General features: G+C 40.2%; 1 protein-coding gene across 3 annotated transcripts; it reads right to left on the bottom strand.

Annotated features, from left to right (window-relative positions):
• Nucleotides 1-9,123: 9,123 nt before the first annotated feature.
• LOC132896550 (complement factor H-like) lies at nucleotides 9,124-60,176 on the bottom strand. 3 transcript variants are annotated; one of them, XM_060937463.1, is made up of 15 exons: nucleotides 59,868-60,176; nucleotides 49,230-49,341; nucleotides 47,751-47,939; nucleotides 47,463-47,562; nucleotides 46,466-46,542; nucleotides 43,446-43,625; nucleotides 42,690-42,866; nucleotides 42,329-42,502; nucleotides 33,048-33,221; nucleotides 25,792-25,965; nucleotides 25,343-25,519; nucleotides 20,866-21,042; nucleotides 16,924-16,962; nucleotides 14,748-14,802; nucleotides 9,124-13,057 (listed from the first exon to the last, which is right to left on the bottom strand). In XM_060937463.1, the coding sequence occupies exons 2-15, from the start codon at nucleotides 49,285-49,287 to the stop codon at nucleotides 12,961-12,963; spliced, it is 1,848 nt and encodes a 615-aa protein (XP_060793446.1). In that variant the 5' UTR covers nucleotides 49,288-49,341; nucleotides 59,868-60,176; the 3' UTR covers nucleotides 9,124-12,960. The 3 variants fall into 3 exon arrangements, with proteins under 3 accessions (XP_060793446.1, XP_060793447.1, XP_060793448.1); XM_060937464.1 differs by lacking the exons at nucleotides 9,124-13,057; nucleotides 14,748-14,802 and adding an exon at nucleotides 14,846-16,181; XM_060937465.1 differs by lacking the exons at nucleotides 9,124-13,057; nucleotides 14,748-14,802 and adding an exon at nucleotides 16,188-16,373.
• Between the last annotated feature and the right edge of the window lie 11,913 nt (nucleotides 60,177-72,089).

Raw genomic sequence — 72,089 nt, forward strand, 5'->3', positions numbered from 1 at the left:
AGGCCCTCAAGTGACACTGCATTAAAAGCAGGCATGTGTCTGTAGTGGAAATCACTGTATGGGCTCAGGAACACTTCAGAAAACCATCGTCTGTGAAAAAAGTTCATTACTGCATCCACAAATGCAAGTTGAAACCAAATTTAAAACATATCCAGAAACACCGCCACCTTTTCTGGGCCTGAGCTCTTTTATGATGGACTGAGGCGAAGTTGAAAATTGCCCCGAGGTCTGATGATTCAAAATTAGAAATTCTTTTTAGATATCAGGGACACCACATCCTCCAGGCTAAAGAGGAGAGCGACCAGCTGGCTTATCAGAGTACAGTTCAAAAGCCAGCACCTGTGATGGTATGAGGGTGCATTAGTGCACATGACATGGGTAGCTTGTACAACTGGGAAGGCATCATTAATGCTGAATGATATATACACGTTTCAGAGCAATATACTGCCATCCAGACAAAGTCTTTTTCAAGGAAGGCCTTCCTTCTTTCAGCAAGACAATACCAAACCACTTTCTGTACATATTAAAACTGCATGGCTCCTTAGTAAGAGAGTCTGGGTGCTAAACTGGCCTGCCTGCAGCCCAGACCTGTCTCCCATTTAAAACATTTGGCGCATTATGAAGTGCAAAATACAACAAAGGAGACCCCAAACTGTTGAACAACTGAAATTGTATATCAGGCAAGAATGGGACAACATTCCTCCTTCAAAACTAAAGCAATTTGTCTCCTCAGTTCCCAAATATTTACAGTGTTGGTAAAAGTAGAGGTGATGCAACATAGTGGTAAACATGCCCCTGTCCCAACTTTTTTTGAAACGTGTTGTTGATATCAAATTCAAAATGAGCAGATATTTTTCAAAAAACAAAATTTCTCAGTTTCAACATTTGATACCTTACCTTTGTACTATTTTCAATGAAATATAGGGTTTTCATGATTTGCAAATTATCGCATTCTGTTTTTATTTACAGTGTCCTAACTTTTTTGGAATTGGGGCTGTGTACACACACACACACACACACACACACACACACACACACACACACAGACCTTCTAATTCAGATGTCTGTCTTTTTTTTTTTTAATTTTCTACATTGTAGAACGATGCTGAAGGCAATTTTTTAAACACTGTTTAAGGACTCAAGACACCAAGTGATGAACTGTTTCAGGTTTTATTTTTACCCATTATTCCTGCAAACACACTGTACAAAAACTTAAAAAAGCCATATGGGAATTTACTAAAATACATATTGACAAGCCACAATGCTTCTTGGGAGCATGTCCTTTGGACAGATGAGACAAAACTCAAGCTTATTGGCAGGTCACATCTTCCATGTCCATAGAAGAAAAAAATGAAGCTTTCAAAGAAGAGAACATCGTACCTACTGTGAAACATGGAGGAAGCTTGGTTATGATTTGGGGCTGCCTTGCTGCATCATGTGGGGTTTGTGATGAGCACAAAGTGCTTTAAATCTGTGCAGGGCACAATGAAATCTCAAGACTATCAAGGCATTCTGGAGCGAAATGTACATTCTGGAGCCAGTTTCAGAAAGCTCTGTCTCAGTCACAGCTCATGGGTCCTCCAACAGGATAAAGCCCCAAAACACACAGCTAAAAGCCCCCAAGAATGGAGAACAAAAACACTAGACTATTCTGAAGTGGTCTTCTATGAGACCTGATCTGAATCCGATTGAACATCTCTGAAAAGAGCTGAAACATGCAGTGTAGAGAAGGCACCCTTCAAATCTGAGATAACTAGAGCAGTTTGCTCAGGAAGAGTGGGCCAAACTACCTGTTGGCAGATGCAGAAGTCTCACGGAGAGCTACAAAGATCGCTTGTTAGCAGCGATTGCTGCTAAAGGTTATGCAAAATATTGAGTTAAGGGTCCCATAATTTTTGCCCATGCCATTTTCATTTGTTTTGTACAATACACAGCTGAATCAAAAATCAAAAGTCTGATTTGTGTTAAACATGGAATAAACAATGATGGATCCTATTAACTTGTCAGTTTCAAATTATTTCAGAAATAGGTGTGGGGTTTTTTTTATACACGGATGGGTACCAACAAATTTGTCCACATCTGCATATGGTCATGTTCAGGAACTCAAGTCCCATTTTCTTCCCATCTAAGATTTTTGCTGTTGAGCCATCTGATTGTCCATCCAGCCATCTGTCAGAGATTCTCATAAGTGCGATATCTCAAGAACAAGTGGATGAATGCATATTAGTAACAAGAAGGACGAGACTTGGTGGCAGTCATCCCTGTCCACACTGGTGTTCTACATGTTGGTAATATAATTATACGAGGCAGCCTAAATCTACTTTATCTGCTGGTCATGCCAGAAGGTATCATTTTAAGGTAGACAGGTTAACTCTCACTCATGATCTGTTCTGGGGTTAACGTTTTTTTTATAAATGCAAAACAGGAGAAGGAAAAAGGCTAATATAAAGATAAAAAATACTGAAAATGTTTTTAGTATTATCAGCACAAACAGTTTCAAGCTTTTTTTTTTTATGTGCAATTATATAAAACTGTGCAATGTAACAGCAAAACAGTAATTTTTAAATAATTCATGAATAATTATAGGCCAATCCTGAAGTGAACCATTTGGACCCCTTTGGACACAAGGAAAAATGCTATAGAACTGCATGCTATGGAACTTCATGTGTATAATTGTACACATTATGCTCGAAGGGGATAAATCAATTATTAAATACAAACTTTATACAAACATATGTCTGTGAAGGTTCTCAGTCATCCAGGTCATAGTAAACCATAGGTGCTAAAGAAGGCAACTGGACTTGCTTGAAATTCTTGACATTTCATCTCTCATCCAAAAGGCTTCTTCAGTTCTGTGTGACAAGTGGGGAGTTCCAGGTATTTATCATCTAGTGCAGTGTTTCCCAACCTTTCTTGAGCCACGGCACATATTTTACATTCGAAAAATCCCATGGCACACCAGCAAACAAAAATGTCACAAAAAGTATATATAATGAAATATAAATGATCATCTTGTCTCGATTTACTCACTCAGTGTGAAACCCGGGCCTGTTTAGTTGAACACAAAGCTGATATACTCGCAGGAATTGAAGAAAGACACACATGAAGATCTTCCTCAACAGCTCTGAGTCACTCTCCTTTTTTAGTTTTTATAGCAGTCATGCTTGAAAAGCCCAGCTCACATAGATAGGTTGTGGAAAATCACCTTTTTTGCTTTCTTCTGACCTCTACTCATACTAGGGCCTTCATCTGGGTCAGAATTTTCTCCAGGACCGAGTTTGGATTGTGTACCTTTTCTTTTCAAATATTTATCCATCGCTATCACTGCTGTCACACCCGAAGCATTACTAATTCTATTGTTTGAATGGCAACAGGTAGATACACAGGTTAATTAGCTACCTGCTGCCATCTAGTGGAAGAGTATTTAATTGTTCTGCCTGTCACTATACGTCGCTGGCATAGACAAATGAAGACAAATTATTTGCAGTAAATAAATAATTTTCGGAACAATTAAGTGAAATTGGATAATTTCCCACGGTACACCTGATGAGCTCTCATGGCACAGTGGTTGGGAATCACTGATCTAGTGGATCAAACGCAACCCTAAGGAGAGCTGTTGAGGTAACCTGGATCGTTGTCATCCTGCAAGTGTTGGTCACTGGGGGCCGGGTGTGAACGGTATTAGCAGCCTAGAGGGTCGTTAGGGTGATCTGTGGGTCATTGGCTCTCTCTGCCATGATGTGAGTCATTGAAGTCAGCTGAGTTTTGGTATGGATGTATATTCAGTTTTCTGGGAAGTGTGCCAAGGACTGCATTATAGGTGGCTGATAAGTGGTGTCTCTGTTCAGTGACTGCCATTCCAGGTTGACAAAGATGGCTTTTTTTACTCCTCTTTCAAACCACTGGTCTTCTCTGCCTAGAATGCATACATTGCAATCCTGAAACAAGTGTTTTTTGTTATTGAGATGAAGATAGACTGCAGAGTCCTGGCCTGAGGAACTGGCTCTCCTGTGTTGAGCCATGCACCTGTGAAGCGGTTTTGTTTTGTTTCCCCAATGTACACGTCCGTGCATTCCTCACTGCACTGAACTGCGTACACAACATTGTCCTGTTTGTGTCTGGGTATTCTGTCCTTAGGGTGGACCAATTTCTGTCTCAGAGTGTTACTGGGTCTGAAATGTACAGGGATGTACATTTGTACAATGTAGGGAATGATAATGTTCTTGCATTTGTTGCTGTTTTCTTCTCTGTCCATTATGTTTCTTTTCTGGTCTTGATGAAAGCCCAGTTGGGATAGCTGCACTTCTGAAGTGCTTCCTTGATGTGTTTTTGCTCCTTCTCTTTTCCCTCTACTGTTGTAGGAATGTTCTGAGCCCTGTGATGTAAGGTCCTAATGACCCCCAATTTGTGTTCCAGTTGGTGGTCAGAATCAAACAGTAGCTACTGGTCTGCGTGTGTGGGTTTCCGGTAGACCTCGATGCTAAGGCTTCTGTCTTGTTTGATGTGCACGCCGCAGTCCAAAAAGGCTAGGTTGTTTCCACTGGTGTCCTCCCGAGTGAACTTGATGTTGATATCTACTGCATTGATGTGCTCTGTGAAGGCTTCCACCTCATGGGTTTTGATTTTAACCCAGGTGTCATCCACATACCTGAATCTGAAACAGTGACCTACACCTGCAGGATGCCTCAATGACCCAGGTGATCTCAACGATTCTCCTTAGGGTTGCTTTTGATCTACTAGAGGATAAATACCTGGAACTTCCCACGAGTCAGGCAGAACTGAAGAAGCCTTTCGGATGAGAGGTGAAACGTCTTCAAGAATTTCAAGCAAGTCCAGTTGCCTTCTTTAGCACCTACGGTATACAAACAGGTATATCATTCTAATACAAAATTATCTGCCAAACTCAACAATTGACATCAGCTTGACGTTTAAGTGATGTAAAAGCAATTTTGGCTTTCTTATTTTGAATATTGACACAAAAGGAATTTACAGAGGGGGAAAAAAAGATTTCTTTCTTTGTGTAACAATACATACTGCAGTCACAAGGTCAATATTATGCTGCTATATTATTACAATAAGGCAGATATTTCTGTACATAACAATACATCACTGTTGAACTCCTGATTTGGATAGTTCAGAAGGTGTTAATTGTCCAACAGTAGCTCTAACAGTAGTACCAGCTGTTAAAGCATATCACAGGATTTATATTAAATGCACTTGCTCAGATACATTTTTATAGTAACAGCTCATTCACATGGATTTACAATATTGGCAGACTCTACACATAATTTAAGCCTAATAATAAATGAATAAAAAGCTTGTTTTTCTTACACACAGAAAACATGTAATCATTGTTATAGAGAAGCTTTCAGCAAGATGTTTAACATTTACAAACTCTTTGTAAGAGTCAGTAAATTTTACAGCATAGGAAAGTTTTGTAGTTTCTCATTAACAAGCTACATTTCATTAAATTCCTTAGATATTCATAGGAATGACTGTTTATAGCTGCTATAAAGTGACAACAGGAATTAACTTGTTTCATAAATGTTCCACAAAAATAAATGTACCAAAAAAATGGATACATGACATTGTTTAATACAACCCCAATTTCATAAATTTGGGACACTGTGTAAAACGTAAATAAAAAACGGAATGCAATAATTTGCAGATCACGGAAGCGCTATACTTCATTGAAAATAGTACAAAGACAACATATCAAATGTTGAAACAGAAATTTTATTGTTTTTTGAAAAATGTATGCCCATGTTGAATTTGATGTCAGCAACACATTTCAAAAAAGTTGAGACAGCAGGGTGCCTGGATGAGGTGGGAACAGGCGATGGAGCAGAATGTCACCTGGCAGGACATCTGGAAGTGGAACACCCAGAGGATCAAGTTTTTGATCCAGGGGGTTTATGTCGTCCTCCCCAGCCCTTCCAACCTGTTTAAATGGGGCAAGGTTGAAACACCAGCTTGTCCACTTTGCTCTAAAACTGGGACCTTTGAGCACATCCTAAGCAGCTGTGCCAAGGCACTGGGAGAAGGTCGCTATCATTGGAGACACGACCAGGTCCTCAAATCCATCGCCGAGGCAATCAGCAAGGGGATCAGTAATGGGTGGCGTACCAACACCACAGCCAGAACTATCCAGTTCGTGAAGGCAGGAAAGCAGCTAAAGAACAGACCCAAGAACTGCCCAGGAGGTCTGCTTTCCACAGGACGAGACTGGGTGATGTCAGTCGACATAGAAAGGCAGCAGAAGATTCCAGCTCATATCACCCAGACCGCGCTGAGACCAGACATCATCTTGGTGTCAAATGCCACGAGACAGCTGATCCTCTTGGAGCTGACCATGCCCTGGGAAGAGAGGATCGAGGAGGCACAGGAGAGGAAGAGGGCAAAATATCAGGACCTTGTGGAGGACTGCCGCAGGAACAGGTGGAGGACCAGGTGCATGCCAGTGGAGGTGGGCTGTCGGGGGTTTGCAGGACATTCTCTCAGGCCTATGGAATCCTGGGGATCATGGGTCAAAGCAGGAGAAGGGCTATTAACAATAACATGGAGGTGGCAGAAAAGGCATCCAGATGGCTCTGGCTGAAGAGGGGCGACAAGTGGGGGTCGTCGTATGCCACTTAAACACAGACCAGGGTTTGATCAACCCCGGTCGGGTCACCTGGCTGAGGGTGTCTGTTGTAGGACCTGAAACACCCGATGAAGCCAGGATACAACACTGAAGATGTGTCCAAGTTCGTGCATCGTAATATGTATGTATCACAGTACAAAGACAACATATTAAATGTTGAAACTGAAAAATTGTTTTTTTGAAAAATGTATGCCCATGTTGAATTTGAGGTCAGGAACACGTTTCAAAAAAGTTGGGATGGAGCATGTTTACCAGTGTGTTGCATCACCTCTACTTTTAACAACACTCTGTAAACATGAGGAGACCAACTGCTGTAATTTTGAAAGAGAAATGTTGTCCCATTCTTGCCTGATATACAATTTCAGTTGCTCGACAGTTCGGGGTCTCCCTTGTCGTATTTTGCGTTTCGTAACGCGCCAAAATTTTTTTTAAAAATAGGAGACAGGTCTGGACCGCAGATAGGCGAGTTTAGCACCCGCATTCTCTTACTACAGAGCCATGCAGTTTTAATGAGTGTTGAAAGAGGTTTGGTATTGTCTTGCTGAAAGAAGGAAGGCCTTCCCTGAAAAAAATTGTCTGGACAACAGCATATTGCTCTGAAATGTTTATATACAAAATCATTCAGCATTAATGATGCCTTCCCAGATGTACAAGCTACCCATGTCATGTGCACTAATGTACCCTCATACCATCACAGATGCTGGCTTGTGAACTGTGCACTGATGACAAGCCAGGTGGTCCCTCTCCTCTTTAGCCTGAAGGATGTGGTGTCCATGATTTCTTAAAAGAATTTCTACTTTTGATTCGTCAGACCCCAGGACAATTTTCCATTTTCCCTCAGTCCATCGTAAAAGAGCTCAGAGAAGGTGGGGGTGTTTCTGGATATTGTTTATATCTGGTTTTAACTTGCATTTGTGTATGCAGCAATAAACTGTTTTCAGAGACTATGGTTTTCTGAAGTGTTCCTGAGCCCATACAGTGATTTCCACTACAGACACATGTCTGCTTTTAATGCAGTGCCACCTGAGGGCCTGAAGATCACAGGCATCCAATGTCAGTTTTCACCTTGTCTCTTACATACAGAGATTTCTCCAGATTCTCTGAATCTTTAATGATATGTACCACAGATGTGAGTCCCAAATTCTTTGCAATTTTACATTGAGGAACGTTATTCTTAAAATTGTTACACTGTTTGCCCACGCAGTCTTTCACAGAGCGGTGAACCCCTCCCCATCTTTACTTCTGAGAGACTCTGCCTCTCTGGGATGCTTTTTATAACCAATCATGTTACTGACCTGTTGCCAATTAACCAAATAGGGTTTGGCTTTTTTTAGCATTACACAACTTTTTCAGTCTTTTGTTGCCCCGGTCCCAACTTTTCCAAAACCTGATGCTGACATCAAATTAAACATGCGCATATATTTTTCGAAAAACATTAAAACTTCACAGTTTCAACATTTGATATATTGTCTCTGTACTATTTTCAATGAAATATAGGGTTTCCATGATTTGCAAATCTTCACATTCTGTTTTTATGCTAAAACTGTTTACAATACTGTCTACACGGTTTTTTGTTAATTGCACTATACAGAAACTGTTTAGAACACTGTTTACACTTTTCACATATCTGCCATATTTATACTTGCACAGAAAATTATGCTCATACTGCCTTTTTTTGAAATAGTTAATTACACTATATAAAAACTGTTTACAACACTTTACACTTTATACATCTTTAATCTTTGATAGACTTCACTGCTACACTGTTTATACGGTCATATCTGCCATATTTATACTTACACTGAAAATTCTGCTCATACTGACATTTATTTATTTATACTGATAATTACTATGTCAGACTGCTGTTCCCGTTTACATTGTTCATTCTGTTTATATTGTCATTCGTCACATTTAAATTTACACCGTTAATTCTGTTCACACTGCCACATTTGCACTTTCTGGATTGCCACTGTCTTGTCTTTTCTTAGATAGCTTTAGCTTGTGTGTAACCCCACCCCCACCCCATTTTTTTTTTTTTGGGGGGGGGGGGGTTCCCCTCCCCCCTTTTTTCCTTTTTATAGTTTATACCTTGTACCTATATTTTATATTTCATGTTTATTACTACTGTTTGCACTGCGGATAAGAGGGAAACACAATTTCAATTCTCTGTATGTCCTGCACATATGGCATTATTGACAAAGTTGACTTGAACTTATTTATGTTTTACACAGTGTCCCAACTTTTTTGGGATTGGAATTGTCAATAAAAATTGTGATCTTTGGCAAATTATCTGGTATAAAAGGAATAAAACATGCTGTAATAGAAAAATAATATTTGGGGTAAAAAACTACCACATAGTTAATTATTGTCCTATAACAACACACCTTATATTTTATTCTTTACATAAGAAATGCTGTAATATTATCCTTACACAATTGGGACAGTGAGGAGGCATAAGAATTCACTTGCATCTATTTACATACATTTATATCCACTTTATTTATCAGTAGGATAAATAAAATAAATAAATAAAATTTTGAAATGACACTGCTTTTCCAAACAAAGGCTCTCATTATGTGCACACTGTCTGAGATGTAAAGTTTGTAGCCACCTAGCAATCAGCTTCTCTTCAGATTTCTTGAGACTAATTCATTCAGTACTTACATCAAACATGTTAATGGACATTGATTAAGATAAAACACTAAGGATCATTAAGAGAATTCTAAAAGTCTCTGTTCATTTTGGAGCAGGTCCAGAATATGTCAGTTCTTTTACCCATTTTTAATTTGATACAAACTCTTAACGTACCCAATCCAGTTAAAAAAAAAGTCTTTCTAAGCTTCTGTCTCAAATACAAATCAGGCATGTTTCAGTTTATTAATATTCATTAGTATAAATATGGAGGTGATTACAGGAAATCGTGCGCGCTGATTGGTTGAGATATTCGGATTATTTCTTGCTAATCACCTCCAGTGACTTGGTAAAATGGCAGCCAATTGTTTCATCACCGTAAGTGAAGACGACTTAGAAATCATGAAAGAAAATGCTGTTCCTAAAAGCACTAAAGATGCTACGAAGTTTGTTCTAAAACTATTCAAAAGATAAGGTGGAATTGTGATTTTATCTATTTCAAAACAAAGTATGTTACTTGGCGTAGATAAGGGATAAGCCTGCACGTGTGTTGCAAGTCTTCGCACATTACATTTGCATGCCACTTTTGAAGATTGAAAAATTTTTTCTGGATGCTTTCCCCCCCCCCCAATAATCACTGGTGTATTTACACTAAAACCATTATCTGCCTCAGGCTCAGTAGAAATATGCTCTTTAAAAGAAACGGATGTTTTAGCATCTACTGTGAGCTCTAGGGGCACCAGAAGACTGTAATCTCTGACTGACAGAGATTCATAAAAGTATAATTTAAAAAAAGAAGGAAATAATCTGTGTTCAAAATAATCCATGCCTTCTTTACAGTGTATTCTAGTACAAAGTAAAAGCCAATGCTTGATATTTTTCCATTTACAGCTCAGTCTGTGAAGCTACCTGAAGTTGGTAAGTGCTCACAAACTTGATTCAACAGCCTATAAAAATAGTGCAAACATAACTCAAAAAAAAAAAGCTAACATTAGAAGTCACTCATAACTGAGCTGTGGTAGTTGTACAAATGAGGTTTGCACAAAAAGAGAATGCAGCAGACTTTGCTTTGAAGAGTAAACATACATACACACACACTATATATATATATATATATATATATATATATATATATATATATATATATATATATATACACACACACACACAATATAAGGGGTGGGCAAAATTATCGATACGGCGATATATCGCGATACTTTGTCTTCCGATTCAATATCGATACTCAAAATTTGAATATCGATATTTTTTCAAATAATAAATCATGTTTCAGACGGGTTGTAAATCCAGTACGACTTCCGCACCTCCGCTCCGCAAGGTGTCGCTGTGCTGCTACCTCACTGCAAGGCACTCTTCGTCTTCTCTTTTTTTCCCGGTGGTTGCAGTGAGGGAAAAAAAAAAACAAGCAAGCATGGCTGTTAACGTAAACCTAGAGACGCCGGCGAACTTTAAGGCAGATGTTTGGAGGCACTTTGGATTCCAAAGGAAAGGAGGAAAAAACAGTGAGCTGGACAAAGAGTACGCACTTTGCAAAACCTGTTTCGCTCCAATTAGATATTCAGGTAACACAGCGAACTTACTTAGCACGACACCACCCCGACATATTAGCTCAGCCGGAGCCACCGAAACCCGACCCGAAGCAAACTACACTGGACAGTGCCAAAGTCCTCCCATCTACTTCAGTGATGTGTGATTTACCGTAACTGTGAACTTAATTTTGTCATTTAAGGCCAAAGGCAAGAAGCTGCACTTTATTTTGCATTTTCAATTTTAGTGTGTGTGAGACACTGCATTTTATTTTGAGTATTTACTCAAAGTTCAGAAGAAACGTGATTCACTGAGGTTTCAGTTCAGTTTCAGTGTGTGGACACAGACCCACACTGCACTGTGTTTCATAATTGTGCTCAGGGAGACTAAGATGCACACTGCACTTTTCAATGTGTTCCAGACAGTGTGTTGTTCCTGCAAATACGTTGTAACTTGCGCTTGTATAGTTACAGTAAAATGGCATGGATAATTAGAATTACATTGTTTTGACTCAGTTTGTCCCATGAATTATCACTATCATCTGATGTACATACAACTCGGATTTTAAGATGCATAATGCGTTTACATTTTTCAGTGAACTATGTAGAATATCGCAATATATCGCAGTATCGTATCGTGACTCAAGTATCGTGATGCGTATCGTATCGTGAGGTCCTTGGCGATACCCACCCCTAATATATATATATATATATATATATATATATATACACACACACACACACACACTATTATATATATATATATATATATATATATATATATATATATATATATATATATATATATTAATGTTAAGGCTATACGGGCCTTTCACATGAGGTCATCGTAACTGCAGATTTGTTTACATGGCCATATTGCGGGGCAAGCTTTGTGTTTGAAGACCGGCACAAGTGTATGCGAGTGACTGTAAGCCCAATTCAGTCAACATCTACAGATAAACTTGTAGAGGTTACATCTAAAATAACAATGCCAGAGACATGTAGTGCTTTTGGATGTAATAACAGACGTGGAGATAAGCCTGCAGTTAAATGGGAAGACTGGATGCCTTGGCGTACTCAAGTTACCATTCAACATGCCTTTAAACTGGTGTAACATCGGCAAGAACTTTGGTCTAGATAATAAAGCTTTTAACAGGTTGCATGGTCTGGCACTACTCAATACTCTACTGGTACATACACAAGCATCTCATACTTAGCAGCTCTACCACACCACAAAAAGCATGCCAAATGGCAAAATGTATGAACATTAAAATGTATATCTGGATGTGGGCTTTGGACAAGATATAGTTTGTTAGACCTAATGCTTGGCTCGACTAACAGCATGTTTGTTATGTACTGATAATGTAGATGAGGGTAAACACCATAAAATATGCTAGCTCTAGTCCCTGGTTTGTTTAGTACAAACCAGGGACAAACTTTTTTAGAAGTCGTCCACGTTTGAGCTTACCTTTGTCATAAGGTATTTTTCTTTATCGAGAATTTTCCATAACGTTTTGGCATGCATGAAACCTGCCTCGAAATATTGGTAGGCATCTGTACTTTTGTCTGCCTTTAGCATTTCTGGTGTATTTAGAAGTCCCAAATACTAAATAGTTCAGGATGTCATAGTATCCCAAAACCAATAGTGGTTTGTTGTACACCAAGTGGAATAAATTAATTTGTGGGTAAATTAAGAAGTAGCCTTTATGTTTGTCACATGTACACTTAAGCATAGTGAAATTCCTCCTCTGCATTTAATTGATTTGAAGCAGTGAACACCCGTGTGCGTGCACAGACCCAGAGTATTGTGAATAAATAAATGCATTTGTGGGTAAATGATAGGGATCTATGAAACATGTGCCTGCATGTTTCAGCTTTTGGGTGTAATGCGATCTGCTGGTATAATATAAATTTTTAAATCATTTCAGAAAGACTGTACTGACTGCAGTTGTCTCGATTTTCATTATTAACCATTGCGGCTATGTTTCTTTGTTTGCCCAGCAATATGGCGGACGCTGCATGATAAACAAAAACCTGTGATGTCAGTGAAAGGCCCTTATACAATACCCTAAAGCAAGATGACCAAATTACATTGCTGAATAAAAGGCAGTAAAATTAGCTGGAGATACTCTGGGATGTGCATCAGTACGTGCTTATCGGTGATGTTTCCTCTGCTGAATGAACTTTGGAGGTCATATTAGTCAGAGCACAGCTTTCAGCTTTTAAACCAGCTTTAGATCTGCAACAGAAAAGCAAAATAAGTTGATAAAAACTATACCAATGTCAATATACTGATAAGCATTGCTGCAGGTGGAGCGGTCCATTTAAAGCATGAAGCAGATGAACCTTTAGGTGAGGCTTTAGAATGATCAAACTGACTTGACTTTATTTAGATATACTGTATATTTCTCCCTTCCTGATGGTTACTGTTTTTGTTAATTAGGTTTTATAGTTCATTTTAATTAAAGAACACAGCAGTGCTGTGATATAAATATAGGTAACAGTAACAATTCAGAATTTTTACACAGCAATGAAACGTGAAAGTTCTTGAGGCCGGTCAGATAGAAAAATGCCTTCCCCCACATTCAACTATTCAGATTATTAACTCAGATTATTAACTTAATCTGACATAACAGGTGTCATGTCACCAACAAGCTAGTAGTACATTTTAATTGTAGAGGTGTGGGATCCATGTCTTGGCCAACAAAGAAGTTAATTAGCTGACTCACGCTTCCCAGAATCCAATTCATTGTTTTTGTTTAGAAAGAAGCACAACTGCTACTCTGCTAGCTTTCTGTGCAGCAAAAACTCTGCAAATTCACTGTTAGTGATATCTTTTGAAATCCATCTCAAACTTTTTCTTCATTGACGTGTCATATGTGGAAGGTTTGAATAAAACATGCCTGATATTTTCTTTCCTCCACAGCCGTCCACGAGACAGCCGAGACTGGTTCTGGTCCATTACAATGGAATAACCATACAAAAATATTTTATTCAAACCTTCCACATATGACACGTCAAGGAAGAAAAAGTTTGAGATGGATTTCAAAAGATATCACTAACAGTGAATTCGCAGAGTTTTTGCTGCACAGAAAGCTAGCAGAGTAGCAGTTGTGCTTCTTTCTAAACAAAAACAATGAATTGGATTCTGGGAAGCGTGAGTCAGCTCTTTTAATTTCTTTAGCTAATTAACTTCTTTGTTGGCCGAGACATGGATCCCACACCTCTACAATTAAAATGTACTACTAGCTTGTTGGCGACATGACACCTGTTATGTCAGATTAAGTTAATAATCTGAGTCGATCGATTGAAAGAATTTAAAATATAACTATTTTGTCAAAATATCTTCAATTTCACATTACAATTTATGATCTACGGTATAATGTCACTGGATGATTGTGGATTGTTTTTCAAACAATGGAATAACCATGGATGAGAAAAGAGGCTTCTGGGGAGGGTGAGCCAGCCCCTTTAAGTCACTGCCAATCCATTACTCTGATCATTCAGCCAACTCGTACATTTAATTTTATCCCGTTAAGTACGTACATATTCTGATTTTAAAAAACAAACAAAAAAACCAACCAATAGTACAGTGATTATAACAACCCTCCTTCAGTTTCATCAGCCCAGAAACCATGTGTACAACTGCAACACAAAAATCCACTACTGGTCACTTTTTGGGCATTGCAAAATATCAGCTATGTTTCAACTTGGCTTAGTTCCCTCAGACGTACAAGAAGTATTTAGTGTTCATGTGTGTGTTTTGGAAAGGTCCGTTCAATTTTTTGATAAGCTGTTAATTGGAGCTGGTTAGTACAAAAAAAAGCAGGTTAGTGTTCACACAATATAAATAAATTAAAAAAAAATACCAAGCATGCCACGATTATTAGTCAAACTTAAAAAGAAGATTAGAAAATTGTACCACTTACCGTTTATTATTTCTGTTTTTCATGTAACAGCAGCCGCCGCCAACACAAAGAAAAACTAGAAAAACAGGACAATTTTTTTTTGGGGGGGGGGGGGGGGGGGGGGCAGCACACAACATTACTAAGAAAATAATTGCTTAAGAGCTGGAAAAAAAAAAAAACCCAACAGCAATAACATGCTTTACATTACTATTCAATGGCTAGGGGCAAGATATGCCTTTGACAAGAGAAAACATGAAATTAATTTTTTTTTTTTTTAAGAGAGATTTAAAATAAAAATAAAAAAAATTTAAAAAAAATCATCAATATGCTTTGCAAAACTGACAAGGGAAAGAAGGAAAAAAAACCTTATTCTTGCTCTTTTTTTAGCCCTTTTTTTAATCTATAGGTCTAAAATTTTATGGATTCTAAATTTGTTTGGTGGGCAACATTGGAACCCTTTGTCAGCCATAAACCATCTGCAAGACAGTTGAAGCTTGCACACAGCTGGGTGTTCTAACAGGACAATGACCCCAAACACACATCAAAGCTGGCTGTGGAATAGATAAAGTAGACAATAAGCTTGAAACAAGTCCTGACTATAATCTTATTAAAAAAAAAAAAATTATATATATGTGGACTGTGCTTAAAAAGAATGCACTGGTGAGCTCAGCAACACCAAAACACCTGGAAGACCACTATAGTGGATGATCGTTGAATTCTTTCCTTGGTGAAGAAAAAGCCCTCCACAATATCTAGCCAAGTCAAGAACATTCTCGAGGAGGTAGGCCCATCACTGTCAAAGTTTACAATCAAAAGACACCTTCATGAATGTAAATACACCAAGATAGAAACCACTGGTAACACCCCAGAACAGAAAAGCCAGATTAGTCTTTGCAAGAAAGCCTGCCCAGCTCTGGAACAAGATTCTTTGGACAGATGAAACCACGAATAACTTGTACCAGAATGATGGGAAGAGACGTATATGGAGAAGGAAAGGAAGGGCTCATGATCCAAAGCATCACAACAAATCACATCATTTGTCAAACATGGTGGACATGGGTGCGAGTGGAACTGGGTCACTGGTGATTGTTGATGTGACTGCTGATAGAAGTAGCAGAATGAATTCTGAAGAATATAGAGCTATACTTTCTGCTCAGATACAGTTAAAAATGGTGCAAAACGGAAAGGACAGCACATCATAGTACAGATGGATAATGGACTTGCAACACCAAACACTTATACAGGAAGGGACAGAGCAGGCTATACTTCCTTAGGAGGCTGTGGTCCTTTAACATCTGCAGGAAACTCCTGTGGGTGTTCTATCAGTCTGTGGTCGCCAGTGTCCTGTTTTACACCGTGGTGTGCTGGGGGGGGAGCACATCCAAGGACAACACATCCGGGCTGGACAAACTGATCAGGCGGACCGGCTCTGTGGTCGGCATAAAGCTGGACTCTCTGGTGACGGTGGCAGAGAAGAGGTCTATGGACAAACTATTGAACATCATGGACGATGCCAGTCACCGTCTGCACACCGTCATCAGCAACCAGAGGAGCCTGTTCAGTGACAGAATGCTCCTTCCCAAGCGCAGGACAAACAGACTTAAAAACTCCTTTGTCCCTCACGCCATCAGACTGTACAACTCGTCTCTGGGAGGGAGGAGGGGTAACAGGAGGACAGAGGATGGGAAGGAGCAGTAGCTTAACCTAACAATAAGCAATACCAGACAATGTGCAATATAACGTGCAATATCTCTCCTGCCGTTGACCCCCCCCTTTTTTTTCCTCTCGCTCCTTCCCCCCCTTCCCCATATCTTATTCTTATATTTGTATATGTAAATAAATTAAAATAAATTATCTAGAAGTTTTCTCTATTTATTTTCTTTGTTTATCTGTAATGATGCTGCTGAATCTTAATTTCCCTGAGGGAACCCGCCCAAAGGGATCAATAAAGTTCTAAGACAGATGTTATAATTTCAAAAGGAATTCAAAAAAGGAATACAAAGAAGGAATTCTCAGATGGAAACACCACTTGCAGAAGTGTTTAGACTTACATGGAGGATATGTAGAGAAATAGCTTTGTTCTTTTCATAAATAAAGATTTTTTTCATTTGTCTTAGAACTTTTTGACTTACCCTCATTATATATGAATGAATATATGAGAGAGAGGGGGAAAAAATAAAAATAAAAAACAACTTACCCAGTCCTAGGACAATAAGTATAGGGATCAATATCTGATCTGTAAATGAATATTAAAATACAAGTTAAATTGTATTGTCATTAAAAGTAAACCTTCTGCATTTAATCTGTTGACAATAGTGTGGATGCAAACATACAAAAAACATCCATCACTCAAAATAGCAAAAAGAGTTAAAGGAACAGTCCACCGTACTTCCATAATGAAATATGCTTTTATCTGAATTGAGACGAGCTGCTCCGTACCTGTCCGAGCTTTGCGCGACCTCCCAGTCAGTCAGACGCAGTGTCACTCCTGTTAGCAATGTAGCTAGGCTCAGTATGGCCAATGGTATTTTTTGGGGCTGTAGTTAGATGTGACCAAACTCTTCCGCGTTTTTCCTGTTTACATAGGTTTATATGACCAGTGATATGAAACAAGTTCAGTTACACAAATTGAAACGTAGCGATTTTCTATGCTATGGAAAGTCCGCACTATAATGACAGGCGTACTAACACCTTCTGTGCGCTTCGGCAGCGCATTCATACAGAGCTCAGATATCAATGCACTGCCGAAGCGCGCAGAAGGTGTTAGTACGCCTGTCATTATAGTGCGCACTTTCCATAGCATAGAAAATCACTACGTTTCAATTTGTGTAACTGAACTTGTTTCACATCACTGGTCATATAAACCTATGTAAACAGGAAAAACGCGGAAGAGTTTGGTCGCATCTAACTACAGCCCCAAAAAATACCATTGGCCATACTGAGCCTAGCTACATTGCTAACAGGAGTGACAGCGCGTCTGACTGACTGGGAGGTCGCGCAAAGCTCGGACAGGTACGGAGCAGCTCGTCTCAATTCAGATAAGAGCATATTTCATTATGGAAGTACGGTGGACTGTTCCTTTAAAGCAAACAATGTTCTCCCTACAGCAACACTAATGTTCAAGTGTTAAACCTACAAAAGCACCTTGACTAAATAAAACTCCACATTAACACATTTATAATGTAATATACTATAAATTCCATTGTCAATGTGATTATAATGAGTTCCTTTATTTTAGAGCCTTTTACAGGAGTAATATTATATTGCTAGTTTTAATAGCACTTTTACACAACTCTGAGTGCCTGCCTGATAAACTTTGTTTCAAATAATATAAGACCTATTGCTGATCATCTCCACATTCCACATAATAAACCAAAAAAAGGTGAAGCAGCCTTTTGATTTTAAGCACCAAATATCTGGGACACAATACCAGTAAACATCCATCATGCTCCATCTTTTTTTTTTTTTTTTATTTAAAAACACCAGAACATTTTTTTCTCTTTAGCAGTAAATTTGGTTTTATTATTTCCTTTGCTTTTACTGGCAATTAATTTTACTGACAAATTTTTAACTCGTAGATCCGACAAAGGTGTAATGCTTCAAGTGCTCCCCCTCCCGACAGTTGAATATGTTTAGTTGGTTGTGCTTTCAGACAATTTGAGCCTTTCTTTATCCAGCTATATTGAACATAATTAAAACTGCATCGCTCCCCCTATTGAAACACTATTTTCCTTAGCAATCACCTGATTAAACACTTCTGGCAAGACCAAAGCAACCACCTATGACCCCATAAGAGCCATGTAGCAGCCATTTGGGAAAGCACAGCAACCACCTAGCAACACCCTTGAAACTAAATGAGGTAGCATAGCAACCACTTGCCAACACTCTAGCATCCTACAGGGTTAGCATAGCAACCACCTGGCAACACCCCTTGCAGCCAATTGGATTAGCATAACCACTTGCCAACACTCTAGCAACCAACCAACTAACTAACCAACCAACCAACTAACCAATCACTTTGCAGTATCCTAGCAACCAACACACTTCGTGCAATGTTTTCACATTTCATTTATTTAATGGTTTAAATGCTTTACATTTTTAAATATATTTCAACATTTTTCCTGTTTTAATCTTTAAAAAAAAGTGCAAGTTTTTAAGTTTTAACCATTATAACGTTTTAGCTTTTTAACCTTGACTGTTTTTAAAATGTTAAGGTTTAACAATGACAAAATGCTTTAATAACGTTTAACTCTGAGGGCATGCTGTCAAGTCAACATCAAAGCTCATCCATGAACTTTAACATTCTAGTTTTAAGTGTTGTACTTTTTCTCTTTTACAGACCTTTTATAAATATATTTTATTATTTTTATATTTGACACTGCTATGATTTGGTGCATTTTAATACCAGTGTTGAATTCTCAGTTCTGATTGGTCAGATGATGTTGATAGATGCTTTTTCTATTGTTATTGTTTCTACAGTAACAGCTCATTCACATTACTAAAATTAAAACATGCTGGTATTTAACAAGTGTAAAATGTATAGTAACTAATATGGTGAAGGTTTCTGTAAGGAGATTTAATATCCAATTGTATTTAATAAGTTTTATTTAAAGGGGATACATTATGAAAAGCTCACATTTTCAGTGCTTGTGCACATAATTTTGGGTATCTGGAGTGTCTACCAACCCACAAACTCTGAAATAAGACAACTCAGTGTTTTTTGGGCTGCCTATTTCAGAAAACGTGTGATTCAAGAAACGTTTCAGATCTGGCTCCACTTCTTCCATAAAGAGACACTCATTCGAATTATACTGCCCCCTCCAAGCCCATCCCCCCTTCAGTAACTCCACCCACGGTTTGACAGAACTGCCATTGCAAAGGTGCACCATTTTTTTTTCTTGCAAGCACGGGATCCGCTAGCATTATCTTGAAGCAAACTAAGCACATGATCCATCTTGGTGTCGGCTGCAGAGAACAAGATGCATCTTTACACTGACCCCCAACTTCAGAGCATAAAACAGCCAAGCGGATTGAGTTTAAATTTTTGACACCAATGTCCTAGCTACATTCGGCAAAAACCTATTCATGTGCGTTAACACTTTTTGGTCTGACTGCTTTACCAATAGCAGCATGGTGGTGTAGTGGTTAGCACTGCCACCTAACAGCAAGAAGGTTCTGGGTTCCAGCCCAGTGGCCGATGGGGGTCTTTCTGTGTGGAGTTTGCATGTTCTCCCCGTGTCTGCGTGGGTTTCCTTCGGGTGCTCCGGTTTCCCTCACAGTCCAAAGGCATGCAGGTTAGGCTAATTGGTGGCTCTAAATTGACTGTAGGTGTGAATGTGAATGGTTGTTTGTCTCTATGCATCATCCCTGTGATGACCTGGCGACTTGTCCAGGGTGTACCCCACCTCTCGCCCATAGCCAGCTGGGATAGGCTCCAGCTTGCCCACGACCTTGCACAGGATAAGCGGTTACGGATAATGGATGGATGCTATACCAACATTTGCCAGTACAACACAGGACTGGCAATTAAATTTTAATTGTAAAAATGTTTTTGTATTTTTTAGTATTTAAAATTTATTATTATTATTATTATCATCATCATCATGGGTTTTTTTTGTATCATAATGGCTAAATGGGCGGCACGGTGGTGTAGTGGTTAGCGCCGTCGCCTCACAGCAAGAAGGGCCAGGTTCGAGCCCCGGGGCCGGCGAGGGCCTTTCTGTGCGGAGTTTGCATGTTCTCCCCGTGTCCGCGTGGGTTTCCTCCGGGTGCTCCGGTTTCCCCCACAGTCCAAAGACATGCAGGTTAGGTTAACTGGTGACTCTAAATTGACCGTAGGTGTGAATGTGAGTGTGAATGGATGTCTGTGTCTGTGTGTCAGCCCTGTGATGACCTGGCGACTTGTCCAGGGTGTACCCCGCCTTTCGCCCGTAGTCAGCTGGGATAGGCTCCAGCTTGCCTGCGACCCTGTAGAAGGATAAAGCGGCTAGAGATAATGAGAATGAGATAATGGCTAAATATGGTAACCCCAATCAGTCAATTATCTGGTTGATGATGCAAATCAAATCATTCAAAACACTGATTAATCTTAAAATGCTCAAGGCTTTATCAATCATTGAAAAGGGCGGATTAATCTTACTGTTGCACTTTGGAAGGGGTGGATTCCATTCATTTTCCTCACAGGTCAGGTAATCGGACCCTTCCATCTTGTATCCAGTGTTACATTGGACACGAACTGATGATTTATATCCATAAGATGTTGAACCACCTTCAAATATAAATCCATTCTCAATTTGGGGTTCACTACAGAATGTCTCTGGAAAAAAAGAATGAACAAAAAAACAATGTTTATTCCAAAGCATATCAAGTGTGCACCTAATATCAATGTGCTAATGGAAAACTGATTCATTAATTGCTTGGAACAAATGTTTGGATTTTTTATTTAGACAATATGAATTTAAAAAGTTACTTTTAAGGACACCATTCACATTCTGTTAATATTGCAGAGACTTTAAATTATATCCATGTAGTTATTTAATCACTGGATTGGTGTCTCTAATAAACTGGCAACTTGGATATAAATTGCATATTTTGGTATGTAGTTTATTGGGTATGATTATACAGCTACTGAAAACATGCATTAGAGACACACTTTATTAGTCACAAAAAAAAAAGAAGGATGCATACTGATCTGTTACCATGCTCATTTACTATGAAAATGCCCCAATACCAAGTGATGGTATGCGACAGTTAGTGCACACTGGTTCACTATTGAACAGATGACAAAATGACCGTGATCTGAACATATTTCACCTTTAATGATGGCAATAAAACATCAGTAGGTGGAATTACAGAATCTTCCTACAATACAAGTAACCGGATTAAACACGAGTATTAGGATTTCATCACTAGCAGTACAGTGACAACACTGCAGCCAATGCTCACTAGGTGAGAAGAAAAGATGAGTGAAAATAACAGCTCTTAATCAGTATGCTGTTTGTGATAATCAGCCACGATCGGTTACTGCCAAAAAAAGAATTCTTAGAACTGTTGGAGGAAGCGCCCCCTTTTTTACATGTACGCACTACAGAAACTGAGGACGACGATTATAGTTCTTAGAATGTTGTTTCAGCTCCTACTTCATTCAGGATAGATACTCTCTCAGCACAAGAGGAACCATGAGTGATGTAAGCATATTTTGATGGGTCCAGATGATGGGTCGAACTCATGAGACAGCAACCACCAGTTTTAAAAATCCCTGTAAAACTTTAGCCAGAAGCTCTTAACATTAGCGTTCAACAACACCAACAGTGAAGTCCAGGCTTTACTGAGCCTATGTTTGACAGAGAAAATACAATGTGATTTTGATGCATCTAAGTGAACTATAAAAATCTTCATTAAAATTAAATGTTGTTGTCCATGTTTTTTTTTTTAAGCCATCATGGAGGAAAACCCTTAGCCTATAAAATAATCATCCACACTAAACATGGCGAGAGCGTCAAAACAATCGGAAGGTGTTCATTTTCGACATCAGCCAACATATCTCGGCTCGAATGTCTCTATTAGTAATACGAGTTACTGGTCTAGGCAAACTGATGTGTTGTGTGTGAGATATATTAGTGCTGTCAAAAATGTCGCGTTATTAACGCGTTAACTTGACTCAATTTTAACGGCGATAATTTTTTTTATCGCGAGATTAACGCTCTGTGACATGATGCCACGCCCCGCACAGCCAGAGTCCTCTGCCCTCCCCCAAAGAGCCACAATGCTCCGATCGTTTTCCCATCGGCGGCTCCAGCCCCACTATGCAGTGGCTGTGATAAGACGTGTTATGCTCTGCAATATATAAAAAAAAAAAAAAAACACATGGGTACAACCAGTGTTCGAACTACGCCGATATTTTCGGGAGGTCCCTTTTATTTTCCCTTGGGGGGGTGCTTGCGCTTGTCTCAGAGCGCGGATCTCCGATCGCGCGCTCACTTCGGATATGCAAATGCTTCCCGTTACACACGATTGCTATGTCAATAAACCTCATTTTGCCAATATTTTAGAGACCCCCCAACATTTCCCAAATCATGTTTTCAAGGGATCTCATGTCTGTTTCAGGGGATCTCGGATCCCCCGAGTACCCCCGTAGTTCGAACGGTGAGCAAGCCCATTCACTTTATGCTGATAAGAGAATTACAATGGTTTTTCATGTGACAAAAATGTGCGATTAAATTGCGATTAATCACGAGTTAACTATGACAGTCGCGACATTAATCGCGATTAAATATTTTAATCGCTTGACAGCACTAATATTTTATATATATATATATATATATATATATATATATATATATATATATATATATATATATATATATATAAAGTCACTATGTTAAAAAAGGGCTATTTATGTCAAACTGGTAGGATTATCTCTGACACCACTCATACCATCGTCTTTACCACAAAAGTTTCACAGCAGTTGACAGCTCCGGAAGGCAAAGTCTGAATTAATTATATATCTGAAACAAACACAGTATTTAAATACCATAATTTTCCAAGAACTGGTGAAAAGTGAAACACTTCAAAAGTTTGGGCACACCTTATAATTCAATGTTTTTTCATTATTTTTATTAATTAAAAGACACACCATGTCTTAAAATAATGTCATTTCTCTTTACTTAGTTGAGCGGTTCTTGACGTAGATATCTATGACATAATAGAAACTAATCCACTAATTAACTTGAGTAAGTAATTCCTAAAGTAGTTTTTAACATGATTACTTGTATACTTATTTTTCTTGATCACTATTTTTACTTTCACTCAACTGCATCAATACTGCTACAACAGTGCTTTTACTGCAGTCACTATGGTTTGTTCTCTTTACAACCACTGCCTCACAGGATGCGCAAAAAAAACAAAAACAAAAAAAACCACCCACCCCTTGCTCTAAAATCATAAACCATGAGTTTTAACCATGTGACTATTTAAGGAAATAACGTTTTCAAGCTTTCAACTTGAAAATAACTCAAAACACACATCATTAACCATACTGAAGAGCCACATTTTACACAGTGTCCCAAATTTATGGAATTGGGGCTGTACTGCTGTCATGCAGGTTTGTTCTCTTTACATGAAAAGACAAAACACACAACATTAAGCATACTGAAGAGCCAAGTGGGTCAACACTGATTGAAAAACCAGAGACAAAATAAATATACTTGTATTAAACATTAACAGAATTAAAGGTCATAGGCAACGGTTTTCAATTTATGCACATTTGAAACTTTATATGTTAAAAAACCCTCTGTAATTTTCTTCTGGTCCCAAGAAGTATTGTTAGTAAGTAATAATTAAAATAAGTTAGTGCGGATTTCTGTTCGGTGATTTTCGTGACCACTCAGCGCGTGACATTATTCAAGACAAACAAACCGCTTGAGTGGAGTCCACTTCCATTTACTTGCCTTACTGCTCGGCTTGAGTGCAGACGTGCATTCAGGAATTTCCAAAGAAAAAACATGCCTTATTGTTGTGCAGTGAACTGTAACAACGGGACCGGTTCAGGAAGAAGTTTTTACCTTTTTCCAAGAGAGGAGAAGAGGCGGAGAGAGTGGATTGGCTTTTTCCAGAAGAGGAGAAGAGGCAGAGCGAGAGGATTGGCTTTTTCCAGAAGAGGCGGGGCAAGAGGATTGGCTTTTTCCAAAAAAGGAGAAGAGGCGGAGTGAGTGGGTTGGCTTTTTCCAAAAAAGGAGAAGAGGCAGGGCGAGTGGGTTGGCTTTTTCCCGAAAGAGGAGACGAGGTGGAGTGTGTGGATTGTGCGCGTGAAACAAAATCAAGCAGTCAAAGAAGAAACGGACCAGCAACGCTCAGGCAAAAAGGAGAAGATTGGAGGTAAACATTTTTACTTTTGCTTGCAATTGACAAGTCAAGAATCCTGAGGGATCCTGTACAGTCATTGTGGAAATGAGAAAGGGATATTTCCTCGTTTAGAGTAGGCTATAAATAGTATAATGCCACGGATGGCAGGCTAACGTGGCCTACCGGCGCACTGTTCAGTAATCGTTCCCTATATCCACTAGGGAGGGCGGTTTAATTATTCTTCAAAAGGGCTCTTATTTAGTATTACGATGAAAGTAAGAATTTATCATAATTACCAGGATAAATCGTTTGGGCGCGAGTCTTGTTGAGGTCCGGGGTCACCGCGAGCAGAGTCGCTGTCCGATTCCGAGGCCGCACGGTCAAACCAGTGAGCCACATTCACCAATTGCTTCACAACGGCCATAGTTTCATACATATATGGTTTCACCTCTCGATATTCAATTTGGAGAGTTCCTACTTCAAAATCGCTATCGCTTTCAGACATTTTACACAACCTCTCACGACCAAAGTCCGTACACGTGTGCCCCTGGCGGTGAAAGTGCGCATAAGTGAGATGTAAACAAACCTTCGGAAATTGGGCAAAACAGTATATTTTAACCGTTTTATTCAATTTTAGGGTGCAAATTAGACACGAGGAAGACTGAATTCGCTTTTTGGGTCGTTCTTCTAGACAATAAAGTTGATATTCTATGTTCCACCTCCGACCATTGCCTAGGACCTTTAAGACAGAAAAATCTCTCTCAAAGACTTACCCAGACACTGAGGAGAAGGCTGAAAGTTTCCATCATCAGTACATGATACTGTTGAGTCACCATCAAGTGTAAATCCTTTCCTACATGAGTATGTGACTGTTTCTCCATATTCATATATATCCTTCGGGGGGTTTAGCAGTCCATTGGTGATAACAGGAGGCTTTAAACAGGTCACAACTGAGAAAGAAAGAATTGCAATTTACCAAGTAGACATTTTATATATTTATTATTAGTCAAATCAACGCAGCGACTGAAGATACAACTAAACAACAAGAATCTTAATTATAAACATAACATTGTACAAATCACAATTAATACTAACTGACCCCAGAACACTAATGTTTATAGATTTTATAAATTTTACAAAAAAAAAAAAAAGTGTTTAGTGACTAAAAATTCTAGTGGATACAAGGCTTTATCAAACACTGAAAAGGGCTGATTAATCTTACTGTTGCACTTTGGAGAAGGTAGATTCCATCCATTTTCCTCACAGGTCAGGCGGCCAGACCCCTCCATTCTGTAGCCTTTATTACACTTGTACTGGATGGACATGTTATAGCTATAGGATGACTTTCTTCCAACTATGAATGCATTGTTAATGTTGGGTGCATCACAGGTCATCTCTTGGGGGGGGGGGGGGGGGGGGGGGGGGGACAGAAGCGAAGCATAAAGCATCATCAGGAATCCAAACCATATCAGTTGTACATCTTGTACAAGTACAGTATGCTTATGAAAAACTCTCATTCCTTGTTTATCAAAAGCAGATATCTTGATTTAATCATTTAGTCCTTGGGTGGCCAACCCGCGGCTCGCGAGCCGCATGCGGCTCTTTGCCCGGTGTCATGCGGCTCTTACGTTCATATCAAAGTTTGTGTTTGTGTTTGTTTTTTTTTTATGTGCGTGTGCGCTTTGCTTGAGTTCAGTATGGTATTTTCGTCAAATACATCTTCGCTTTGCTTGGGTATATTAAGGTATTTTCAGGTCATGTCAAATGTGCATGTGCATGAGATAATCGCCAAGTTTTTGGGCAAGGTGTAGCTTGTGTCAAGTAGCCTCTCAAAATGGCGATGAAAAAATGCACAGCAAAACGAAAATATGAAGACGAACATAGGACATTTTTAACAGAGTGGGAGAGTTTATACTTTTTTGTTGAACGTAATGGCAAGCCATTCTGCCTTATATGTCAGTCATCATTAGCTCATTTCAAAGCTTCCCGCCTCCCTGAATAAGCAAGGAGCCAGATATGCAACACTAATTGAAAACCTGCACGAAAGCTTTGAAACCTGGTTCCGTGATATACAACTGAAAAGGCCACAGATTACGTTCCTCGTCGACCCATTCAATGCGGAGACGGACTGTTTGAAAGCCCTGCTTGTCACAGATGAGGCTGCGGCTGAGTTGGAGATGATCGATCTTCGTGAGGAAGACCAACTGAAACCTGTTTTGAGGGAAGGCACCATTGAGTTTTGGAAAAGTGTGCCATTGGAAAAATACCCGAATGTGAAACGGGCTGCGCTTAAGATACTGTCAATGTTTGGGTCAACATACGTCTGCGAGTCTGTGTTCTCTACCATGAAACACGTGAAGTCAAAGCATCGTTCTGTTCTGACTGACACCCATGTGAAAGAACTGCTTCGAGTGGCAACGACGGAATACAAGCCAGATTTGAAGAGGATTGTTCAAGGCAAGGAATGTCAGAAGTCCCACTAAGCAACATGCATAGTAAGTGCACACAATATTGATTGCTGTAAATGACTGGCCTGTGGTATTAGTACTGACTGAAGGAGTAAATTTCTCTCATGTTGGTGTGTGACATTTACTATTAATCTGGCTGAGCAGAGGTGCGCGTGTGTGTGTGTGTGTGTGTGTGAGAGAGAGCGGGGGGGGGGGGGGGGCGATGTTCATGTGCGGTCATGTGTATGGTGTGGCTTTTTTTTGGTAATGCCATGAGTCCCACTACGCAGCATGCATAGTAAGTGCACACAAAGTTCATTGTTAAAAATGACTGGCCTCAGCCTGTGGTCTTAGTACTGTAGGAGTAAATATGTTGGTGTGTGACATTTACTATTAATCTGGCTAAGCAGAGGGGTGTGTGTGTGTGTGTGTGTGTGTGTGTGTGTGTGTGTGTGTGTGTGTGTGTGTGTGTGTGTGAGAGAGAGAGAGAGAGAGAGAGAGAGAGAGAGAGAGAGAGAGAGAGAGAGGAAGGGATGGGTGATGTTCGTGTGCCCATGTGTATGATGTGGCTCTTTGCGGTAATACAGTAAAAAATGTGGCTCTTGGTCTCCAACTGGTTGGCCACCCCTGATTTAGTCAATATGACCTAACAAATCATGAGAAGTGGGTTAAAACGCATCCAGTGTATTACAACATTTTGTACCACTGTTGAATTCTCAAATCAAATTGGTCAGGTGTTGATTACTTTTCAATAACAGCCGCACTGACAACAGTGCCAACTGCAAGGCAAATCACAGGTTTATATTAATACACTCCTTCTTAAACTATCATTTCTAAATTATTTCACAGGGTCATGCTACATACTCTAATAACACCACTCCATCATTTATTACTTTCCTGTAACATCACAACCCATTGTGTTGTATTTCTCACTTAGAAGTAAAATAGCAAATAAATAAATAAATAAATAAATCCTACAACATAATTCATATATTATTAATATTGTCGTGACTCTCTAAATTACAGATATTGGTTGCCAATATATTGGTTACTCCATCAGAATACCTTATAAACTGGCAACTAGTGCATGTCTTACAATTCATTTTATTGTACACGATATTAATGTCTGAAGGTATGAACTGGAGTGAAAGCTCCTGGAACAATAGATTCTGAACAGAAGTGGAGGTGTGTAACACCATAATCATAATGATCGGCTAAGCAGTACTAGTTCACATCTCCACAATTCAATACATGAACGACTCTTTGAAGTCAGAGATGTGAACCACACAGAGCATATAATCGACAGGAAATTTTCCAGACACTCAGTGGAGCAGATGAGAAGCAGCATGTCATATCCAATGTCTTAGACTCACTACTAAAGTCACAAAATGAGCTGACTCATTGGGAGGGTCACTTATCCAAAGCTTATTTATTTATTTTTATATTTTCTTCTATCTTGTTGGTCACAGGTTTCTCAATGAAGCCCATGGAGAGGGCAAATAGTAAGGATGAAATGGGGAAATAGCTTTTAAAACCCAGGTGAACCACAATTCATAACGGATTTATTGTCTTATGATTACTGTAGGTGGTGCATCTGGAGCGTATACCGAGAACAGTGTGTGTGAGGCGGGTTACACCCATGGCACATAAGTTCACACATTCCTTCACAATTAGACACATTTTTGTGCAACCTATCCACATACTGGCATGTAGGAGGTTGGAGAAACCCGGAGGAACTCCAGACAGACAGGGGAAGAACATGCACAGCAATGCTACACTACCATTCAAAAGTTTGGGGTCACTTTGAAATGTCCTTATTTTTGAAAGAAAAGCACTGTTCTTTTCAGTGAAGATCACTTTAAACTAATCAGAAATCCACTCTATACATTGCTAATGTGGTAAATGACTATTCTAGCTGCAAATGTCTGGTTTTTGGTGCAATATCTCCATAGGTGTATAGAGGCCCATTTCCAGCAACTCTCACTCCAGTGTTCTAATGGTACAATGTGTTTGCTCATTGCCTCAGAAGGCTAATGGATGATTAGAAAACCCTTGTACAATCATGTTAGCACAGCTGAAAACAGTTGAGCTCTTTAGAGAAGCTATAAAACTGACCTTCCTTTGAGCAGATTGAGTTTCTGGAGCATCACATTTGTGGGGTCGATTAAATGCTCAAAATGGCCAGAAAAATGTCTTGACTATATTTTCTATTCATTTTACAACTTATGGTGGTAAATAAAAGTGTGACTTTTCATGGAAAACACAAAATTGTCTGGGTGACCCCAAACTTTTGAACGGTAGTGTACCTGCTGCACCACTTTGCCTATGTAGATCTAAAATGTACTTCAAAATAGTTTCTAATTTGTTACACAGGCAGTCCTAATCTTGAATAAACCCTGTATATGTTGCTTGTACCTCCAACATCAAATTTGATCAATGCTACATACTTGTACTTAAAGGATTCAAGACTGAGCACGTATAAGGCATATACTCATTTAAACAGAACCATTTAACACAGTCACCCTAACGCATTATTCAGAGGCTAGTTACTTGGTTGCATGGGAGAGAAAACAAACGCAATACCCTTACTGTTTTATTAACAGTCACCAAAAACAAGTGTGTTAATCCTGCCGCATGTCTGAGATTCATTTATTTATTTTAACCCATTGAGTGATAACAGACTACTTGTAACTTTGCACTGGACACATTCTGATGTGTTTGCGTCATGCTATTTATAATACACTGTTCTCAATGCTCCTAATGTAAAATAAGCTGTTTAACTCTTACAATAAAACCATTAGTTGTCTGTGTCTACACCATATTTTGTGATAAAGCAACCACAGAAACTGGACCACTGCTCATCACTGATCTTGGTCACCACACTGATGTTATAACTGAGGCAACGAAAATCAGAACTCTAGAATGGATTTTATTGGGGAGTTGCCTAAGATTTTCGGCCAGGAGAAGTTTTGATTTGGTGTGCAGTTATTCATGAATAGTACCATTTAAAACTTTTCTCTTTTTTTTTTTTTTTAAAACACACACTTCATTTCCCAAAAATCTCAATTGCCGAGCCAGGCTGATGTGAGGGAATTGTGTCAAGGTCGACTAGCAAGAGGTCACTTCCTGCGAGTGTGGCGCATGCATCGGATTATTCCTTTCCTGCTGGGCCTGAACACCTCCCTCTGCAACTGAATCCTGGAGTTCCTGACTGAGAAACCTCAGTCAGTCCAGATTGGGAGGTCTCTCAGTCAGGAACTCCAAGATCCAGTTGCAGAGGGAGGTGTTCAGGCTCAGCTTTCCAATTAGCTGCTGAGGAATGATCATGTTGAATGCTGAACTGAAATCTATGAACAGCAAATAACCAAATAATGACTGATGCGGTTTTTATTTCCATTATTGTTCAGAGCAGTGTCACGGGGAATAGAGTTTATCTGATAACTGTCTGGGCATGGTCCTAATATTCTAGTTATGGCCCTTTTCCACTACCCTTTTTCAGCTCACTTCAGCCCGACACGGCTCGCGTTTCGACTACCTCAGAGCAGCACGACTCAGCTCGCTTCAGCCCTACTCAGCACCCAAAACTCGCACGGTTTTGGAGTAGGGCTGAAGCGAGCCAAACCGAGCCGAGTGGGGCTAGGGGCATGAGGAGATACTCCCCTGTGCACCGATTGGTGAGGAGGAGTGTCCTCACATGCCCACACACGCCCCGCGAGCACGCTGGGATCTGTAAACACCGTAAACCCGGAAGAAGAAGAATTACGAATTACGAGAATTTCTGAAGCCTTATGCGCCTCGCCTCATCTATACGCTCTTGCCAGTATCTGTTGGCGTTGTCGGTGACAACAAGCCACAGCACCAAGACCAACAACACTAACGACTCCATGTCCTCCATGTTTATTGTTTACTATCCGGGTCGTGAGACTACCGCTTAAAAGGTCACTGTCGTCACTGTTTGCGCCACCTAACGACATCACATGACGTCCACCCACTTTCGCTAACTCCACCCAATGTGTCCACCCACTTCCAGCCAGCATGGTTCAGCGCGGTTGTAGTCGAAATGCAACTCCAACAGCCCCACTCAGCCCAACTCAGCACGGCACGGCTCAGCCCAACTCAGCCGCATTGGTAGTGGAAAAGCCGCACAAGTGTGCTTGATTGGTTTTCCTGAGCTGTCCAAAAACCCCAGCCTGCTACGTGACCCAATGGCTCAAGTGAGCTTAATTCATATTGGGCTCCCCAATAGAGCGACAAAAGTGTTCACTCCATCAGGAGATTGCAAATATGAATCCTGATGATACTACAGCCATCCATGGCTGGGGGCCCCCCCCAGGGCTGTGTGCTCAGTCCACTGCTGTTCACGACTGTGCAGCAATGCACGGTTCAAATCACATCATCAAGTTTGCTGATGACACGACTGTCTCATCAGTAAGAACGATGAGTCAGCATACACACAGGAGGTGCAATGGCTATTGAACTGATGCAGTCTCAACAACCTGTCTCTGAACGTGTACAAAACAAAGGAGATGATTGTTGACTTCAGAAAAACATGGAGTGACCACTCTCTGCTGTACATCGACGGCTCACTCGTGGAAAACGTCAAGAGCACCAAATTCTTTGGTGTTCATCTGGGACAGAACCTCACCTGGTCCTTCAACACCAGCTCCACAGCCAAGAAAGCCCAGCAGCATTTCTACTTCCTACGTAGGCTGAGGAAAACCCATCTCCCATTACCCATCCTCATAATATTCTACAGAGGGAGTATCGAGAGCATTCAAAGCAGCTGCATTACGGTCTGGTTTGGGAATTGCACTGTCTTGTATCACAAGATCCTACAGCGGATAGTGAGGACAGCTGAGAAGATCATTGGAGTCTCTCTTCCCTCCATCAAGGACATTTACACCATACGCTGCATCCAGAAAGCCACCAGCATTGTGGATGACCCCATGCACCCCTCACACAATCTCTTCACCCTCCTGCCATCTGGAAAAAAGCATTCGGGCCTTCACAGCCAGGTTCTTTCCACATGCCATCAGACTCCTCAACTCTGAGGGACTGGGCTGATTCTCACAGATTGCTGCTTACACCACCCCCACTGTAGTCTTTGCACAGTGAACAATAATGCACTATTACATTTGACAGTGTTTACAATGCCTATTGCACACACAATGTTTACATCTATTTATTTATTTTTAAACATACTACCTCATACACACACTCAACTTTCCGCAGATTAACAGTAACAGGTACTGGTTGGCACTGGACTGTCTGTGCTAGTTGTCGTTTTTGCACTGTCTGCACTTTATGTCGTATGTAGTTATTGTCTGCAATGTTTGCATCCACTGCACTCTTGCACTTTATGTTATATGTAGATTTGTAGTCCTGTGATGTTTCATGTAGCACCATGGTCCTGGAGAAATGTTTCATTTTAATCGTGTACTGTACTAACAGTATATGGTTGAAATGATAAAAGACCTTGACTTGTTTCTATGAGATTCTGCTATTAGCATGTCTATATTTCTAATTATAAAAAGCTTCACATTAACTGAAGCTAAGACCTTTCTTGGATAGGAGCATATGGGAAGTGGAAAAAAAAAAAAAACCCCGAAACAGCATTCTACAAGGCGGCACGGTGGTGTAGTGGTTAGCGCTGTCGCCTCACAGCAAGAAGGTCCGGGTTCGAGCCCCGTGGCCGGCGAGGGCCTTTCTGTGCGGAGTTTGCATGTTCTCCCCGTGTCCGCGTGGGTTTCCTCCGGGTGCTCCGGTTTCCCCCACAGTCCAAAGACATGCAGGTTAGGTTAACTGGTGACTCTAAATTGACCGTAGGTGTGAATGTGAATGGTTGTCTGTGTCTATATGTCAGCCCTGTGATGACCTGGCGACTTGTCCAGGGTGTACCCCGCCTTTCACCTGTAGTCAGCTGGGATAGGCTCCAGCGTGCCTGCGACCCTGTAGAACAGGATAAAGCGGCTAGAGATAATGAGATGAGACAGCATTATACAAAATGTTCAAAATCATTGATTATTCTTACCGACACACTGTGGGAGAGGTGCCTTCCATCCATCTTCCCCACAGGTCAGGGAACCAGACCCTTCTACCCTGTAACCTTCAGTACACCTGATTTGGACTGAGACCCCGTATCTGTAAGGTGATGAGCTTCCACTGATAACTGCATTTCTGATGGATGGTGAATCACAGGTGATCTCTGGATAAAATAAAGAGCAAAAACCAGGAGAGACTTTAACAAGGTCTCATATGCACAAAAATGCACAGACAGGTTGACTTTGTGACCATGTGTCTGAGCTCCTTCATCCTTTTAACCTGACATTTAGACTTTTTGACTTATTTGTGGTTCCTTAGATTTAGACACTCGGTGAAAAAATTAAAAACATTTTTCCTTTGACCTTCAAATTTGCATTTTTATGATTTATAGTCTTACAGCAATTGAAGGCTTAAGGGTGCCAAAGTCAGAATTTGGAACAAACCTCAAGACTTCATGAACTTCAGGTTGTGTTTCATAGTGTGCTTTCACGATAGCTTACCATTCTTGTGATTCTGCCGGAGAATTACAAAATCACAATCATTACTCACACGAATATTTTTGCCAATTATACTCACCCCATTTCCAGAAAAGTTGGGATATTTTCCAAAAATGCAATAAAAACAAAAATCTGTGATTTGTTAATTCACATGAACCTTTATTTAACTGACAAAAGTACAAAGAAAAGATTTAAGTGAACTTCTGGTCCTCTATGACCCGCCACGCCTACTTAGATCAAAAGGTGCAGGCTATTTGCTGGTACCTCGTATAGTGAAGGCTACATCAGGGGGCAGAGCCTTTTCTTACAAAACCCCACAGTTATGGAACAGCCTTCCAAGTAATGTTCAGGAATCAGACACAGTCTCAGGATTTAAGTCTAGGCTGAAAACATATCTGTTTAGTCAAGCCTTTTGTTAATGGTGTTTATGAGGTAAAAGTGTAGATCTGGAGGGTCCTCAGACAGAGTGTTTTGGTAAACTGGGATGTATGGATGCTATCAGTCCCCACTCACTTGCTCACTCGAGTTTGTTGACGGTGTAGTGGCTGGCTGCTTTATGTCCCGGGGCCCCTCATGCCTGTGTGCTGTGTTACCTTCTGGCTCTCCCCTTTTAGTTATGCTGTCATAGTTAGTTTTGCCGGAGTCCCTGCTTGTACTCAGTGCAATATGTACAGTGCTCAGCGTAAATGAGTACACCCCCTTTGAAAAGTAACATTTTAAACAATATCTCAATGAACACAAACAATTTCCAAAATGTTGAAAAGACAAAGTTTAATATAACATCTATTTAACTTATAACGTGAAAGTAAGGTTAATAATATAACTTAGATTACACATTTTTCAGTTTTACTCAAATTAGGGTGGTGCAAAAATGAGTACACCCCACAACAAAAACTACTACATCTAGTACTTTGTATGGCCTCCATGATTTTTAATGACAGCACCAAGTCTTCTAGGCTTGGAATGAACAAATTGGCGACATTTTGCAACATCAATCTTTTTTCCATTCTTCAACAATGACCTCTTTTAGTGACTGGATGCTGGATGGAGAGTGATGCTCCACTTGTCTCCTCAGAATTCCCCATAGGTGTTCAATTGGGTTCAGATCAGGAGACATACTTGGCCACTGAATCACTTTCACCCTGTTCTTCTTCAGAAATCCAACAATGGCCTTAGATGCGTGTTTAGGATCATTACCATGTTGGAAAAGTGCACGACAACCAAGGGCATGGAGTGATGGCAGCATCTTCTCTTTCAGTATACAGCAATACATCTGTGAATTCATGATGCCATCAATGAAATGCAGCTCCCCGACACCAGCAGCACTCATGCAGCCCCACATAAGGACACTGCCACCACCATGTTTCACTGTAGGCACCATGCATTTTTCTTTGTATTCCTCACCTTTGCGACGCCATACAATTTTGAAGCCATCAGTTCCGAAAACATTTATCTTGGTCCCATCACTCCAGAGTACAGAGTCCCAGTAGTCTTCATCTTTGTAAGCATGGGCCCTGGCAAACTCTAGGCGGGCTTTTTTGTGCCCGGGCTTTAGGAAAGGCATCTTTCGTGGACGGCATCCATGCATGCCATTCCTCTGCAGAGTATGCCGTATTGTGTCACGGGAAATAGTCACCCCAGTTTGGCTTTCTACTTCTTTAGATAACTGCAGTGGACTTGCATGCTGATTTTCTTCAACCCTTCTCATCAGAAGACGCTCCTGCCGAGGTGTTAACTTCCGTGGACGACCTGGACATCTCTGTGAGATGGTTGCAGTTCCATCTTTCTTAAATTTTTGTACCACTTTTGCTACAGTATTCTGACTGATAAGTAAAGCTTTGCTGATCTTCTTGTAGCCTTCACCTTTGTGGTGTAAAGAAATTATTTTCTTTGGGGAATTCTGAAGAGACAAGTTGACCATCACTCTCCATCCAGCATCCAGTCACTAAAAGAGGTCATTGTTGAAGAATGGAAAAAGATTGATGTTGCAAAATGTCGCCATCTTGTTCATTCCATGCCTAGAAGACTTGGTGCTGTCATTAAAAATCATGGAGGTGTAGGTAACACAGTCCGTCTAAGAACTACAACACAGTCCCTTTAAGAAACTACATTTCCCATCAGCCAACTTCCGCGTTGACCTACGTCACGCCTGGGCGGGATCACCTACGTCACATCCTCCAGGAAGGCATAAGAAACTAAGGCACGCCACACTCTCTCTCTCTCTCGTCTTGGACTTCAAGCCGTCCGGACACAAAGAGATACCCTGCACCAGAAAACCCAAGAAAAGACTTCTTTCTTGCAAGAAGAAAGAATTCAGCGTGGTTTTTTTGTTTACCCTTGGCCACAGTAGACTCCAGAATCACGCGATTTTTAACTCAGTCGAGTTACAACCGGTTTTTCATTTGTTCCTTATAAGTACTTGCGAACTGCCGCCCAAGCAGTTTAATTTAAGAGTTAGAAGCGACCGGATCCTTCTAATTAAAGCACTGTGCACATTATTCTGATCAGAGACTCTCTTTTCATCACGAGTGACCACGCGTCGGACCAAGAAATCCTCTGCTTTCCACGGAAGCGACTCACGTGCTTCACAACGGTGAAACTCCAAAAGTCTTGGAACATATCTCCATAATCTTGCTATAAGCAAGATACTGAAGTAAGACTGACAATTTTTGGGCAAAAAGACTAGTCTTAGGAATTAGCTTATGAAGTAGTGTGAATTTAAACTCGGAACTGTTTAAGTGTGCACACTGATTTTGTGTTCCATAATTGCTCTATGTTCTCTCAGTCGTTGTTTAATAGATAAGGTTTTGCATGCTCGCTCTCTCTTTCCCTTTCTAACACTTTAATTTCATTATTACACATATTTTGACCACATTAAGATTTCAGTGGATTTAGTAGTGTTATAAGCTAGCTTAGCTAGCAACACAACGCTAGTCTTTACCTAGGCCACAAGGCCTCCACCACGTGGACTCACACTCACTCACAAACACCTTAGCTAGCATTCTTTTGTCTCGTTAGCAAGCTAGGCTAACCTTTTGCTTAGGTCACAAGGCCTACACCACGTGGACACACACACAAACACATCTTAGCTAGCAACTCCGAGCTAATTCTTTTCCATGTGGTGACACACATACCTCAGATAAAAAAAACACACGCACACACACACGCTCATCAAGTATATATCATTTGTATATATTTCAACTGACGTTATTCATTTTTATCTTTGTTATAATAAATTCAATTATTTTTGAAACTGTGTTTATTGTTGTACCAATATTTTTGAAGTACCCAACCTCAAAGAATTCCAAGGTGCATATGAGTTGTGTAATACGGTAAGTGATCATAATAATTTGGAATATACCATAATTTAGCTGTTTGGTAATTTATTATTAAGCACCAAAATTAAAGGTATTATTTAATGAGACTGATTTAATGACTTAATGAGACTGATTTAATGAGACTGATCACTTAATTACTAATTGCACCTACAGAGGCCATACAAAGCACTAGATGTAGTTTTTGGTGTGGGGTGTACTCATTTTTGCACCACCCTAATTTGAGTAAAACTGAAAAATGTGTAATCTAAGTTATATTGTTAACCTTACTTTCACGTTATAAGTTAAAGGGCTGATGACACGAACATGACTCTATGCAATTTCTTAAACTATACAACATGGCAAACATGTTAGATTTCTGTTATAATTACGTGAAAAGAAGCTGTTACGCGAATATCCAACTTTTAATTGCACAGCGCAAGAAAACTGGGTCCGTGTCTCGCGGCCATGCTGTGACGTCAGCGGAAGAACACGCTGCGGTTCACTGGCTGTTCTACTCAATGGAAATGGCGCATGAAAACACCGGTGAACTCTCTAGTGCTCGCTCTTCCTCTGAACAAAAGAACAACCAAATACTGGTACTTTAAGCAGTGATCATAATGGTATGATTTTATCTGATTTTAAATAAATGAGTGATAATAATGTGAATGTTCACAACTAGTACATACAAACTCTGCAGCTTCTGATTCAGCAGCTGCGTTATACTCCGCAAAAACATCAGCAAGAACCTACAATATAAATGGAAATGCAATACACTAAGCTCAAATGACTTTTGGAAAGTATAATTTCTAAATTTTTTCTACATATTCTTGAAGTCGGTCATCGGGGTACTTGCTACCGTTCCCTAACAACGCATGGCAAAGGGTAAAGTGTAGTGTTGCTACGAGTACTTGCTAAAGCCTCCGGTGGAAGATCCTCGATGTGCTGATAAGACATACAGTTCTATATAACACACAAGTGTCACGATAATCACAAAACAGATGCAAATTGTTAAAATACCTAATTTTTAAGCAATCATGTATTGATCTCTTCCGAATAGAATCTATGATAGCCTACCCTCTTTACCCTTTGCCTCTCGTTGCTAGGCGGCAGTTACATGAAAGCCGCAAGCTTTCACAAGCAAATACATGACTGATATCACGCCGACTTTATGATTACATTTATGACTATCATGAATGTGTACTCTATGATGTGTACTCTATGAGCGCTCTGGAGCGAGTCACTTCCAAGATGGCCGCGCAGACCGCATGGTTACTATTTTTAGCATCATGTCGGAGCACTCTATAGCTCTATGTACCTTTATCTTATGTCGTTTCTCAACACATGTTCTGACAGGAGGACTGTCTTTGGAGGAGTCGCCTTGTCCCAGGCGACTGCTGGATCCGGCATAGCTACTAGTAGACCCCCTCCGGAATACTGTAGGCACTGCTGATGGTAGTAACACACGTTTGTGCTGAACTGAACACCCAAGAGATTCTTTTAAGCTGGGAAGGGTGTCAAAACAATCCAAATCGAAGTGTTCAGAGCACAGGACGGATGTTGGTGAGGGCTCCCACTTGTCACGAGTGCACCTGACTTGCTTCACCCACTTCGCATGCAGCTCGGGATCTCTGGGAAACTTGAATAAACTTACCCCATCCATGTGGGTTTTGGAGCAAAAGCCGGCAACACAACACGAAGGCATAATAACTAATATATATATATATATATATATATATATATATATATATATATATATATATAAAATGATAAACTGAACACCTGCCGCATCAACAACAACCTGGTAAGTTAGGAGGAAGGTTCTTTCGCTGACGTCATATAGCCCCTCCTCCTCTTTCATCTCCTGGGTGCTGCAGCCCCGTCAAATTTGCCCAAATAGCCGCGTTTATCATAACTTGTAAAATAGGCGCCTTCGTGAATTAATATATGGATCATCGGGAATTACTTATGTTATAAAACATCGCCAAAGATGTCAAAAACGTGTCATCAGCCCTTTAAACAGATGTTATATTAAACTTTGTCTTGTCAGCATTTTGGAAATTGTTTGCGTTCATTGAGATATTGTTTAAAATGTTACTTTTCAAAGGGGGTGTACTCATTTACGCTGAACACTGTATACTGTTCCTACTTATTCAGGTGACATTGGCCGTACCTAACAACTTGTTTTCTCTCCCCCCCAGATAGATTAGGGATAAAATTAGCTCATGTTTTAAGTCATTCAAATTCTGTAAAGCTGCTTTTCGACAATGTTTATTGTTAAAAGCGCTATACAAATAAACATGACTTAATAGTTTTACTGACCAACTTAATTGTATTTTGTAAATATAAACAAAGTTAGAAATTGATGCCTGCAACACACTCAAAAAGTTGGGACAGAGGCATTATTACCATTGTATTACATCACCTTTCCTTTTACTAACACTTTTTAATCGGATGGGAACTGAGGATACAAATTGTTGCAGTTTTGCAACTGGAATTTTTGTCCATTCTTGCTTGATACAAGACTTCAGCTGCTCCCCAGACTTCATGGTGCAGCCATTTAAATCTAAATGTTAATTTTAACATTTCAATCTAAAATATTAGCTCTTTACAGTTAGGTTGCTGTAGGTCAATAGGCCTAAAACTATTGGTCTATACCGTATTTGGCCCATGAACTCATTTTAGGTCATGATGATTTGCAGATCTATATTCTCTAATATTTTTGCGCCAATATGAATTAAAATGAACACTCCCAATGCACCATGTTCTCTGTGATTTGTGCAAAATACAGACATACAGTGGTATGCAAAAGTTTGGGCACCCCTGGTCAAAATGACTGTTACTGTGAACAGTTAAGCAAGTTGAACATCAAATGATCTCCAAAAGGCATAAAGTTAAAGATGACTCATTCCCTTTATATTTTAAGCAAAAACAAATTTTTCATCTTTTACATTTTCAAAATGACAAAAAAGGAAAAGGACCCGAAGCAAATGTTTGGGCACCCTGCATGGTTAGTACCTAGTAGCACCCCCTTTGGCAAGTATAACAGCTTAACGCTTTTTGTAGCCAGTCAAGAGTCTTTCAATTCTTGTTTGAGGAATTTTCATCCATTCTTTCTTGCAAAAGTCTTCCAGTTCTGAGACATTCCTGGGCCGTCTTGCATGCACTGCTCTTTTGAGGTCTATCCACAGATTTTCAATGATGTTCAGATCAGGGGACTGTGAGGGCCATGGTAAAACCTTCAGCTTTCACCTCCTGAGGTAGTCTATTGTGGATTTGGAAGTGTGTTTAGGATCATTATTCATTTGTAGAAGCCATCCTCTCTTCAAACTTCAGCTTTTTTACAGATGGGGTTATGTTTGCTTTCAGAATTTGCTGGAATTTCATTGAATCCATTCTTCCCTCTACCCGTGAAATGTTCCCTGTGCTATTGGCTGCAACACAACCCCAAAACATGATTGATCCATCCCCATGCTTAACAGTTGGAGAGGTGTTCTTTTCATGAAATTCTGTGCCCTTTTTTCTCCAGACATACCTTTGCTTGTTGCTGCCAAAGAGTTCCATTTGAACCTCATTGGTCCACAGGACTTGCTTCCAAAATGCATCAGACTTGTTTAGATGTTCTTTTGCAAACTTCTGACGCTGAATTTTGTGGTGAGGACGCAGCAGAGATTTTCTTCTGATGACTCTTCCATGAAGGCCATATCTGTTCAGGTGTCGCTGAACAGTAGAACAATGTACCACAACTCCAGAGTCTGCTAAATCTTCCTGAAGGTCTTTTGCAGTCAAGTGGGGGTTCCGATTTGCCTTTCTAGCAATCCTACGAGCAGCTCCCTCTGAAATTTTTCCTGGTCTTCCAGACCTCATCTTGACCTGCACTGTTCCTGTTAACTGCCATTTCTTAATTACATTTCGAACTGAGGAAATGGCAACCTGAAAACATTTTGCTATCTTCTTGTAGCCTTCTCCTGCTTTGTGGGCCTCAACCATTTTCATTTTCAGAGTGGTAGGAAGCTGCTTAGAAAAACCCATGGCTGCTGATTTTTGGGACTAGGTTAGAGGAGCCTGGGTATTTATAAAGCTTTGAAATTTGCATCACCTGGCCTTTCCTAACAATGAGTATGAACAAGCCATAACCCTAACAAACTAATTAAGGTCTGAGACCTTGGTCAAAGTGATCCGAGTGCTCAAATCTCCTAGGGTTCCCATACTTTTGCAAGTTACTCCTTTCCTTTTTTCACTCTAAAATTGTACAAAACCAAAATAATACACTGATATTGCTTAAAATGTTGAAGTGTGTTTCATCTTTAATTTTATGCCTTTGGGAGATCATTTGATGTTCAACTTGCTTAACTGTTCACAGTAACAGTAATTTTGACCAGGGGTGCCCAAACTTTTGCATACCACTGTATGATCAAAGCTAGATTTATTAGCTTGCTTATTAGTGTTTGGAGTCCTTACATGCTCAGGCCGTGACACTGCTCTGATCAGGGAAAAACCTATCGTAATTAGTCCTTGTGGCACGCACTGCTCACTCAGAGACCTTATGTACGCAGACATGACATTATGAAGCATTGTATTCAACTGGTTAACTTAGCAGTTTCAGATTTGCTTACTTTATTTTACAGAAGTAATCCACTTTGCATAGTTGTCCAGTATGGATAATTTTGCATGATATAGTCTATAGTGATGCGTGCAAAATTGCCTGCGATAATCACTGGCGCTTTGCCCTCTTGGAAAGCCAGCTGGAACACTGCATTGGGAACTCTGAAGTCTGTGTTTAATTTTTCCTTTCTCAATGAGCTTCCTTCAAAAAAATTATTTATATAAATGCATGTGACTGGCTGCAAAAAGTCACAACAAAGCCTCTTCTACATAAGCTATAGTACAGCAAGTTCTTTCATATACTGATCACTTCAACTGCAGTATTTCTTAATCCGAACAAATATTCTGCTGAATCCACAAGTGGATGTCACCTGCTGACCGTGTGTAATGGACCTCACAGGTACAGTTGAACAAGGACCGCAAGACCATGTGGAACAGGGCTGACTTTCATTGTATCTCCTGAGCCTACCTTTAGGAGTTTGCTGTATCCTACAGTCTACTGGTGTTTCTTAGACCTCTGTTAGTTTCTCACTTTCTATACAAGAAGCACTCAACACAATCTTTAAGAGTTCCCAAGTGCCAACACACCTCATCAGATAATTACCAAGTCCTTCATGTGTCATTTCAAACACTAAGCACAAGTAGTGAGAAAACTATTCAGGAGGAAAAACCTCTTATCCAAAACCACAAAACAATGATAGTTTTGACCATGAAGGAGGCATTCTGCTATTAGCATTTCTAAAAATAAATCTAAATGCTAATAAATCTTTCTGGATTATGAGCATATTTCTTAAATATTGGGGAAAATAAACAAAACATTCTACAAAATATTCAAAATCATTGATTATTCTTACCGACACACTGTGGGAGAGGTGCCTTCCATCCATCTTCCCCACAGGTCAGGGAACCAGACCCTTCTACCCTGTAACCTTCAGTACACCTGATTTGGACTGAGACCCCGTATCTGTAAGGTGATGAGCTTCCATCGATAACTGCATTTCTGATGGATGGTGAATCACAGGTGATCTCTGGATAAAATAAAGAGCAAAAACCAGGAGAGACTTTAACAAGGTCTCATATGCACAAAAATTCACAGACAGGTCAACTTTGTAACCATGTGTTGAAGCTCCTTCACCCTTTTAACCTGACATTTAGACTTTCACAGCATGAATATAAAATTATGTATATTATTCAGAAACATTAAATTATTAGTACCAATGCACCGAGGAGGAGGTGGATCCCACCCATTTTCCTTACAGGTCAGGTAACCAGACCCTTCCATTCTGTAGCCTTCATCACACTGGTACTGGACAAAGTTGTTATATTTATAAGGTGGTGATTTTCCTCCTATTCTAGATGAATTTGGGATGACCAGTCTCTCACAGGACACATCTGGAGAGGGGGGAAAAAATAAAAAATAAAACCCACCACAGAGGCCACTTTTTTTTTTTTTAAATTCCTTATAGCTGTTTGGGCTAAAAATATATTTTGTAACTATTAAAATAAAATGGGGCGGCACGGTGGTGTAGTGGTTAGCGCTGTCGCCTCACAGCAAGAAGGTCCTGGGTTCGAACCCCGGGGCTGGCGAGGGCCTTTCTGTGTGGAGTTTGCATGTTCTCCCCGTGTCCGCATGGGTTTCCCCCACAGTCCAAAGACATGCAGGTTAGGTTAACTGGTGACTCTAAATTGACCGTAGGTGTGAATGTGAGTGTGAATGGTTGTCTGTGTCTATGTGTCAGCCCTGTGATGACCTGGCGACTTGTCCAGGGTGTACCCCGCCTTTCGCCCGTAGTCAGCTGGGATAGGCTCCAGCTTGCCTGCGACCCTGTAGAAGGATAAAGCGGCTAGAGATAATGAGATGAGATGAGATTAAAATAAAATAATCATGATGAACGTTAAAACGTAAAATCAGGATTTTTGTTCTTATTTTTACTTAAATATTTTTGAAACGCTGAACTGACTGGAACTCACCCCGACATTGAGGAGGAAGAGGCTGAAAAGTTCCATCACCAGAGCATGATATTACTGAAGATCCAATAAGATCCAGACCTCTATTACAATGGTATGTGACTCCTTCTCCATAATCATATGCATCGAGATCTGGTTCAAACACTCCACCGCTTATAGTGGGAGGCTTTTCACACTTCACCACTGAAAAAATAAAAAATAAAATAATAATAATAATAATAATAATAATAATGAAAATGCAGTTATTCTTTAAATATTCTAGACAAATACTGAAGAGGAAATATTCTGATTAACCCCAAATAAAGATCAGCTGTTTCTGTAGGATTCTCTTGACATCTTTGTTTCATTTGACTGCTGACACCAGAGTCCACAAAGAGCTTACAAAATATGTACGGTATTCTCACTTGTCCAAAGTTATTGATCAGGAGAGGGGTATAAAAAAAGACTTTCCAAAGCATTAGATGTACCATGGAACACCATGAAGGCCATCAACAACAAGTGGAGAAAACAGGGCCTCACAGTGACATTACCAAGAACAGAACAGAACTCAAAAACTGATAAAAGGACAAAACAAAAATCTATCTGCAAGGCTGCCAAGAGCCCAATGACAGCTACCAATGGGGCAGGGTGGCTAGACAAAAGCCCCTTCTCACAAAAAAAACATCCAGGCCCACCAAAAAAAAAAAAAAAAAAAAAAAAACGCCAGGCCCGTGGAGAAGCTTGGTGGTGGCATCATACTTTAGGGCTGCTTTTGGACTTCAGCCAGAATTGGGGCTCATCAAGGTGAAGGAAATCATGAATAGCAACAAATACCAGTCAATTTTCATGCATTTAGGTTAACTGGCTACTCTAAACTACCCATAGGTGTGAATGTGTGTAAGAGTGGGCAGAAAGGAACTGGCCATCCTACTGCTGCAATTCTGGTCAAGTTAACCTAACATGGTTCGCCTCAAGCCCGGATCAGTTTTGGCAATGAGGACGAGGACGACATATGCAAATCAACTGAGGAATGGCTTAACCAAAAGAACAATGTTTATATTTTTTGTCTCCCTAAAAAAACCTGACTGTTTTTCCACTTTATTTATTTACTTTGCAATTTCACATTAAAGGTGAAAAAAGACCCGACATGACTTATCTAAGTGTCACTTTTATTTCACAAAAACCTGCTATTTTAACAGGGTTATACAGACTTTTTAGACCCACTATAGAACACTAAATGCTAAATGTCAATAACAGTCTTCAAATCCTTCCTTCAAAGTCACAAATTATGGAAGCACCAAATCACAATTCATTTTCTTTACCTATATATTGTTTGAGAAAATGTAGTCTCTGGAACAGATGCTACGAAAATAAAAAGACCAGAGCTCAGGCTGAAAGGATGTTCATGTCATCATATTTTAAAACACTAAATGATTTGGTGCAGGATACATCTTAGTGTTCACACCAAGGTGTTTTAACACCTTTGGAGTCTGGAGAAAATCAGTGATGTTCCTCCATAGTACAACCCCGATTCCAAAAAAGTTGAGACAGTACAAATTGTAAATAAAAACGGAATGCAATGATGTGGAAGTTTCAAAATTCCATATTTTATTCAGAATAGAACATAGATGACATATCAAATGTTTAAACTGAGAAAATGTCTCATTTAAAGAGAAAAATTAGGTGATTTTAAATTTCATGACAACAACACATCTCAAAAAAGTTGGGACAAGGCCATGTTTACCACTGTGAGACATCCCCTTTTCTCTTTACAACAGTCTGTAAACGTCTGGGGACTGAGGAGACAAGTTGCTCAAGTTTAGGGATAGGAATGTTAACCCATTCTTGTCTAATGTAGGATTCTAGTTGCTCAACTGTCTTAGGTCTTTTTTTGTCGTATCTTCCGTTTTATGATGCGCCAAATGTTCTTTATGGGTGAAAGATCTGGACTGCAGGCTGGCCAGTTCAGTACCCGGACCCTTCTTCTACGCAGCCATGATGCTGTAATTGATGCAGTATGTGGTTTGGCATTGTCATGTTGGAAAATGCAAGGTCTTCCCTGAAAGAGACGTCATCTGGATGGGAGCATATGTTGCTCTAGAACCTGGATATACCTTTCAGCACTGATGGTGTCTTTCCAGATGTGTAAGCTGCCCATGCCACATGCACTAATGCAACCCCATACCATCAGAGATGCAGGCTTCTGAACTGAGCGCTGATAACAACTTGGGTTGTCCTTCACTGTATGTGATGCAGTGCCGTCTAAGGTCCCGAAGATCACGGGCACCCAGTATGGTTTTCCGGCCTTGACCCTTACGCACAGAGATTCTTCCAGATTCTCTGAATCTTTTGATGATTATATGCACTGTAGATGATATGTTCAAACTCTTTGCAATTTTACACTGTCGAACTCCTTTCTGATATTGCTCCACTATTTGTCGGTGCAGAATTCGGGGGATTGGTGATCCTCTTCCCATCTTTACTTCTGAGAGCCGCTGCCACTCCAAGATGCTCTTTTTATACCCAGTCATGTTAATGACCTATTGCCAATTGACCTAATGAGTTGCAATTTGGTCCTCCAGCTGTTCCTTTTTTGTACCTTTAACTTTTCCAGCCTCTTATTGCCCCTGTCCCAACTTTTTTGAGATGTGTTGCTGTCATGAAATTTCAAATGAGCCAATATTTGGCATGAAATTTCAAAATGTCTCACTTTCGACATTTGATATGTTGTCTATGTTCTATTGTGAATACAATATCAGTTTTTGAGATTTGTAAATTATTGCATTCCGTTTTTATTTACAATTTGTACTTTGTCCCAACTTTTTTGGAATTGGGGTTGTAGAAATTACATGCAAGTAATTTAAAAGGTCAGCTTGCAACATTGGGTCATCTTCCTCTCAAACCTTGGCCAAGCTGGTAAAAGAATGTTGACTAAATTGTGAAAAGTTGAATAAACTATCATAGAAAACTGTGGGTGGTAAAAGAGAGCAAAAAACTAGTTTTAAAAAATGAAAAAAAGTGTAAAAGTGACAATATACCCTTACCTTCACATGTAGGATTTCTCCCATCCCAACCTGATTCTCTGCAATTTCTAGTTGCTCTGGTTCCAATAAGCCGATAACTGCAAATAGACATTTGTTTCAAAATATGCTTTCCAGGCTATTCTAATGTTCACAATCACCATTATATGCACTTTTGAGCAAAAATATTGGGCAAGTAAAAGAAATTAAAATGAATAAAATGTTCTTCCCTTTATTCTCCCTAATTTAGTCTTGGCCAATTCCCACATTTTGATTCAGAAATAAATGTATATATAGGAATTTACTTAACTATTTACTGTAAGCACTAAGTGCAATTTGTCTACAGGTACATTACATAGCATGTTTTAAGCACATACAAGCACATAAATGTACGTATACATCATCAGCTGTCCATCGCTAGTGATGATGACTGCTTTATAAGGATGTGCAGAAACACAGATGGGCTGCAAGACCTGCACCAGAGTGACAGTCATCCGCAGCAGTGGCATGAATGGCCTGGTAGAGCTGTTATGGAATGACTGGTTTTGTGAGCTCAGATTTACACCATCGCCATGGGGCTTCCCTATTCTCCTCTCCTAACAAAGCACCTTGCACAATAGGGTAAGACAAACAATGTTGTGCCCCCATCATGTTGTCTCTCTGGACCTCCAGACCTGATGCCAAGTGGTGCACAAAAGTGCCACAGACCTGATGGGTATGGAAGTTGCCTGCAGTGACAACTGACTTGCCGAGTGATGCTATCTATTGGCCATTTGAGTGGCTCTTCCGCATGCCACTGACCCTGTTGGGTTCATCCGCCACACTGCACTGAAAAGCACCCTGCTGCCAGCGCCTTATTGGTGATGCACTATTTAACCCATAGCTGGAACCCAGACAGGTGCTACCAGTCCAGAGCAGAGCAGAGCAGAAAGGAAAGGGGAGGTGAGTGAGTGAGTGAGTGAGTGAGTGAGTGAGTGAGTGAGTGAGAGAGAGAGAGAGAGAGAAAGAAAAATTATTTTACCCTTCATTACACTGTGCTGTGATTGTTGCACCAAAAAGAATTCCTTCTGGAAACAAATACTTTCCATTGGGAATCTCGCCAGGATTGCCACAGGATCTTTCTGGATAAAAATGCATATGCAGTAAATAGACATTTTCTTGGATTTTTGACTAGTTTGGAAAATGGAAACACAACATTCATAAAAAGGTTATTGAAAATTGTTAGAGGACATGTCATTTCAGCAAACCAGTGATTCAAGCTCTGCACAAATTAAAGCGCAACCTAAAAAGATGTTCGTTGACAAATTACTTTTGCATTGAAGTGCGAGGTCACTCCACTGTGTTCCAGTGCAGGTCATTGATCTGGAAGCTGATGCTCTCTCAGGTATATAACCAATGGAACATTTGACTTTTACAGAGGATCCATTTGGAAAGGTCTGTTGATCTAATCCATCAATCAAAATCATGTTTTCTCCAACAGCAGGTTTCCCACACTGTGCTGAGCAGACAAAAACATATCAGACATTAGTGGTGATTAGAGAATATATGACTGAATCAAATCCAAATATCCTTTGAACATCCTGCATTTTGCCCGCTTCTAAAATCCTAACTCAAAACAGGCAGGGTGTTAGAAGACACTAAGCTGTAAACCTTCAATTGAACTAAAATAATGATGCTAACATTTTTATCCCCCACTGGCCGAAAGGCCCGAAGGGGGATTACGCCGTGGCGATGTCTGTCCGCCTATCCATCTGTCCCGGGAAGGGTACTCACCTCCTGAAATCAACTCCTCTCACAGTTTTTGGAGGAATTTCACAAAACTTGTGAGGATTCTGTGTTATATATCAGTAATATGCATATTGCAATTTCGTTCAATTCAGTCGCATTTTACCAGAGTTATGGCCTAGTTGCCAGCGGGGGATATTGTGCTCTCAGAGCATTCTTGTTTGTTTGCTTATATATATATATATATATATATATATATATATATATATATATATATATATATATATATATATATATATATAAATAAGTGCTGTCAAAAATGTCGCGTTATTAACGTGTTAACTTGACTCAATTTTAACGGCGATAATTTTTTTTATCGCGAGATTAACGCTCTGTGACATGATGCCACGCCCCGCACAGCCAGAGTCCTCTGCCCTCCCCCGAAGAGCCACGGTGCTCGGCTGGTTTCATTTTCCCATCGGCGGCTCCAGCCCCACTTTGCAGTGGCTGTGACAAGACGTGTTATGCTCTGCAATAAAAAAAAAAATAAAAAAAAACATTGGTACAACCAGTGTTCGAACTATGCCGATATTTTTTGGGGGGGTCCCTTATTTTCCCTTGGGGGGGTGCTTGCGCTTGTCTCAGAGCACGGCTCTCCATCGCGCGCTCACTTTGGATATGCAAATGCTTCCCGTTACACACGATTGCTATGTCAATAAACATCATTTTGCCAATATTTTAGAGACCCCCCAACATTTCCCAAATCATGTTTTCAAGGGATCTCATGTCTGTTTCAGGGGATCTCGGATCCCCCGAGTACCCCCGTAGTTCGAACGGTGAGTAAGCCCATTCACTTTTTTATGCTGATAAGAGAATTACAATGGTTTTTCATGTGACAAAAATGTGCGATTAAATTGCGATTAATCGCGAGTTAACTATGACAGTCGCAACATTAATCGCGATTAAATATTTTAATCGCTTGACAGCACTAATATATATGAGAGAGAGAGAAGGTGGGGAGGCTGCAGCTGTAATATTTAGTGGTATATGAAAGACACCTCACCTTGGACATTTACAGCCATCATGAGAAGCACAGAGATGATGACAATGTAACGCAACATCTTCAACTTCAAGGCGTTGCTCAGTCCGAGATCACTACCATCCAAGAAAGTTACCTTGAAATAAAATGTGCTAAATTAGTTACGTTAATATTTACTCTTAAAAGCACCTAGAGTGTAAATATAAACAAGATAAAATCAAAAAGTAGTGAAGAAAAAATAATTACTTGGCTTATATCCTCCTGAGAATCAATGGGGAGGAAAGCATCTTCATTTTGAGTAAGAGTATAAGCTAGTATATTTTAAGAGAGTATATTCTATAGAATACAGTCAAACCTTGAGTCACGAACGTTCCTATTCACGAACAAATTGGGCTACGAACACCATTTCCAAACAAATTTTGCTTTGATTCACGAACGATGCTTTGATGCACGAATGCACAAATTGGCGGGCTTCTGCACCACGTGAGGCGTGTAGCAGCATCAGTTGCACTCAAGGTGGCGCGCTGTGAACATTGTTCGCCATTGTGTTGTGTTGATACGATTTCGTTTTTACTTTTTGCATTAAATTAACCCTCATTATGGCTCCCAAGAAAGTGAAAAGTGTTAGTGATAGTGCTGTTAAGAAGCCTAAACGTATTACTGTTGAAACGAAGAAGGAAATAATAGTTAAACATGAACGTGGTGTTCGTGTTTCTGATCTCGCCATGCAACTATCAACCACAAAGGTAAAAGTGTACTGTACAATTATTGTTTTATTTTAGTATTACTGTATTTTTCTATAATTAAGGTTCTCTTTAATTCCTTTCTGTATTTTTTCCACACATAAACCCATAAAAAGTTACAAAAAAACTATGTTTCTGGGGCCGGTGAATGGATTAATTGGATTTACATTAATTTCAATGGGAAAAATTAATTCGGTTCGCAAACGGAGTCAAAGAACGAACTAAGTTCATAACCCGAGGTACCACTGTATACTGTATATTAACAGATCCATACATACCACACATAGAACCTCATATATTTTATATATGTGTCATAATTGTGGTCACAATTTAAAACAAAAAAAAAAGTCTGAACAAAATTGACACCCTCCTCCCCCAGTAAAACTGGCTGTAACATGGAAAGTATACATCTTACATTCAAATAAATTTACAGTGTTTCTCCTAGGTAACATGGGTACATCTGGTGATTTTTTTCAAAATTTTTTGAGACCCAAGTGCGCGGGCCCCGATTGAATTGACGTGGAATGACCCAATTCCTTTTGCTGTGTAGTTTTATTCTGTTAATACCAATGCCTGCTCAACATTTCATGTGAATAGTTATACTGGAAATATGTTTAATAGGAAAAATAGATGACGTGTTGAATACTAACTCCCCCCCATTGTATGTCTAAAAATAGGCTCATTTCAGGGAAAGTAATACTTCAGGGTTGGATGAAATGGAGAAATAAAAAAAAAAAAAATGTGGAATGCCCCAACTGTGCAGTTAGTGATGCCAAAAATGTTATCAATGTATGTAAGAAATAGTGTGGGTACATGTCCTGTAAATTGTTTAAAGGACTTTTGCTCAACAAATCCCACAAAGGGAGGTTCATAGTATGGTCCCATTTAGTGTCCATACTAGCACCTCTTACTTGGGAGTAAAACCTGGAATTGTAGTTGAAGCAGTTAGGTGCTCACACAAACCCTGATCATATGGTCTAGGGCTCTCAATCCATTCTCATTAGGAATGACTGTACACAGGCTTTTGATGTCGATACCAAAAATAAAGAAAAAAGGTTGTTTTCCAGGGACTGTTCTTTGAAGTGTTTAAGAATTTGTAGGCAAAGTGAACAGTCTTTGACAAAGATCAGTAAAGACTGAACAATGGACTGGAAAAAAAAAAAAAAACAGGATATAATAATTTCTATGGGACAAGAACAAGCTGAAACAATGGGACATCCAGAATTATTTTCCTTGTGGGTTTTGAACAGAAGATAGAAATGATTGTAGCAGAGATGATCCACCATTAAAAGGATAGTTCGGGATTTTTGACATGAATCTGTATGGCATCCCCATCAATAGTGTCGTGCAAACACACTGACTTACCCCTGACAGCATCCTGTGAGTCCAGTTCTTGTCCAGTTTTGGTCCAGACGAAAGTTGTTCATTCAGGATTCAGCCATGTTTTTGCTCCATGTCATGGCTGAATCCTGAATGACTCCTATTTGTTTAAATAGGGCACTACATAGGCAGCAGTGGTAGTTTCTTTTTCCCTGCCATGGAAGCGCACTTGTATACTGAGGAGGAAAGCAATTTGCATTACAGCCGTGAGGCGGCTCGGCTTGGTTTTCCCTTTCGGGCGCTCTCGTTTTCTGTTACAATTTGGTAAAGAAAAAAATAAATAAATATTATTTACCAGCTTACCGGGTCCATGAACATAAATCTGACAGCTGACAAGGTCGGGATATAAACGAATCGAATACAAACCACCCGCCGGGACTCCTACTTATGCGGCTCCAGCTTATCCTTGAAGCTGGAGCCGCAGCTGGATGAAGCCGGCAGCGCGCAGTGATAAGAAGGGAGAGAAAATAGTGCCAAGAGATTTCGAGATCTGACTTTTTATTTGGCAACGGTTTTGTGATGCAAATATCTCACTCTTTTGAACACATACTGTTTTGAGACGAAAAATGTTTTACTTTCGTGACCCCAACAAACTTGCCGGACTACTTTCGTCTGGACCAAAACTGGACAAGAACTGGACTCACAGGATGCTGTCAGGGGTAAGTCAGTGTATTTGCACGACACTATTGATGGGGATGCCATACAGATTCATGTCAAAAATCCCGAACTATCCCTTTAAATAAAACATCTGGGTTGAGATGTACATATATCCTTGTTTCCTCTTCTTTTTCATTTTTGCACAACACAATGGAGGCAGAAAACACCCATTGTTAAAAGTAACGTTTTACTTTTACTCAAAGTACATTTTAAAATGATCTACTTTTTACTTTTACTTGAGTAGATTTTTTGTCTGGTAACTTTACTTGTACTTAAGTAAAATTTCATCAGAGTAACAGTACTTGTACTTGAGTATAATATTTTAGTACTCTTTCCACCTCTGGTGCCAAGGTTTATGTAAACGTAGCGACGTAATGACATATACAACAACGTAACTGACGTATACAACGACGTAATGACGTGACTTCCCTTAGCACTGTGAGCGATGGAAAAGCAAACTGGTTCTCAGCTGGCTCGCAAGTTGAACGAGTTGTGAACCAGCACCGGCTCCGAACCAGCCCTGGAACTGATTTGGTGGAAAAGAGGCATGGAGAAGCTGGTGCCTCTGCTTTATTAACGGAAAGGTCTTTCCTCCAGACAACAACCGCCCCACCTTTGCCTGCTGGCTTGATCACAATGTCTTTCCTGTTGCTGAAATTTTTCACTGCTGTTTGTTCTTCTTTGGGTAGATTGAGGTTTTAGTGGAGCCTTTTTTTTCCCCCCATGGTGCCAATTTCTCTTATGCAGTTATTAATGAAATATTCTAATACTTGAAATTCACCTGCTGAAGGGGTCCACAAAGATTTGTTGGAATTATATTTGGACTCTTCAATAAGGTTTTTCTGGATTTCAGCAATTCTGGATGATGTTTGTTCATCCTTATCAAAACGAGCACCTCAAGATGCATTTGTCAAGATTCTTCCCCCGATGATGAGGTGGGTTCAACATTTGGAGAACATTTTTATGTTCATAATCATCTGGATGTCGATAATTGTGGAACGGTGTCGATAACTATAGATAATGGTAATCGACCCAAACAGAGATGGCAGAACCAACATCAACTTAGGAGTTACATTAGAAGAAATAGAAAAATTTGTTTACCTGGGCTCAACTATTAACACCGAGGTAAAGTGTAAGCAGGAAGTAATTAGAAGGCTTGCCATTGCGAAGAACAAAATTCAAAGCATAAGTACCATCTGGAAGAACCAAGCAATCAGTAACGTAAAGCTCAAAATTATCAGAGCAACTGCACTTGCTATTGCCACCTACGGATGCGAATCATGGGCAATGACCAAGCAAATTGAGAAGAAAGTAGATGCATTTGAGATGTGGGCATACAGGCGCTTGCTTAAACCTCAGAGAGAGCATCGAACCAATGTTTGGGTTCTAGAAACGTTGAATACCAAGATGATGCTCAGAGAACAAATTGCGAAAAGAAAGATGGGGTTTTTCGGCCATGCCATCTGACATGAAGGACTAGAGAAAGTCATTATCCAAGGAAAAGCACCTGGAAAGAGATGAAGCAGCAGACCCCCACAAACATGGCAACAAGACATCACTAGGTGGACACAAAAAAGCCTGGCAGAGGCGTCAAGGATGGCAGAGAGTGGTGTGCTTTCAAAAAGACCACAGCAGCTCGTTTATGAGCCATCTGAGATATATATACACAATAGCATGCAAAAGTTTGGGCACCTTTGCTGAAAATGTCTGTTACTGTGAACAGTTAAGTGAGCAAAAGATGAACTGATCACCAAAAGGCATAATGGTAAAGATGAGACATTTCTTTTCAGCGTTTTATGCAGGATTTGTGTATTATTTTTATTCTGTACAATTGGAGAGTGAAAAAAGAAAAGGAACACCATGCAAAAGTTTGGGCACCCCAATACATTTGAGTTCTCGGGTAACTTTTACCAAGGTTCGAGACCTTAATTAGCTTATTGAGCTGTGGCTTGTTCAAATTCTTCATTAGGAAAGGTCAGATGCAGATTTCAAAGCTGTATAAATTCTCTGACTCCTCAAACTTGTCCCTAAAATCAACAGCCATGGGCTCCTCTAAGCAACTCCATCGCATTCTGAATAATAAAATAATTGATGCTCACAAAGCAGGAGAAGGCTACAAGAACATAGCAAAGTGTTTTCAGGTAACCGTTTCCTCAGATCGTAATGTTATTAAGAAATGGCAGTTAACAGAAACAGTGGAGATCAAGGTGAGGTCTGGAAGATGAAGGAAACTTTCTGAAAGAACTGCTCGTTGGATTGCTTGAAAGGCAAATAAAAACCCCTGTTTGACTGCAAAAGACCTTCAGAAAGATTTAGCAGACCCTGGAGTGGTGGTGCACTGTTCTACTATGCAGTGACACTTGAACAAATATGACCGGTGAAAGTCATACTTGGAAGATGCTCTGGACTCTTACAGTAATGCTTTTATGGCTAAGGACTACAGCTGACTTGCTAACTTTAGGAATGCGGTTGTCATGAACAGTTTTGCACTCAAGTTTCCATCAATGAAGAGTTTATAACATCAACAAAACTGACTTCTTGTTAAAACTGTTAATATTACAGGGATGGCAACAGGAAAATTTTATTTCAGCTGAAACTCCGAATGGGGGGTTCAGGGGGGCAGAGCCCCCCTGAAGCTTTAGCCTTTTTAGCCTCTTCTACCTATTTTCTAGCCATTTTACATGTATATTGTGTGAAAAATACATGATAAAAATAAGTAAGTATCTAAAGTTTAATTGAAAAAAGACAACTTACTCTGACTGCCCCAGGCATATTTACAATGCACATTATGGAGTTACGTACTTCCTCAATCAACCGCTCTTCATGCTGCTCCATCTTCGCTCGTGTTTTTAAAAATGCCGGTCATGAAAACAAAACAAACCGGGAAAGTAGGGAAGCGGAAGTGCGTGTACGGCGGATGTAGAGTGGACCAATCAGAGCCCTCTTGTCTGCGGCGCTGTCTGCGAGGCTTCTGCGGTGGTCACAATTTTTGGGAGGTGCGCGCAGAGCGTCTGCGAAGGTGGGGGGGGCTACGCAGACACTGTCTGCGAGGACTGGGTTGTCAGCATAAATTGGCCTTTATTTTCATTGTTACACTCGATATAGAAGCTTCCGTTGTTCGCGAGACATGTGGTTTCGATACGATTTGACACTAATCTCGGTAGCAGCAATAAAAGTTAGGTACCTAACCCCCCCCCCCCCCCCCCCAAAAAAACTTTTCTCTACGGATTTAGACGTTACACAAAAATGATAAAATTGAAATTCAAAACGGCGGATTTCCACCATTCGGCGGAAAATTGTCATCCCTGATATTATAGTCGTGCTGTCTGTTGTTGCCCAAATGAGGATGGGTTCCCTTTTGATTTCTTCCTCATGTCGTCTGAGGGAGTTTTTCCTTGCCACCGTCGCCACAGGCTTGCTCATTAGGGATAGATTAGGGATAAAATTAGCTCATGTTTTAAGTCGTTCAAATTGTGTAAAACTGCTTTGCGACAATGTTTATGTTAAAAGCGCTATACAAATAAACTTGACTTGACCTTCATGAGAGAGTCATCAGAAGAAAACCTTTCCTGCGTCCTAGCCACAAAATTCAGCATCTGAAGTTTGCAAATGAACATATAAATAAGCCTGATGCATTTTGGAAACAAGTCCTGTGAACTGATGAAATCAAAATAGAACTTTTTTGGCCACAATGTGCAAAGGTATGTTTGGAGAAAAAAAGGGTGCCAAATTCCAGGAAAAGAACACCTCTCCAACTCTAAAGCATGGGTGTGGATCGATCATGCTTTGGGGCTGTGTTGCAGCCAGTGGCACAGGGCATGTTTCATTGGTTGAGGGAAGCATGGATTCGAATAAATACCAGCAAATTCTGGAAGCAAACATCACATCATCTGTAAAAAAAAAAAAAGTTGAAGTTAAAAAGAGGACGGGTCCTACAATAAGACGATGATCCAAAACGCACCACAAAATCTACAATGGAATACCTCAAGAGGCACAAGCTGAAGGTTTTGCCCGGGCCCTCACAGTCCCCTGACCTAAACACCATTGAAAATCTGTGGATAGATCTCAAAAGGGCAGTGCATGCAAGACAGCCCAAGAAACTTGCAGAACCGGAAGCCTTTTGCAAGGACGAATGCACAAAAATCCCTCAGGTAAGAACTGAAAGATTATTAGCTGGCTACAAAAAGTGTTTACAAGCTGTGATACTTGCCAAATGAGGTGTTACTAGGTACTAACTATGTCAGGTGCCCAAACTTTTGCTTTAGGTCCTTTTCATTTTTTGGTATTTTACACCTGTAAATGATGGAAATAAAAATGTAATCTTGTGGAAAATATTAAAGAAATGTGTTGCCTTTACTCTTATGCCTTTTGGTGATCAGTTCATCTTCTGCTCACTTAACTATTCACAGTAACAGACATTTTCAGCAAGGGTGCCCAAACTTTTGCATGCTACTATATGAGAGACAGAGAGAGTGAGTCGATAACTGTGGACAAAGGTGTCGATACATTTGGAACAGTGTCACGTGATCTGATACGCTAAGTAATCGGGAATCAACTCTTTTCCAGTGAAAGTGAGAGTAACTATTAATGCACAATTTATGTATTGAAAGTCTCTTCTACTTTTTCAATGGCCAAAAAATCGTTAAGGTGTCGATAATTGTAGCCGCTGCTCTAATAACACTTCCTCTGGATAAAATAAGGGTTGCTTTCTTTTTTTTTTTTTTTTTTGGGGGGGGGGGGGGGAGAGAGAGAGAGAATTATATTCTCTCATAGTGCCCAAAATTTCTAGCAGTGCCCTTGATTCAGGACCATGTGTGTGTTTTATCTACAAACCACACCAGAAAAAGCTCGTTATCTATCTATCTATTAGTAGGCACTGAAGACGTCAGATAGACGTTTCATTTAAGTTTATGCCAAACCATAAACTCTCACTGTTCTTCTTCTTCGGTTTATTGGCAGATCACATCTCTTTGGTGCATACCGCCACCCATGGGCACCACCAGGGGGGGAAAGGTTAGAACAATTCTAGGGGCCCAGCACTGCCATGGGGCCCTTTAAGGGGCTGATAATATGCTTTTAATGATTTTAATAAGACTTTTGAAATAACAACAATGCAATATTCCATCTGGTAAAATGAGCTAATTGAACAAGGTTGTCTATTTCTTGAGTTCTTCAACATATTGTCATTTAACCCTCCCCCTTTTGCGAAATGGTGCGGTCCAGTTCTGGTAGAAGCGCGATGCGTTAAATCTGTGTGCTGATCAGTGCAACGCTACTTGCTGCTGTGTCGCGGTGCAGCAGCCAGCCAGCAGTGGAGTGCGTACAGTCTATGATCGCTAAATATGAAGAGTGGCTGTCAAAAACGTAAAGAAAGGCAGCTGAAAGCTGAGAGGGACCGGAGAGGCAGGCAACTGGTCACTCAGTTTTTCCCAAAGAAAGGTAGCTATCTCTCATGTGTGTTCAAAATATTAGCGAATGGTAAATGAACAGTATGAACGTGGTTGGATTAGCCTATCAAGAGAACACTTTTACAGTTTGTACAGTGACATTTTTTCCATTTTAATAACTGAACTGACTTGTGTGATAAACAAGATGAAATATTACGTTATGCTGGTGCTAATAACTAATGCTAATAACCAGTTTCATAACTAATGGGGTGCCCTAAATATGCACAGATTCAGCCTCAGGGGGACCTCCGCCCTACCAAACCACTGAACCCCCCCTTTGGAGAAGGAGGTAAGCAGCAATACAACCCATAAATGCTTTAGGATTGAAGTTTTTAATGAGCAAGCGCCATATACAGTTTGCTAGATTAAAGTGTTGCTAATAACGAACACCAGTCAAGTGTTTGACATGGTTACGTGTGTGGAATGTTCACACATTCTAAACCATTGGTTTCAAATTGAGGAGCTGGAGAAAGCGCAGCACACATAAAAGAGGGATAGAGGTTACAACATATGAAGAAATACGTACGTAATTGATCAAATTGAAATGTCACTCCGTGTCACTTTGAAATAAATTTATAATAAGATGTTTCCTGTCTTTTATGGGTAACATTTGTAAGGCTACTGAGTATGGAGTTCATTTAAATGCATCAAACTTGTCCCTGGTAGGTTAATACATAAAATGTAATAAAGTCACAAACTCAAGGTCCATGGGCTATCAAGTGTCAAATAATGACAATAGTGCAATTGTGACGAGGGTGGGCAAAGTTGGGGGGCCCAAAATTCTAATCTTTCATGGGGCCCAAAATTTCTGGCGGCGCCCCTGCCGCCACCTACTGTACAGGAGTGTGTAAAGGGACTTAGCAGACTATCAAGGCTATCTGAAGTTTAAGAAAAAAAAAAGATCCTAGATCCTTTTAATTAAACCTGTATCATTAAGAAAAATAAATAGGGATGTAATCCTATCTCTCTGCATTCCTTCTTCCTTAAGGATGTTTTCTATTCCATTATCAGCCTCTCTTTCTCTCCATTGCTATCTGTGTATTTATTGCAATTAAATAAAACATGAACTACATATTCTAGAACATGACATTCACTACATAAACCATTAATCTTCCCTATTAACTGTAGAGTGCCATTAAGGCCTGTGTGACCCAATCTTAGTCTACTATATACCACCTCTTCCCTTCTGTTGAGACCTGATATTATCCTTTTCCCCCAAACATTTTCCTGGATCTCATGATAATGCCTTGCATTGAATTCTACCTTCCATTCATTTTGCCATTTAAGTAGAACTTCTGTTTTTTATTTTAGATTTAGCTTCTCCCTTCCCCATTGAAATATTAATTCCTATATGTTCTTTTTCCAGCATTTTCTTAGCAATGTTGTCAGCCACTTCATTTCCTTTAATCCCAACATGGGGGACATTCCATCAAATGGGTGCCATTTGCTTGTTGTACCACTCCCAAATTAAACTTAATTTGTTATATCTTTTCAACACTGATTATAACACATATTTAACTATTCAAAATGTGTATTAGTCAACCTCAGGCTACGTTTTTTTTTTTTTTTTACAAAGTTTGGAAGTCAAAGATGGCTGCATACTCTTTATATGAGTAACAGGACTGAAAGTAACAGGACTGAGTTTTTAGCCTAGGATTAGCTAATACATGGAATTAAGCCACATGGCATCATCACTAATAGCATGACCACACTTAGCACATTCTAGTGATTTACCAAAAATCTGTATTTTTAAAATAAACAAATATCATCTAAGAAATAATTTAAGTAACAGGACAGTATGTTGACACTGACCTTATCAGTCAAAGTTAAAAAAAATCATCAAATATACAGAAAAGTAAATGAGAGAACTAACTTTTGGTCTTCTCGTGGCCTTCAGACGACACAACTGATGTAATTTCCTGTTGAGCATGTGATTTATGGAATTTTCCAAATTTGTCAGATGGGGTAATACGGTATGTTTGGGTAACAGGACTGAGTAAAAACCCAGGGGCACGACTAAAATGTGTATTTTAACTAAGATATTGTGGATTTCTTATGAAAAAATATATTTAAACCATGGATAGGATATGGAGTCACACAACAGTGCAAAAGAAATACTGTTTCTGAAGGATTTTAATCATAATATTTCATAGTTAAGTATAAAGTTAGAGTGCAGGGACAGGTAACACATGCTATTTTTCAGTGTTTCAGGTAGTTTTTTATTAATCCTTACAATTATATATCTTAAATTTGAAATCAGATCAATGTGCAGGACATTCTGCGTAATAAGGAAATGTATTTTAAAGTATATTTTTATGTGCATTTATACATATAATTTTCTAGGGACGGAAATGGCACCGATTCGGTGGAATGGCTCATGGGCTGTCTCACTGCTCATTTTAGCGCTAGTTAAAGTAATGTAAACATCTTCTTACCGTTATCCGCTGCTTCCTCCCTTATTTACACCAACTTTGTTTTCCCAGCAATAGTTACTTGGCTCCGCCCCTCAGGAAAAAGAAACTGAGCCCACTCCCATCAGCACCACGTCCGGGAAGAAAACAATCCTTAACCATTTTTTTTTTCAATATTCTTCTCTCCTGCTGTATCTCGCCTCTTTCAAGCCTTGAGCATAACTAAACAGTCAGATATAATTAAGGACGTGTAAATGGTTTAAACGCATTCAAACAAACCGAGGTTTCACAACTCAGGGTCTGGTAATGCGGAAGTGCTGTTTACGTCATTCGTCTTCTTCTTCTTCTGTCGATTTATTGGCGGTTAACAATCGATGTGTATTACCGCCATCTACCGGGCTGAGGTGTGATCTCAAGGGATATTAATCGTTGCAAATGCCTGCATGAGAATAAATCAAAACTGAGCCTGTAGTGGGCGGCACGGTGGTGTAGTGGTTGGCGCTGTCGCCTCACAGCAAATAGGTCCTGGGTTCGAGCCCCGGGGCCGGCGAGGGCCTTTCTGTGTGGAGTTTGCATGTTCTCCCCGTGTCCGTGTGGGTTTCCTCCGGGTGCTCCGGTTTCCCCCACAGTCCAAAGACATGCAGGTTAGGTTAACTGGTGACTCTAAATTGACCGTGAATGTGAGTGTGAATGGTTGTCTGTGTCTATGTGTCAGCCCTGTGATGACCTGGCGACTTGTCCAGGGTGTACCCCGCCTTTCACCCGTAGTCAGCTGAGATAGGCTCCAGCTTGCCTGCGACCCTGTAGAAGGATAAAGCAGCTAGAGATAATGAGATGAGATGTTAAATATTAAGTTATTACTGAAAAACTATTGATTAAAAAAACAGACACTGAGAAATGGTCCTATAAACAACTTTACCAATATAAAAGATTACCAGGACTACAAAAATGCAGAAAAATAGGCTTTACTTATCCAAATGCACCTGTTGGTTCAAAAGTTAAAGTGCATAGAACCTCACAGCACAACATGAAGTTACCTTAAAATATAATATAAATGCCTCAGCTTTCATGTAAGAAAAAAAACTATTAATACTAGTACTGTGGGCGGCACGGTGGTGTAGTGGTTAGCGCTGTCGCTTCACAGCAAGAAGGTCCTGGGTTCGAGCCCCGGGGCCGGCGAGGGCCTTTCTGTGCGGAGTTTGCATGTTCTCCCCGTGTCCGCGTGGGTTTCCTCCGGGTGCTCCGGTTTCCCCCACAGTCCAAAGACATGCAGGTTAGGTTAACTGGTGACTCTAAATTGACCGTAGGTGTGAATGTGAGTGTGAATGGTTGTCTGTGTCTATGTGTCAGCCCTGTGATGACCTGGCGACTTGTCCAGGGTGTACCCCGCCTTTCGCCCGTAGTCAGCTGAGATAGGCTCCAGCTTGCCTGCGACCCTGTAGAAGGATAAAGCGGCTAGAGATAATGAGATGAGATGAATACTAGTACTGTGTGCAGGCAGTCTCTCCTGAAGACTAAATTAAACAATAATTATAAACTAATAAAATAAATGGCTCAGGCTTCATAGAAGAAAAAAAACAATTTGAACAGAATCTCACAGTATGATGCTGAAGCTGCCTAAACAATGGAAAATAAAATACCATTTTGGCAAAAACGTTGGCATCCATTAATTTCTTGTATTAAGTAAAAAAAAATATGTTGCCAGATACTGCTGACGTTTCACAGCCCAAAATATGTTCAAAACCCGCCAAAATGCACTTAAAACCGCCCAAATTGGGCGGGAAAACGCGCAATCTGGCAACACAGGCGGCAGTAATGGCTGCACTCATGTCGAGGGTATAAACACAATCTGGCAACACAGGCGGCAGTAATGGCTGCACTCGTGTCGAGGATGTAAACACAGTTGACGCGGCAACGGACATACATGACATAGTGGATGTAATTTACGTTCACAACTTTTTTTGCTGTCAGAAATATTTAATATTAAATTTTGTGACTCGACTGACAATAGCCGGCGGCATAACAAGCCATAGCCGGCGATTTGCCGCCGGTGACCGGCTACTTTTGAGACCGCTGCAATGTCGACATGATCTTTTAGAAAAGCCGCGGCATTAAAAGCGTGTGTGAAAATAATGTCCCGATGTGTGCCCCCTCCGCACACACACCGGACCTCTGTCTCTCTTGCTCGGTCACGTGAACAAGCGTGCAGTGCATTCAATGTGAGGTTGCAGCAGCATAGCGTCCTGGAAGCCACGGCCTTGTCGTAGCGCAGACAACACATCGGTCAGTCAGTCAGCTCTTCCCCTGCCCCACCAGCCAGGTAACACATGAATCGCGTGAAAATGTATTGTTTGCCCTCTAAGCCCAAGCTGTAATTATTTTGTCGTGAAGTAGCCCGTCGCATACAGAAACAACTGCACATAAGTATTATATTTTTTGCTAGACCATTTTCAGATTTAGGAAAACACAAATTTCTTTTTCTATTGTGTTCAACTAGAGAGTCCTGGCAAAGTCAAAAAGCCTTGATGTAATAAATTAACATTAAGTGGTTGTTTTACACCTTTTAAAAACTAAAACAGGTCAGTGGCAGACCCGTTGCAACAAGGTAGGCAGACTTGGCAATTGCCTAGGGCCCCAACCCTCGAAGGGCCCCCGCTGCCGAACGACTGGTTATGTATTCAATAGCAATGACAACTTTTTGAGCGCGGCAGCGCAGCGCCTAATGACACTTGTTGAAATACCCTAGTCCCAAGGGGGGCCCCCTAATGCACAACAGTGCCTTCCTACATGCTTTGGCTGAAAAGTGCAATGACAGTCTGTTGTCAACCCCTCAATGCCCATCTCATCTCATCTCATTATCTGTAGCCGCTTTATCCTGTTCTACAGGGTCGCAGGCAAGCTGGAGCCTATCCCAGCTGACTACGGGCGAAAGACGGGGTACACCCTGGACAAGTCGCCAGGTCATCACAGGGCTGACACATAGACACAGACAACCATTCACACTCACATTCACACCTACGGTCAATTTAGAGTCACCAGTTAACCTAACCTGCATGTCTTTGGACTGTGGGGGAAACCGGAGCACCCGGAGGAAACCCACGCAGACACGGGGAGAACATGCAAACTCCACACAGAAAGGCCCTCGCCAGCCACGGGGCTCGAACCCGGACCTTCTTGCTGTGAGGCGACAGCACTAACCACTACACCACCGTGCCGCCCCTTTTTCACACCTGTATTTCGTATTTTTTGTTTTGCACATATTAAATGAATTGTACTGTACACAGTGTAGTATGCAGTGTTTGACTTAAACCAAATAATGAGCCAAGGTAATGAAATAAGAAAATGTTGATAAAATAAGACTTTTAAGATGATTACAATATCATTACATATCACAATATACTTATGTTCATTTAAAGTGCACCTGACACCAAAAAACATGTTAATTTGTTAATTTCCGCCATATTGAGTTGAATAAAATGACAGATTTACTTCACACACCGTGCGACAGAATAGTAAGAAACATGGTTTTGAATGGCCCGCCACGCAGATAAATCGAGATCACGGCAAGCCAACCCACGCCAGAGGAAGAAGGCGGCTATGACGTCACATGCAGAACCACTGACAGACATTTTCTCAACTTCTCGTTGTTCACCAGTGCTTTGCAAGTGAATATTTTTGCGTCTGAGTCGTTTATTTTGGTGAATATGCCTGCTCGTTGTGTGGCTGGATTTTGCTCCAACCCCAGGGAAGCCAGGTATAGTCTGTATACCAGGGGTTTTCAAAGTGTGGGAGAGTCAGCTCCCCCTCAGAGAGCAAATAAACAACAGCGCCCCCTTACAATTTTTGTTGTTGCTATACTTAATGTTCCATTCGTATTTTTAAAAATGGTTGTTGTACACATTTTTATTTTTTTCTTTTACACATTTTAAACATCTGTGCTTTTTGAAAACATCTTTTTTACACATTTAAATATGAGCTTTATTAAAACATCTTTTTTACACATTTTAAACATCTGTACTTTTTTAAAACCTCTTTTTTACACATTTTAAACATGTGTTTTTTAAAACATCTTTTTTTTCCACATTTTAAACATCTGTGCTTTTTTTAAAAACATCTTTTACACATTTTAAACATCTGTGCTTTTTTAAAACATCTTTTTTACACATTTTAAACATCTGTGCTTTTTTAAAACATCTTTTTTTACACATTTTAAACATCTGTGCTTTTTAAAACATCTTTTTTTACACATTTAAACCATATGAGCTTTATTAAAACATTTTTTTACACATTTTAAACATCTGTGTTTTTTAAAACATCTTTTTTACACATTTTAAACATCTGTGCTTTTTAAAACATCTTTTTTTACACATTTTAAACATCTGTGCTTTTTAAAACATCTTTTTTTACACATTTTAAACATCTGTGCTTTTTTTTAAAACATCTTTTTTACACATTTTAAACATCTGTGCTTTTTTAAAACATCTTTTTTACACATTTTAAACATCTGTGCTTTTTAAAACATCTTTTTTTACACATTTAAACCATATGAGCTTTATTAAAACGTCTTTTTTTACACATTTTAAACATCTGTGCTTTTTTAAAACCTCTTTTTTTTACACATTTTAAAGATCTGTGTTTTTTAAAACATCTTTTTTACACATTTTAAACATCTGTGCTTTTTAAAACATCTTTTTTACACATTTTAAACATCTGTGCTTTTTAAAACATCTTTTTTTACACATTTAAACCATATGAGCTTTATTAAAACATTTTTTTACACATTTTAAACATCTGTGTTTTTTAAAACATCTTTTTTACACATTTTAAACATCTGTGCTTTTTAAAACATCTTTTTTTACACATTTTAAACATCTGTGCTTTTTAAAACATCTTTTTTTACACATTTTAAACATCTGTGCTTTTTTTTAAAACATCTTTTTTACACATTTTAAACATCTGTGCTTTTTTAAAACATCTTTTTTACACATTTTAAACATCTGTGCTTTTTAAAACATCTTTTTTTACACATTTAAACCATATGAGCTTTATTAAAACGTCTTTTTTTACACATTTTAAACATCTGTGCTTTTTTAAAACCTCTTTTTTTACACATTTTAAAGATCTGTGTTTTTTAAAACATCTCTTTTACACATTTTAAACATCTTTGCTTTTTTTGTTGACGAGCAGCGCGCAGGGACCGTCTACAAAGTGCAACACCGAAAAGAGACATTATAAAAAATATTCAATAACTTCACTATGATGCAGTGTAGTGTCACCAAACTCACTACACACTTCATTGATCCCCTACAGATTACACTACAACACTTGTATCATAGTGAAGTTATTGATTTAATATTCCTAATAAAAATTCCCAGAAATTATGAAAAATGCCTTTCTTTCAAACCAAGTGTTGTAGTGTAATCTGTAGGAGACCAATGAAGTGTGTAGTGAGTTTGGTGACACTACACTGCATCATAGTGAAGTTATTGATTTAATATTCCTATTAAAAATTCCCAGAAATTATGACAAATGCATTATTTGTCCAAATAAGTGTTGTAGTGTAATCTGTAGGGGATCAATGAAGTGTGTAGTGAGTTTGGTGACACTACACTGCATCATAGTGAAGTTATTGATTAATATTCCCATTAAAAATTCCCAGAAATTATGACAAATGCATTATTTGTCCAAATAAGTGTTGTAGTGTAATCTGTAGGGGATCAGTGAAGTGTGTAGTGAGTTTGGTGACACTACACTGCATCATAGTGAAGTTATTGATTTAATATTCCTATTAAAAATTCCCAGAAATTATGAAAAATGCCTTTCTTTCAAACCAAGTGTTGTAGTGTAATCTGTAGGAGACCAATGAAGTGTGTAGTGAATTTGGTGACACTTCAGTTCGGTGTGGCTCCGAGGATGGTTCGTTTTGATGAAAGTTAGGTTGTAGCTCGTTGTCTATTTTACTACGGTTGAAAATATGCGTGTTTTAACAATGTTTCACTTAAGAGTTATTGATCACGGAAGTTCGAATCTGCCAATATCTTTCCAACTTTACTGAACTATATACAGAGCCTTTGGTCATGAAAATATTCATTATACGTAGTAATCCTGTTATATTGTCACAAATTACAGATTGATTGAAGTCTGAGGTATTATTCACATGTATTCTGTGTCCGAGTTGGAAATCTCGCCTTCTGCAGGCAAATCGTCCAGATAAGGCAAAATGCCACCCACTGATTCGTCTTCATGTAATCCGACATGTCCAGTGTCAACCTCAAAAAGGGCCTCAGTTTCTGAAGACTGGTCAGAAAATCGCTCTGTTTCGTCGGCCATAGCTGCCTTGAAGGCCGAGCAGTCGTTCTGCATGTGACGTCACGGCAAATATGGTGGACACTGACCAGGGGCGCCGCTAGAAATCTTGGGCCCTGTGAAAGATTACAATTTAGGGCCCCCCCGGTAAAATTTTCAAGCTCAAGCAACTGAATTTGAAGTCTGTTTTTGGCTGGCACTTCTACTTTACTATGCATGTGATCAGCTACCTAGCAAGTTTAGGTGATACAATTATTTGGTATATGAACATTTTAAATGCAGAACTGTCAGAATTAGACTGAATAGACTGTTGCCTTAAAATGAAAATTCCATATATATATATATTTGTATTTCTTTTATGAGCAACTCTTATTAGGCCACTCAGTAGCCTATGGAGTTCATTCAATCCAAATGTTTGTGTTGAGAGAAATTGCATGCATCACTGTATCAGTATGGATTTATAACATTCTGTATGCACATTATGGATACTCCAGAGCCCTCCAGCAAACATCATCAATAATCAGGATTACAAAATGTATTCCTTTGTTTCCTCCATTTATTGACTTATTGTATGTGATCAAATGTATGCCTTGACGAATAACTACACTAGTTTTTTGATACAATTACAGAGTGCACTGCAAGAAATCCACTAAGTGTTTTTGGTTTCTTTTAGGCATCACACATTTATTAGAAAACACAGCAAATGTTCAAATATTCAAGTTAAATACTTAGCAACAGTATCAATAAATCCACACATGAACAATAGCAATGATATCTCTGACCACAGCTAATGTGCAAAATATTAAAGTTAAATACTTAACAATATCAACAAATCCACACATGAACAATGGCAAAACACCTAGACTTAATTATACAATAAAGATACCAATGAAAAAAAAGGTGATTTTTTTCATACACAGTGTGATATCCGGACTTCATAATTCATCACACCTGCTCCTGCTTAGCAACTTCTAGAATGTACACCTCTGTTGCGCACATAGAAAAACTGCCAGCTGCTCTAAACTGCGCTAATAGCTCTGCGCATACACGGAGCTACACATTTCACGTGTCCCGCGCCCAGAATCAGACTGTACCATTAGTAAAAAGGGTGGAGAGGTGAAATGACAATATCATAAATAATTCAAGAAAAATGTTATAGCAAATCATAACCATGTATAATTTGCATATTTTAACAGATGAAATGAACTATTTTATTTCAAAAACTTACACAAGGCAATACTATTAAAATAATATTAATATCCCACACAGGCCCCCCTGTCAGTGCCAGGCCCTTAGAATCGTCCTAACTTTCCCCCCCTAGCGGCGCCCCTGACACTGACAGCGGCTTGGTGCTTTGGCCAGATTGATGCAGCTGTGCACAAAGAGTTTCGTTCTGTTGGTGGTTAGTTCTATCATGAAAGTGATCAGTGGTGTTTGTAGCTTTATTACAGAAACCTATTTTAGAACATAATTTTGCTGTCAGGTGCACTTTAACATAGGCCGACTTACGACCAGATCGGTTTACGACCGGTCAGTCGTAACCAAACACAGTCGTAAGTCGACGACTACCTGTAATCTATGGTCAACTAAATTAATGACTAGGTCGCAGTGACCAGGGCTACACCCTCCCCTCCTAAAGGTGTGTATGTCCCGTTACACCCACATGACTATGGACTGTCCTAGGTGCTGCTTGAGGAACATCTGCATAGCCATGATTCTGGAGTGCATCTGTAAAGGTGAGGTTGAGGCCCTGAAAAAGTGACTGGACTATAAACAGTAAGGGATTTCCCAGCTGACTGTACTGTAGTCTTTCAGGTTGCTCTCTATGCCTCTGGGAACGTCTGGGGATAGTATCTCTCTTATCCATGATGACTGGAGACTGTCTTCCTTCAGACATATCAGGTGCTGTCCCTTCATAGACCCTGTGTACTGATGGTTCCTTAGGGGGTTCATTGACGAGGCATTCCGCATCTCCGCTGCTGTCACCGAATGACATGTCAGACAAAACAGGAAGCCTCTCATTCATCACGTCAGATTCAGAGGCAAGGCAAGTTTATTTATATAGCACATTTCATACACAGTGGCAGTTCAATGTGCTTTACAGAAGTAAAAGCAAAACAGTAAACAATAGAAAATAAAATTACATAAAATAAATGGGGAAGAAGAGAGAAAAGAAAATAATAAGAATTAAACAATAGTAGAAATAAAATAATAAAATGAAGTAAAAGTTCAGTAAAAAAAACAGCAGAATAAAATAGAATAAAAGTTAAGTAAAGTTTAAAACATGCAGAGACTGTAAAAGTTAAGAAAGTTTAAAACATGTAAAGATGACAATATTAATCAGTTAGCAGAAAGCATCTGAAAACAGCTTGGTCTTTAGTCTAGATTTGAAGCTGCCAAGGGCGGCACGGTGGTGTAGTGGTTAGCGCTGTCGCCTCACAGCAAGAAGGTCCTGGGTTCGAGCCCCGGGGCTGGCGAGGGCCTTTCTGTGTGGAGTTTGCATGTTCTCCCCGTGTCCGCGTGGGTTTCCTCCGGGTGCTCCGGTTTCCCCCACAGTCCAAAGACATGCAGGTTAGGTTAACTGGTGACTCTAAATTGACTGTAGGTGTGAATGTGAGTGTGAATGGTTGTCTGTGTCTATGTGTCAGCCCTGTGATGACCTGGCGACTTGTCCAGGGTGTACCCTGCCTTTCGCCCGTAGTCAGCTGGGATAGGCTCCAGCTTGCCTGCGACCCTGTAGAAGGATAAAGCGGCTAGAGATAATGAGATGAGATGAAGCTGCCAACAGCAGGAGCATTTTTGATGTCCTCTGGCAGTTGGTTCCATAGCTGTACTGCATAGTAGCTAAAAGCTGCTTCACCACACTTTGTTTTAACAACAGGTTTTACCAGTAAATTTTGCTGCTGCGATCTGGTAGATCTGATTGGGTTAGGCCGCTGCAACATATCAGAGAGGTAATTGGGCCCTGTACCATTTAGAGGTTTGTACACCAGCAGCAATACTTTACAGCAGGGCTTTTCAAAGTGTGGGGCGCGCCTCCCCTGGGGGGCGCCAGAGTTCTTCGGGGGGGTGCAACATGAGGAAACATAAGCCAGAATAAGTTACTATTGCGGACATTTAGCGAACTTCAGCTAGCCTTTGCCAGAGACAAAATGGATCGATTTTTAGTACCTAAAGCTACAGTGAGTGAGGAGACAGAGTCTGGGCCAAGCAAAAAACCAGACCCTCCAGGATTTTGCGATGTTGCAATTCAACCAATCCCCGCGAATTCAGGGCGGTGTTGCAATTATATCCAATCACCGCAACCTTCCTGCAAATTTGACCAATCGTTGGCGTCATCCTGAGGTGACGTCAACAAACTACCTTCCGCCTTACTTCCGTGTACGTTCAAGAGAAGCAGCATGCGCGCAGTGTTGCCAGATTGGGCGGTTTTAAGTGCATTTTGGCGGATTTTGAACATATTTTGGACTGGAAAACGTCAGCAGTATCTGGCAACACTGCATGTGCGAGACAATGTTTATATAGGCTTAAATTCTGTTACTGAAAGTGTGTTATGTTTACAGTGAAGGACTGTGTGCACTTTACATTATTTTTTTACTTAATACAAGAAATTAATGGATGCCAACATTTTTGCCAAAATGGTATTTTATTTTCCATTGTTTAGGCAGCTTCAGCATCATACTGTGAGATTCTGTTCAAATTGTTTTTTTTTTCTTCTATGAAGCCTGAGCCATGTATTTTATTAGTTTATAATTATTGTTTAATTTAGTCTTCAGGAGAGACTGCCTGCACACAGTACTAATATTAATAATGTTTTTTTCTTACATGAAAGCTGAGGCATTTATATTATATTTTAAGGTAACTTCATGTTGTGCTGTGAGGTTCTATGCACTTTAACTTTTGAACCAACAGGTGCATTTGGATAAGTAAAGCCTATTTTTCTGCATTTTTGTAGTCCTAGTAATCTTTTATATTGGTAAAGTTGTTTATAGGACCATTTCTCAGTGTCTGTTTTTTTTTAATCAATAGTTTTTCAGTAATAACTTAATATTTAACATATCACTCAATTTTGTTCAGTTGTTGATGGATTAATTTGTTCTTCTACGCCCTTTTTGAGGATTGTATTGTAGGACTTAAACCAACATCTGAAGAGGTGAGATCGCTCCTTTTTTTCCCTATTTTTGCTGGTGGGATTGACTCTGCCCTAAGGGCTATTCTCTCTCTCTCACTTTGCACCATTACACAATAAATATTCACAGTGAAAATATTTTGTAAGCGCGTTTCATGAACCAAGTTATAGGATTTGTTGACAACTCGCATCGAGTTCGTTACACTTCTACCCGGCATGAAGCACTCACAGTCATGTGGTTGTGACATCATCGTAAACAAATCCATTCTACTCATCCAGACAACTTCGCAACGGCAACGTTGCCAGATCTTTCTACTCTGGAACCCGTTCTCAAAAGATTGCGTTTTGGGGCACCCAAAACGCCGGTGCCGTGTGGACGCCAGGCTGAAACGATAAACAATTTTATCGGATTCACCTGAATCCGTTGCCGTGTGGACAGGGCCTGAGTGTCCTGCGTCACTCGGTATAATCTATCCTTAATAATGGAAAAATAGGGGAAGGATGGGGTGGCATTTGGCTGGAGAGTTTGACCATCAATTACTCTCACTTGGTCAAACGCATGCCGCAGAGTCTCATCTCGTGACTGCTTTAACAGGAAATCCGTGAGGGAATCCCCGAGAGAGGGAGGAGGAGCCTGCTGCTCCTCACTCTGACGCGGTGATGATGTAGACGGCTCTGTGACAGCTGTTCCCGCCAATGCCACTCCGGGACCTCCCCCGCTGAACTAGGGCAGGCCCCACTCTTCACTAAATGCGCCATTAATTCAGTAAATCCTGGCCAATCAGTCCCCAAAATTATCGAGTGGGTAAGGCGAGGATTAACCGCCACCTTTACTCTAAATTTTTCCCCTCGAAATAGAATGTGGACTGACACTAAAGGGTAGTTGTGAACATCCCCGTGCACACACAACACCTTCACCAACTGTGCTCTTCCCAATGCCTCGTCTTGCACCAGGCTTTGGTGGATTGAGGTCTGATTACAGCCGGAGTCCACCAAAGCCTGATACGTATCCCCTTGGATATTCACCGGTATGCGATATGCTCCAGCCCGATTGAGGGCGGTCCCTGGCATGTCGGGGATCCGGAACACCGCGCCCACCTCCGTCGCTGAGCACTGATGCTGGAGGTGCCCCGGTTCCCTGCAGCGCCAGCATACCGGCCCAGGCTCTCTGCACTGGTGTTCTGGAGATCACTCACCTGAGGGGGGGGAAGACACAGACAAGGAAGTAGGAAACAGTAGGACACCGCGGGTGCGGTGGGCCGGCTGGGGTGGAGCCAGCCCCTGCCTCCGCGGTGGGGGAATGGGGTGAGGACAAGGAGCAGAGGGGGAGAGAGAGAGAGAGAGAGAGAGAGAGGGGAGAAGAGGAGACATGCTGTCCTGCCGTTGGAACGGACACCATATGGTCCTCCGCCAGCTCGATGGCCTGATACAGTGACGCCAGGCGATGGCTCTAGACCCACTCCGCTGTTCCTTCCGGAAGTCGGGTGATGAATTGTTCCAGCGCCACCAGATCGATGATTGATTCCCTCAGCGTCGCGGTTGTCGGCCCTCAGCCACCGCCGGCAGGCGTCCTGGAGTTGCTGGCCGAATGAGAATGGCCGGCCGACCTCCTCCAGGTGCAGCGCACGGAAGCACTGACGTTGCTGTTCTGGGGTGCGACCAATGTGTTGGACGGCCCTGTGGAGGTCTGTGTAGACAAGCTGGGTGTCGGCGGGGAGCTGTAGTGCAGCCAGCTGCGCCTCGCCCGTTAGCAGGGGGAGGAGGCGCGCCACGCGCTGTTCCACCGGCCAACCCCACGCCTCTGCTGCCTG

This window comes from Neoarius graeffei, chromosome 13, assembly GCF_027579695.1.
Source record: "Neoarius graeffei isolate fNeoGra1 chromosome 13, fNeoGra1.pri, whole genome shotgun sequence".
NCBI classification, from domain to species: Eukaryota; Metazoa; Chordata; class Actinopteri; order Siluriformes; family Ariidae; genus Neoarius; species Neoarius graeffei.

Bases quoted from the DNA above. Each gene is read 5' to 3' on its own strand.
- LOC132896550 (XM_060937463.1), bottom strand. From the start codon at position 49,287: ATGTTGCGTTACATTGTCATCATCTCTGTGCTTCTCATGATGGCTGTA. The intron at 25,520-25,791 runs GTAAGATTAATC...TTTCTTTCTCAG, and splicing joins ACCTTCTCCAAAGTGCAACA to TTGTGACCTGTTTAAAGCCT. The intron at 13,058-14,747 runs GTAAGTGGTACA...TTTCTGTTGCAG, and splicing joins AAAAACAGAAATAATAAACG to ATCTAAAGCTGGTTTAAAAG.